Raw genomic sequence first — 62,180 nt, 5'->3', positions numbered from 1 at the left:
AGTCTACGGTATTAATAGATAACAATCTCAATATAAATAAATACTCAAAACTAATCGCTTATTTAAAAAATAAGCGGGTTGGTTACAAACCTGGAAAATCAAAAACATCATAGGCAGTAGAGCAATACCACCAATACTCTTACGGTCCTCCTCTGATGATCGATGCAAGGATCTGAGGTAGAAAAAAGTGCTATACTTTGGCATTAGATATACTTATCTGCCTTTGGGGGCGATGTGGTCGGAGGTGGGGAAAGCCGGGGTTGGCCCTGCTGGGGCGTTTGCGACTTTGTGAGGCTTCTTCGTCGAACTCGTAGTCGACGGCTTCTCACACTAAGGGGTTGGGATATTCTTCAGCTTTCTCGGAGGTTCGGAGTGTAAGAACTGAGAACTGGGTATTCCCAATAAAAATAAGAAAGCAGCGGGTGAGCGTGTGGTGCCTGATGCATCCTTTTTCTTCGATCTCCTTGGAATGGATCCAACGGAAGTATATCACTCTGTTTTAAAAAATTGAGAAAATACAGCTATAATTTTGTTACTGATACGCACACGTTTGAACATAATAATCGTTATTTTTATTGGCGGTTTAATTTATTATTTATTTCACTAGCAGCCATGAAGCATGCAAATGTCGACTCATTTAGAGATAGCAAATTAAACTTTTGCGACCAAAATAATATTGAGTCAAAAAATTTAACGTTAATTTTTTCAGTTTATTGTCTTATGGTTTCTACTAGTGAAAAAAATAGCAAAGTTCAACTTTTGCGCCCAAGGTTCAAAAAGAAAATTGAGGTTATGTACGAAACACTTGATTTCAAGGTATTTATTAGAGTTTTAAATACCTTGCTTGATTTGATGTAACTATTTCTTAAAGTGAATAAATGTATGCAACTACCATTACTTCAGTACATGCATGGTATTTGGTAGATGGTGGGAGAAAACATTAACAGAGATAATGGAGATACGACAGCTAGCAAAATTCTACAAACTTCAGCGACGATATTTTTCTTTCTCTGAAAATAGACTAAAAGCACATTTTCTGAGGTCCCAGCGACCTGTTTCTTTGAACACCGGTCTTTGTACGTACTCTGCATAAACCTTCATATAAACGTTTTTGGATTATTTTTGCGACAATAGCTTTTCCTGCAAATTTTGCACCTCCCCCCTTAATTCTGGAGACGTGAGTTGTTCAATTTCGATCACGTTCTGTTCTGCAGGTACTATTCACAAGAAAATTCGTGAAATGCTGCTGTCATAAAAAATTTTCAAATGTCAAACAACAACACTTCACCAGCGACTACTATGATGTAAATTTTTGTGAACTTAAACATTTTTCGTCAAAAATCGAAGGTTCATTTTTTCAGTTTATTGTCTTTTACAGTTTTTACTTTCCTTCATGCCTGCTAATGAAAAAAAGTATTTATTTAATACCTAATTTTTCTTTAATATTTGTATTTATTAAATTTTAGTTTTTCATATTTTTTTCCAAATAAACCTTAGGTGATAGCAAAAAATGAAGTTCATATTTGTAATTAATGTAATTAGATAGCAATACAACAAATATGCAAAACAGCTCTTAACACAAAGACAGGTTTTTAACACTTATATTTTGCAGGTCTGTGTAATAATTAATCGCGGTGATTTACAGATGCGGTTGACAAAAATGATACCTTGGTATCAATAAATTGGTACGAAAGGATCAAAGCCATTCTATGCATTAGCACTATAACTATGTATTTTAAAATATGGATTATAATTGGTAATAAATATTTTGACAAGTTTTCATAGTTAGGAAATTTTATTAATAATAACATTTTTTCTTTTGTGCGCTGGAAGTCTGAGGGGAGGCCGGGAGGGAGAGGGGAGGTAGCGTGGGAAGCGTGAATTAATTTTCTTTCCGAAAAATGGGCGGTGAGCCGGTTAAGTTTGGGAACCACTGCGTCTACGTAGTCATACTCATATCTCGAGAAGTTTCGGAAGTACAAAGTTTTATTGGAAAGCTGTTGATATTTAGATCTTATCAAATAATTGCTATATTCAAGTACAATACCTTATCTATTTTTGTATTTAAAACTCATAGTTCTCTCTCAAATGATTTGCTCGATTAAAATCACTAAAAACAATGCATTAAATTAAACGCATTTATGTTGATTCAGAATCTCTTGTTTTACCAAAAATATATAAGTAATGCATAAATGTTAAGTTATTATTACACCTTTGCGAAATCATAAACACGCGAATCTTGTTACAAACAATTATATTGTTCCTGCGGATTTTTAGATAAATAAAATACGCTACTCATAAAATAAGATTACTGAGAAATTAAAACTTTCCATGTTTAGACATGGTAACAAAGAATAGTAATATTGCTTCATGATTATCTCCAAATGTATTTTTTTCATACAACTACATCATATGAGTGATTCTGCAATATGTTTATGAACAGCAATCAAATCAGACCATACCGTCATATGCTTCATAACTTTCCAGAGAAATAACATACATATTACACCAGCACACTGCACAGTAAGTTCTTTATCTTGTCATGTGATTCATACAGTTGACCCCAGTGTACGAATGTGATACAGTTCAATATAATTTTAGAAATTTAATATTAAAAAAAGGACTATTGAACCGACTATCAACGTCGCATCTATTACATCATTCTTTTAATTCATAGGAATCATGCTGCATTCGAATACAGGGGTAAAACTTTTTTTTAATTTGTAAAGTTATTCACAGTGAACTTCCCTTGCCTCAGGAGCATGATCAGTACTATTGTACTAGTTGCATGTCGAGATGTACGCATCAGTAAAAATTTATGAAATAGTTTTTAGATGTGTCATTGATGTGTGGGTAAATATGTACATTCATTATGGTATGTATGCCTGCTAATACTATGTTATACCGCCTGTCTGGAAAATGGCGGATTAACTCTTCAGTACGTTATATAATAAAACAATTCTTTATGATGTATTGTCTTTGCCATTTCTATTGAAACACCACCTGTAGATTTTGCTTAAAATTTAGCAATTGGTAACAGCTTTCGGTTGATTGACAACGGCTTTTAGTTAGAAAATTGTCTGAAGATGAACGTTGCCAAATTTACGTTCAACAAGTGGTGTTTCAGTAGAAATGGCAAAGACTATACATTACGAAAAAAACGTAATTTTATTAAAGTAAAATTGGCAACACTGCACACCCCTAATGCTTGAATACGTCCAGCTTACTTTCTGGTTCCTTAGTAACGATGGTGACTGAAATCCACCTTCGCTTTATATCAGGAAAACATTGTTGTCAAATGGAATTTTATCAAATTATTACAAAAACAACACAGCCATATCTTTGTGCAATCTAACTGAAATGGTAATTAAACATGGTCATGGGCGAGAAAAATATTAACTGAAAGTTTTATTACTAGTTATTGTGATAATGAATGAGCTGTTTAGTTGTTAAACGTAGCAAAAGAACCAATTTTAAAATCATTATAACTCCACCAAAATGTGAGAAGGATTTTTTTTACTATTTTTCCCAGACTCACCAGTTGATTGTTAAGAGCGTAGCGGAGAGTTAATCCGCCATTTTCCAGACACTCGGTATAATGTGCTTCGAAAATTTCAGGAAAATATACGTAAAATTGACCCCTAGAGCTATATTTATATTATTTTCGCTAACTAATAAAAAAATAAGTTGGAGTATTTTGGAACACAAAAAAATACAAATTATAATTATAATATTTTTATTTTTCTTCAAGAGCTGTCATTGTCACACTACGATTACTTTTGGTTTCCCCACGGCTTGTGTTTGTGTTCTTCTCTTTTACCAAAAAATAATATATCCTACTTTTCAGAAATAACTTTGGAATTTTATGTAGAATATTGTAGCATGCCGAAATGTTTTTCAAAGGATGTACATTTTGCTCTACTAAATACATGAAATTTACTAAATTTAAACTACTGAAACAATTTTAACGAGGGGTAATCCAAGGGAGGTAAGGTACTGCATCACAATTATTTCCAAATTTTTCGTTTATCTGTCGCATTGAAAATATTGTTTTTGCACTCATGACCTTTTTTGATAGCTTTTGCGCATTCACCAGAGTGCGGGAGGTCGAATTTCCCGCACACGTGCATTTAACTTCCCGTTGCCATGGTAACCTTAAAATACTCGAGTAGTGTCAACATTGTGACGTGTTGACGGCGCTGTCAATGGCGTTGTTTATAAATAACTCACAGTTAATCTCTTCAGTTTAAAGGTTTATTCGTCGCAAAAAATATTGTACACAACACGTTCGTGAGCCTGCTTCCCGCATTCACGCAAATGCGGCACTCCCTTCGGTCGTGCCTCAAACAAGCGTTCATGCGGGAAGCAGGCTATCCCGAACTAGTTGCGTAAATTACTATTTGCACTCATGACCTCTTTTGATGGCTTTCGCGCATTCACCAGGGTGCGGGAGTTCGAACTTCCCACACACGTGCATTTTAACTTTCCGTTGGCATGGTAATCTTAAAATACTCGGGTAGTGTCAACATCGTGACGTGTTGACGGCGCTGTCAAAGCTGTTATTGATAAATAACTCACAGTTAATCTCTTCAGCTGTGCTCTTCAGTTTAAAGGTTTATTCGTTGCAAAATAGTAATTTACACAACTAGTTCGGGAAGGCCTGCTTCCCGCATGAACGCTTGTTTGCGGCACGACCGAAGGGAGTGCCGCATTTGCGTGAATGCGGGAAGCAGGCTCACGAACGTGTTGTGTACAATATTTTTTGCAACGAATAAACCTTTAAACTGAAGAAATTAACTGTGAGTTATTTATAAACAATGGCGCCGTCAACACATCACAATGTTGACACTACGCGAGTATTTTAAGGTTACCATTGCAACGGGAAGTTAAAATGCACGTGTGCGGGAAGTTCGAACTCCCGCACCCTGGTGAATGCACGAAAGCCATCAAAAAAGATCATGAGTGCAAAAAATATTTTACACAACACGTTCCCTTCGGTCATGCCGCAAACAAGCGTTCATTTGCGAAGGAGGCTATCCCGAACTAGTTGTGTGAATTACTATTAATATAATTTGTACAAAGTGAAAAATATTATTGTATTTAAAGCATGAACTCTTCATATATTCTAATATTCTTTAGAGATTTCCATCCATTGTCGTTATTTTCTCTCCCAAACTTTTTGGTTTTCTTGTTCTTTTATTTCCTAATAATGCTCCTTACGAAACTGGGCGAAATGCCGAAACTATTTTCAAAATTGGTCTGAACCCTGGAAACGTATTTCTGTAGTCGTAGGTATCTTCTATCGTTATCAAAATTTTAAATGTAAATGCAGCTTTACTGTCATTGCGATTGATGCTTTATAAAAAAAAAGTCAAATTAATTTTGTCATGACTTTTTATAAAACAAGGCAGCCGTATCAAGTTTTAATAAATTAATAGAGTAATAGCTCTTACTGAAAATGGAATGTCTCAACGGCAAGTCTTTCTAGCTTTCGGCATTCCAAAAAATACTGTAAATTTTATCATACAGAAGTAAAGACGGTAACAAACTGTAGAACGTTTGCATCGTCTAGGCTCACGTGGACATCGTGTTTCTCCATGTAATGAAGACGAAGCTTTAATTAACATTATTAGACAGATTCCTTTTACCAGCGCTGTTCACGCAACATAAATTAGCTACTTTCAATTTTTCTGGCAGTTTCCAAACTGTTTGGCTCGAAAATTGAAGACAACTTCTCAACATAAAGAAGCAAGGGTTTCGCACTGTACCATTTGGTACACTACCAAGAGTTCTGGAGTACAGTAATGTTCTCTGATGAAAAGACATTCCAGTTGTGTTCAAATGATAGAGTATGGGTAGACAAGCCACAAAATACCCTGTATGAAGAAAAATACGTAGACACTACTGAGCGACGTCGTTTCACCATAAATGCGGGGGCATGAGTTTCCACAGTAAGCCCTAGGGTAATGCTGTGCATGCAAGGTTGGCTAAACAGCGACGTTTACATTAATAGTCTCACTATGCTCCCTTCTGCGACAAAAGTCTTTTCAAATCAAAATTTTATATTTCAGCAGAATATCTGCACTGTATGTACACTATACATACAACGTGTTACAGAAAAAAGTACATTAAATTTAACCACGAACAGAACTCGTCAACAGAAAACATTTTTCTATTTGGCATTTTTTCAAAAACCGGCCATGCATTTCTTCAGTTGTTGACCCTGAATTTTACTTTCGATGCATCAGGTGGAAAGTGTTTGTTTTTACACAATTTTTTGGCGAGTTGGCTAGCGATAACGTTTTATCAGCTTCCAAACAGTTAGTTGCTTTTCGACTTTTCTTTGCGGTGTTTTCACTTTTCGTTGTGTGAAGTTATGCCCCGCTATTCGAACAGTGAATACACGTGGTGCTAGTGTATGGAGAAGCCCAGGGGAATGCAGTGCAAGCATAAAGAATTTTGTTACTCTTGAAATTTTGCGGGAATTATGTTACAAAGAGTTAAAGACTTCGTTGCCGTCTTTAATGTTGTCTAGACAATAATGGTGGCCACTTTGAACGTTTATTATGAAGTTTTTGGCGATTTCAAGGTAGATCTCCATTACCTATTACGGCCCTGCATTCAAATGTTTACATTTTTTGTTCCGTGTTGTGTTCATTTCTTATCCCTCTCCTCCTCTGGTACTTTTTTTAACAACCGGAACTACACATACAAAAATGAAAGGAATGCGATACATTTAAATATGCATCTATTTACATACACATACGTAAACATATTTTTTTCGTTCTACTCTCTACTTGAAAATTTATTTATTGCAGTTAACAGTAGCGTGTTTGACTTATAATGGTGGTTTGGATTAAGTTATTAAAGTTTTACTAGGTACATACATATCAACTGAGCTTACAGTACTGAGTTCAACATTTCTTGAATACGTTGAACTACATGTTTTAAAGTTTTTAAATTTTTAACACGTGTTCTGCACATAATGTCTTTAACACGGCCGCAAAAGAAAAAAATGTTGAGGAAAATGTTGTCCAATATACTTTCCACGTTGTTTTCTAACAAATCAGAAAAATGTTTAAATGGTTCGGAATGACAAATAACAGTAATCTTTTCTTATGCTAACAGCACCCTAAGCAGCTAGTAAGTACTCCTTTAACAATACAGTAATGGCTAAATAATATTAATAAACCTGCAATTTACGAAATTCCTTAGTTAAAATATTTAGGCATAGACATTATATATCATATTTTATGAACCGCCGAAGAGAAAGTGTCGACGACCATAAGATAGTAAGTTGTTTATGGTTTAAGGAACGTTTCTATTATCAGGGTACTTAAGTTTTACATTACAATATTGTTATACAATTGTGAGTACGGATTCATAAATTACACTTGTAACGGTAGATATAACCACGAGTGCAGGAATATCTTATTTTACAAAATTTAAATAATATTTACTATTGTAAATTTTTGGAGATGATGTCATACCATTGTTGGTGGGGATGATCAGACAATTTTTGGTTAGCGTCAGACAGATAGACAGACAGACAGAGAATAGACAGATAAAAACGGGAGATCTACTTTTTGTACTCTCAAGAAAACCTGAAAGCACCGGTTCGTCGGATGGATCAAATTTTAATATCTACTTCCTTCGCTTACGCTCAGGTACTAAGAATTTATAATATAACAATTTTACGTTTATTTGTAGAAACAAACGAATGTGTATTGATGTTCAGAAAACAGTTTCATTGTTACCCATCCTACATCAAAATCAGAAATAACGGCGAATTGTTTAAGTGGTTATATTCTGTACGTGAAACAACATGACATGATGGAAATGTACCACAAAAAATTGTTAAAGTTCAACACTCATAAAAATACTTATTAACCAAACGTTCATGTGATAAAACCGACAAAGATCCACTTATCTGCCCAAGTCACATCTACATAAAGATTACTATCAATTTCAAACATCCTTACAAAGATCAAGATCATTGATCTATAATTTGAAAGAGGTGATTAAATACACTCAACTAAGCATTTCTACCGAGGCTTGTTTTACTTATTGAATAAATGAATTGTATTTTTATCGCGTAGTGTTCAATGACGTTTTATCAGTAAATACAACGTAACTGTAATTGAGAAATTCTTTCGATTATAGTTAATCAAAAATCTTGTGATCTGTGTTACCCCACCACTACCGCGTTACAAATACATGAAGGTATATAAGTACATGCTTATGGAAAGCGCACAGTTTAAGTTCTAGTGTTGCTACCTGAACACTGTTCAGTACGTTTCTATAAACAGATATATTGTATAAGTGTCAATAAAATGGGCAGCAGTCAGTCAGCATTAAATTTTGGGGCTGGTCCCGCCAAGCTCCCGAGGGAGGTATGTACTAATTAAAAATGTGTGAAGCGATTAGTTTTTTTCCGTTGTATTATCACATAAAAATGAGTAATCATTACACCCTATTTTACACGCGAATAATGGGTAATATTCTAAACGCAACAATAAAAAAACGATTTAATTAACCTTGGCAAATTGATGGAAAACAAACGTTGATACTCAAACCTGATTGTTCCGCTGCAAACAAGAAGTGAATGGACGGCCGATGCCTGTGTCGTTCAGTAGCATAAAAGTTATAATTTTAAATTTACGTAACAAATTAAGCAGCCTCAGTGCAGTTACTAAAGGTTTATTGTTATCGCACATTATTTAGAAATTCCATTAAAAACTGTAGATTGATCAACAAATAGTGGAAACTATTGAAAAGTCTTATTTTCATTACACATTTTTGCACAGTAAAAATTTTCTACTTACTTAAATTTATCACGCAAAGATTTACTCAAATCGTCTATACTATAAACTTCAAATAAGTATTATACAACTGACAGACATCGTTTAATGTAATATTTTCCAATTTCAGGTCTTAGAAGAAGTTCAGAAAGAGCTCTTATCTTTCGGAGAAAGCGGCATGAGTTTGATGGAAATGAGCCATCGTTCTAAAGAATACTCAAAAATCAACAACGACGCGCAAAAAGCGGTTAGAGAATTACTGTAATCAATCCACCTTAAAAATGCAAATAAAAAATCTAAAACTCGTTCTTTCAGGCATGTACCAGATAATTACAAAATTCTTTTTATACAAGGTGGAGGAACGGGTGCCTTTGCTGCAGTGGCTATGAACCTTATAAATAGAACAGGTTCTGCAGATTATGCAGTAACGGGTACCTGGTCTGGTAAAGCTGCAAAAGAAGCAGCCAAGTATGGAAAAGTTAACTTGGTATTCCCTAAAGCCGATAAGCCGGGAAGCATTCCGGCAGAATCTACTTGGACATTGAATCCCGACGCTGCGTATTTGTATTATTGCGATAATGAAACGGTTGATGGTAGGTCAGTAAAAATTTCTAAGATACGATTTTTCATTTCATTGCTTTACAGGGGTTGAATTTCCATATATTCCTAACGCTAATGGAATTCCAATTGTTAGTGATATGTCGTCCAGTATTATGACCAAACGTGTAGATATTACAAAGGTGCTTATTTTTTTTTAATTAACTAATTCCAGCTAATTTTTGGAATTGCAGTTCGGTTGCATCATAGCCGGGGCACAAAAAAATATTGGTCCAGCCGGAGTTACCGTAGTTATAATCAGAGAAGATCTTTTAGGAAATCCAATGAAGATTTGCCCATCTGTATTTGACTTTACACACATAAATAAAGAAAATTCCGTCCACAATACCCCGGCAACATTTTCGTAAGTATAATGTTGTCATGTAAAGAGTAGCTCTAAAATCATTTCATGTTATTAACCAGGGTTTATGTAATGGAGAAAGTCTTACAATGGATTAAGAAAAACGGTGGTGTCGAGGCAATGGAAGCCCAATCTTCACAAAAAAAGACTCTCTTATATGATGCTATTCTTCATTCCAATAATTTCTACAGTTGTCCTATTGATGAAGATGTCAGAAGTAGAATTAATGTGCCTTTTAGAGTTGGTGGACCTCAGGGAAATGAAGACTTAGAAACAAAATTCTTACAAGAGGCCGAAAAGCTAAAAATGTTCCAACTGAAAGGTCACAGATCAGTTGGAGGAATGAGGGCATCCTTGTATAATGCAGTAACTAGTGATGATGTTAATTTATTAGTGAAATTCATGAATGAATTCAGAAAACAATATGGATAAAAAAATTCGGTTTATAGATTATTTAATTTTGTATTTATTTTATTTGTACTTATAAGTTAAAAATTAATAGACATAATAACAATAAATTCACATGTTTTATTTGTATGAAATTCTGTGTTATGATTTTTAAGATATAATGAGTCATGAAGATCATCGAAAAAACGACGCAGAAACAGGCAAATAATACAACCTAATTATTCTGTTATTTTCAAAGGTTCGCATTCGTTATCTACGGAGTTTTAAAAGAGGACGTAACCTATTGTTCACCGCTTAATTGAAAAACGTATGTGTTTGAAGGTCAAAAGTCAATCTAGATAACAAACACATTGTCATAATTTTCAAATAATTCCACTCCGTTGTCAACAAGATAGATTAATAACTTGATTATTGGATGTTGTTTACCACTTGATCAATAATAATCAACCAACAGCAAGATGGTAAATTGAAGTAGGTACCTACTAGGCCATAAGGTGGATCAAATGTGCATATTCTGCAATACATGATTCAGCAAATATTTAACACGTTCTTTAATTCGTTATTGTAGGTACATTCTCCAAGTAGGTAACGTAACAAACAGAATGAATTGTTTTGTCAATTCGACCACTAATATACAGGGTGTTGAATGCAAAAAATTTAACCGGGAACAGAACTCATTATTAGCGTAAATGTGTAATTATAATACCTTCTTCTTCGATGGAACAAAAACCATCCGCACTTCTCAAAAACGCACGCTTATTATCAGGAAAAAAAGTCGTCGCTTACATGTGTTCATGAAAAAAGCAATAATAAATACAAGAAAACCCTATTTATTCCCCAAAGGGCTCATTTATTAACAACAAAATAAATACATGTTGATCAGTAGTACCATAAGTAGTACAATAAAAACATAAAATATCGGATGGAATTACAAAAGTTTTCGCAAACTTATTAACACTCGACAAATGGTTTCACTTCAACGATGACAATAAATCACCAAATATGTATGTTGCAGTACCGCAATTCACTCACTTATAAAAATCGCTGAAAATTCCGCCCTTCTCTGTTAATGCATACTCATAGACAAACTCTCTTGCTTTGTCTATGTGCATACTTGAGTTAGCCGGGTCATTGAAACTTGTCTTCTCTCACTCATAGTCGGATTTTGACGAATTGTTTCATCCACAGCATTCACCGTGTAGTTAGTTCTTTCACTGAATTTATGGGGGTCGCGTACACTAACTCCTTTGCATGTCCCCACCAAAAAAATCACAGGGAGTTAAGTCGGGGAAACGAAAAAGCAACAGCACTTGTCCATTTTTATCAATCCACTTGCTTTCAAAATGCACATTTAACCACTGGGTAACATAAGCTTTAGCGCTTGCACACGTTCAAGGTAGTATGGGTGCAATCTTTGTTCGCAAAGGCTCCATCACACAATAAAGGTCGAAATACCCATGCTAAATGTCAATCAACGAATCGTGATATTGGGCTCTTCGACAACAACATTCAAAATGTCGGGTTCCAGCTCTAGTACCGATCTGTCCGGTGATAGCCTCGATTATAATCGGAGGTCTGAAATTTTCCGGAATCACGTACCGTCACGAGTCAAAAATTCTGGTCGTTAATGTCATTTTTTTTACACATAATTAAATAGCAGACACTAAACTGACGACCAGAATTTTTTGCTTGCGACGGTAGGTGTTGGAGCTGCTGCAATAAATTTGTGTCTATCTGGAAAGCGTCGGTTTCGGAAGCGGACACTGTATAGACATCTCGCTTCCTGCACGTTTATAATCAAATCACAACGCCCCCATTCGTTTTTGCGGCAAAAATTTGCGCGAAGTGTTTAGCCAAAAAACCTCTCTGTGTCAAAGGCTGGTCAAAACAAACAGGGGAAAAGGCCAAAAAGAAGGATTTTAGAACAAATGTTTTACGGCATAGGTTCGCATATTGACGATTTGATGAGTTTTATTACCAGTTAAATTGTTTGCATTCAATTGTATAAGAAGCTGTATATACAAATATGTAGGTATACTATTTTGCTCGATTTGATTCGAAAAAGATGTACAGATATCTACGCTGCAGAGGACACGGAATAAAGCTGACCGAAACTATTTAATCAATGTTAAAAATTATGGCCAGTGGCGGATTTACGTTTTGGGCGCTCGGGGGCACTACAATTCTGCCGCCCCTTTGACTCAACCTCAAAATATTTTAGGGGTTAAATTAAGAAACAAAAATTAAATTTATGTACTAAATTAATAAAATTCTATTTTAGGTCTTACAATATAAATCATTACAATTAAGACTAAAAACAAGCCATTAGTTCTAAAATGTCTTGCGTCTTGCTTTTTGGAAGGCGAATTGTTCAATGATATCATCGAAATCTAATGATAATAAAACTTCAGACTCGATCGTCAACACAGCAAGTGAATTTAGTCTGTCTTCAGTCATTGTGGATCTCAGATAGTTCTTCACCCTTTTTAAAGTTGAAAAAGACCTCTCAGCGCTGCAATTACTGGTTGGCGTGCATACAAACATCCGGTATGCAATATCTACGTTTGGAAACACGGAATCAAGTTCATTTTTACGAAGAAATTTCATCAAATCAATAGGTGATATGTTACCAAGATTCTTCTCGGCGCAGTGTGCTTGAAAATGAAGCATTTCATCTTCCAACGAATCCTCTAAATCTAAACTAAAAAAACTTTGCAAAGATTTTGACTTCTCGCGTACACTCTTTGCATCTAAATGTCTAAGTTCTGTAATTACAGAAAATTTTTCGTTAAATTTTTATAGCTGTCGTTTCTTTGTATTAATTTTGATTTCAAGCAATCCAAAATAATACTAAATGTTTTTATTCTGAAGCTATCTTGAGCTGTCATTTCAATCTCGTTGTTTTGGATTTCATCGAAATGCAGTTTACGTTTTTTTTTACGACTAGTTTCAGCTTCATACGTTTTCTGAATAGATATTTGAATGCTTTTTTCTTCGTAAAAATGAAATTGGTCTCGTGTATCATTTACCAACTTAATTAATCCTTGGTATAATAGATCTATAACTTCAATAATACTTGTATCGACACTTTGTACCTTTTTACTTACTGAATTAAATCGTGAAAGTAAAAAGTCCCACAAATTTTGCAAAAATGCAGTTTCTAAACATTCCATTTGAGACTTGATTCCTTCAGCTTCGCTTCGTGTACTTGCTTTTTCAAACTCGTCTTGTTCTATTTTAAGTAAACAATTATAAATTTGTGGCAAAAATTTTGTTAGGCAGCGTACAGCATCACTTCGCGCCGACCATCTCGTAACGGAAAGAGATTTTACTCTGACGTTTTGTGTGTCAGAAAATGAGTTTAAAATTTTCCATCGATGTGTGGAAGCAGAAAAAAAGTTGTATAAATTTTGAACCATTCGAAAATATTTCACTGCTTCTAAACAACATTCTGCTGCACAGTTGCCAACCAAGTTTAGCGAATGTCCTGAACAAGGAACATATTCAGCGTATGGGTTTACTTCCTTAATTCTTGCTTGTAGTCCTGTGTAAATGCCTGACATGTTTCTTGCGTTATCATAAGACTACAATCAGCTATGTCAATATCGTAAGCTGAAAGCCTGGTAAAAACTGCAGTTGCGAGCTCCTCGGCTTTGTGTCCCGGATTTTCGATGAAAGTTAAAAAACGTTCTACGGCAGAACCATCGTTTTTCACGTATCGTACGATAAATGTAAGTTGATCGACATGGGAAATATCTGGGGTGGAATCTACAATGTTGGAATAATATTTTGCTTCCTTTGTTTCCTTGACAATTGCAGTTGAAACTTTTTTCGCCATTAATTGAATAAGCTCTTCATAAATAGTTTTTGACAGATAGCTTGTACTACCGCTACCTTTATTACCGAATCTATTTATATGATTTGCTAAAAATGGATCAAATTCTGCTAATAATTCCAGGAGCATCATAAAATTTCCATTGTGCGTGGATCCAAATTTTTCATCATGTCCTCTGAAAGAAAGTCCTCGCGACGCTAATGATTTTACACACGACACAACTCTTCGCAAAACATTTTTCCAATAATTAACTTCTTCGTCAATTGCAGCAGATAATTTCTGGTCAATCCGACCTTGGTTCCTTGATCGTGCTCTTAAAAGTCTTTCACATTCTTTATGTTTATTGGAATTTTCGTGATCAGTAACTCTTTCAAATGAATGTTTGCAATCATTAAACCCTTCAGCATTTGAAAAAGAGGTCGTGTTGCCAAAAAGTAAACAGGGAGCACAGAAAAGTGTTTGCTTAACTGGAGAATAAATAAGCCAAGCACGAGGTTTTTTCTCCTTATTAGGTAGAGTCCTGACAAACAAGGCAGGAGATAAATACCTTGTTGCTCCGTTACTATAAATGCGCTTAGTTTGGGAAAAATCGGCATTTTGATTTTGACTGTATCCATATTTAGCCACATAATTACGCAAGGTTTCATCAATAATCCAGTTAGCTGGATCGGTGTCAAGTAAATAGGCAGGATCAGAATCTTTCTGAGGATTATCTGTATCTACACTTGCGTTTTTGATTGTTTGCGCATCATGTTGAAAATCTTGTGAACTCAGGTCATCTTCAACGTGATCGTCGGGTAAATTTGTTGTCGCTGAAAAGACGAATTATACGAGTAATAAATTAGAACTGAAAACTGTAGGTAAATATCGAAAAAACGTCTAATACTTATTATTTAGAAATGTAATATAAATTGTATAGATTACCATTTTTGTCAACGTCATCAGCTACCGAAATTTGTTTTTCTTCAACTTCAGTCTCTTCTGTAAGTTCTGTATGGCAGAGTTTCTCTTTTTCAGTTTTATTAAAAAAAGTCTCAAGCTTAGGCACGTTTAACAAAACTTTATTCTGTTTTTCCTGCTTTTCATGTTCCTTTTTCTTGTATGCAGCACCACTTAATTTACGCCGTTTTTCACTCATGTTGCCAAACTTCTGATGACAATATGTAACAAGTTAACTGTTTTTGTACAACCCTAGTCTTCAAATTGACTATCACAGCACACAGTACCGCAAGAACCAGAAAGAAGAAAGAACGTGAACCGAGCAACCGAAAGCACAGATGATGCTCATGCTACAGATCACCCCAACCCCGTTATCGGAGAAAGAGAAAGTTACCACATCTGCACATTCCACACCTACACCATCGCTTGACAAAATTGTAATAAGTAGACTAGCTGAGTAATCTTGCTTAGGTGGTCAATTGTTCCGTTATATGAGATCTTTAAAAGTTAATTATAATTTTTACGGGATATTTCAATTTTAAAATTTTATCCGCTTGCCGCCCCCTGTAAGGTGCCGCCCCGGGGCACATGCCCCTCGTGCCCCTTATGTAAATCCACCACTGATTATGGCTTTTAATAGGTATTGGTGGAAATCAACATTATTACGCGACGATTACTTTTTCGCCACGGCCAATAAAGCACTTTTTTTTCTACGAAAACTTTATTCACAAAACTGATAATAAATGTATAAGATAATATGAACACAATGTAAAATACGGCCGTCCGCGTCCGCGGCTCAGGGAAGAAGAAGGTAGGAGGGTGGTTCCGCCAGTGGGGGTGGTTCTCTAGTAGCGCCATCTAACAGCCTAGCGTTACAACATGTTATTAATTTAATATGTACTCAAACTTCTTATTGTCTATCTCTTTTTGATGAAATTATTTCTTAGACATAACTAATTTTGAAGTTTTATTATAAAAACGTCTGTATAGTACTATAATAAATCAAAGTTGCATTCATTTCATATATCTAATACTACTATATTGTTAACTGGCCTCACAGGCGCCCACAACACGAAAGCAACTTCAGAGCTTCCTGGGTCTGGCAAACTGGGTGCGCGAATACGTACCGCGATTCGCGGACTTGTCGGCCCCCATGACCGATTTGCTCAACAGTAAGAACCGCTTCCGGTGGACGGACGAGGCTCAACGAGCTTTCGACGACCTCAAACGCGAAATGGGCAAACCTCTCCACCTGCACCGGCCAGATTTCGCTAAGAGGTTCGTACTGCAAACAGACGCCAGCGGTGTCGGCATCGCCGCAGTTTTATACCAGGAAGACGGAAAGAGGCGTCTAGTGGTGTCATACGCTAGCGCTAAACTCAACCAAACCCAGCGCCGGTACCACGTGAACGGGCAGGAATGCCTGGCCATCGTCTGGGCGGTCCGGAAATACCGAGCTTACCTCGAAGACCGAGAGTTCACGCTGCGTACCGACAACAAGGCATTGCTTTGGCTAAACTCCGCCAAAGACATCAACGCCAAGCTGACGCGCTGGGCCCTCCTCCTGCAGAAATTCAAGTTCCGGGTGGAGCATTGTCCCGGAAAAGACAATCAGCTCCCGGACCTCCTGTCCAGAAATCCTGCGGGAGACGAGCTGACGGACGAGGTCGAGAGCATCGAGCGGATGCTTCTGCCGAGCCTGGGGGCGGCGGAAAACCGGCACGACGACCAGGCGTCCGCCACGACCACCACCCTGGCCGCCATCGAGGTGGTTACGTTCGCGGACGAAATCAGGGTGGCCCAACTGACGGATCCGGAATTTCCGGGAATGATTCGGCGACTGGAGGCCATCGCCGTGGAAGGACCCCAGGCACCCGGCGACGCCGCCTTCGCTCGAAATTATTACACCGAGGACGGCTTCCTGTGGCGTCGGGGCGACCCGCGTCGGCTGTGGGTTCCGACAGCAGCCCGTCCGAGGATGCTCCACGAATTCCACGACTCCCCGGAGGCGGGGCACCTTAGATCATATAATAAATAGATACCAATACTCAAACTGAAAGCTGTGACTAGACATGAAGCTATCTGTTGTCGTTTTCTACGTCAAAGGGAGTAGTATAATGCTATCCTTGTGTGATCACCACATCTTCATCTTTGTTATATGCATTTTATCTGTATATGTCTATTTCACTTCCATCCTTGTACCGCACCAGCGCAACAAATCGCTTTTGACAGATGTTTCTTCTAACCTCTCTTTCGAGTTGTTGTACAAAAAACAATTTTAGAATTTAGAACAAAGATCCTATTTTAAGTGATGTAGTCATAAAGGATCACAATTGCTGTCCAATAATTTACTATTCCTTTCGTTATCTACTGTGAATTATTTATAAAATCAAGCTGTCAACATCTTTCTTCCGAAGTTAGTTCAGACATACTTCCTAAAATTTAGGCGCGCAAAATTCAAATAGTGATCAGGCAAGGATAGCTTCATTGTAATCCCTCCATGCACGAGAGAGATGTATGACAGGAGGATGTCGTCACAGGCTGTCCTAGGGAAAGAACACGGCATGGTGGTATCTATTTATTATATGATCTAAGCGGGGCACCCAGGACGAGATGAGACCATCCGGGCTGTTGAAAGACATTACACCTGGTCCTCGCTAAGCACTGACGTGCAGAAATACGTCCGAGGCCACTACCAAACGAGATGGTGCACGACAACCTCGCGCACCCCTGCGGGATTACATCCCAAAAAAACCATGGCAGACCATCGCCGTCGACTACATGGGCCCGTACCACGAGACGCCTGCGGGGAACCGATACCTGCTGGTGGTCACAGACATTTTTTCGAAGTGGGTCGAAGCCTTCCCATTGCCTCGGGCTACCGCGAAGGCCTCGGTCCGCCTAATGGAGGAGGAGGTCTTCTGCAGGTGGGGGTACCCTAAGTCCGTCATCTCCGACAACAGGACCCAATTCACCTCCGAGGCATTTCAAAATGCCTGCAGGCGGTGGAAAACACGCCACTGGCGTACCGCCGTGTTCCACCAGCGAGCTAACCCGACTGAAAGGAAAAATCAGGACCTCAAAAAACTCATGAGGGTGCTCATCCAGGACTCCCCTGGCAGACCTTGGGACGAAACCATCCCCAAGGGTCTGTTCAATCTGCGCAGGCGACGTAACGCAGCGACAGGGCAGTCCCCCAGCGAGCTCCTGATGGGCTTCGAAATTACGCGGCCGGGACATTGGGACGCGGACGAGCGGTCGGGACATTGGGACGCGGACGAGCGCCCCGTCCAAACCACGGCTGAAGAGAGACAACGGTTCGCCCTCCAACAGATGGATGACTACAGGCAGCGTTACGACGGTGGCGACCGGCAACCCGCCACCTACGAAGTGGGTGACAAGGTATTGGTCCGCCGCCATGTACCACCTGGATTACGGACACGTTGGGTGGGTCCCCGGACTATCGCCGGCGTGGCGTGATCGATCACGGCACTCACACCTCCGTGGAGCACGTGGACCATCTTCGACCGGTCCTCCAGGTGCCTGAACATCGAAGGGCGACCACACAAACAGCGTCACTCCAAGGCAACCGCGCTAACCAGCGAAAGCAAACTAACGCACGACGGAGGCGGCGTAGACAGTAATATCTATCCCCCACGCCAGCGTGTCCCCAGACCGACCAGGGGCAGACGTTGACGAACCAGAGCTGGAGGAGACGCCGCACGGTCAAACAACGAACTCCGAGGGCGGCTCAGAGAGGACAACCGCGAAATTCAGGCCTTCGGTGAGGGGGAGTGTGTTGCCGGAGAGCGTGACAGAGGCCTGATTTCACAATTAATTAAGTTACTGTAGGACCTTATTTAAGTTTTTACGATAATTAATAAAGTAGTATTAGCGTAGAATAGGTTCGCGTGCTGCGGCGGCTGTTTCCGGTCTGGCCGCCCCGCCGACGGTGGTTATATTTAATACCTCGGTCGGGGCCCCGCCTACTGGTGCAGAATTGCGTGGCGTGTGCCGTCAGCTCGCGAAAAATAGGTTAATTAGGGTAAGGTAATTAGTTGGTAATATATTTAGTGCAGAGAATTAGTTTAGTGTCAATAGGCGATAAGCAAAGAACAATTATGCTCCGTTTTCTGTGACGGCTGGCGACAGCCAATCCGCTGCCCAGACGGTGTCCAGAAAACGGTAAAAAAATATAAAAGGCTGCTAAAAATCCCGCTCAGCATCACTCCTGCGGGACGGCCAGAGATGGTCGGAAGTTTCACGCCGGATGACGAATAACTCGGATTCAGCCGGTCGAGGTGAGCGACTTCAGAAGACTGGTAAGACTTCTGGACAGTCTGAAGGTGCAGTATCACACCTTCACGCTCCCGGAGGAGAAAACCCTTCGCGTCGTCACCCGCGGCATCGCCGTAGGTGTTGCCAGCCAGGAGGTGCTGGAAAACATGGAGTCTCTGGGTTTCCAACCAATCCAGGTTAGGCGGATGAACCGAAACGACCGGCCAAGGTCTTCGAGGTGAAGACACTTTGTGGCCTCTCCGTCAAGGTGGAGAAGCCCCACAAGAGGAAGGATGCTGCCCAGTGCCACCGCTGCCAGCGATTCCACCACTCTCAGCGGCACTGCAGGGCCGAACACCGCTGCGTCAAATGCGGCGTTGATCACCAGACCAGCGACTGCGAGAAGCAGCGCAGGCAGCCTGCGAAATACGCAAATTGTAGCGGGCCACACCCGGCCAGCTACAAGGGGTGTCCCAAGTTCCCCAAGCCACAGCAACAGAAGGCTTCCAAGCAGCCTTCCACATCGTCGAAGACGATCGCCCCCAGGACAGCCGCCCCCAAACGCGGTGCCCCCCCCAAGGCCACCCCAAAACCCAAACCCGCTCCCGTCCCCAAGAAGGTCGCCCTCACGGCTCGCCAACAGGTCGACCTCCAGCTCCAAAAAAGCCAGCTCATGACCGCCATCGCCGCCGCCAAGGACTCGCAGTCCATGGCGGAAAAAATGGCGGCATTCCTTCCCCTCCTTTTCAAAAATTAGATGGGTGGTACGCCACTAATTGTAAATTCCTTACAGATCGCCTTCTGAAATGCCAATGGACTCCGGAGCGGGCGTTATGAACTCGAAGAGTTCATGGAAGACCACCAGCTCGATGCCATCCTCGTCAACGAGACGAACCTCCTGTGAAATTCCCGAGATCGACCTGGAAAATGGCCAAAGCGCTGAGAAGCGACAAGCGGTCACTTCCACCGATCCACAGCGCGAACAACGGCATCGTCTTCACAGAAGAGGACAAAGCCGCCGCCTTCGCTCACAGTCTGGAGAACCAATGCCAGACGAACATCGACCCTGATGCAGATAACCCGCACCTGGACCTCGTCGAGGAAACCGTCGAAGAAATTCGAATGGCAGAACCCGACAAAGACGCCCAGATCCGCGAAGTCCATCCCGACGAAATCCGTGAAATCATCCGACTCCTCAAGCCCAGGAAAGCCCCAGGCCCAGATGGCATCCCGAACAAAGCATTGAAGAACCTCTCCGACGAAGCCATCGTCGCACTAGCAGGTATCATTAATGCAATGTTCAAATTCCGATTTTTTCCAGCTTGGTGGAAAGAAGCCCATGTCATTTTCATCCCTAAACCGGGGAAAAATCACATTTTCCCGGAAAATCACCGACCCATCAGTCTCCTCTCGTCCGTGGATAAGATCGCTGAACGTGTGATTCGGAAACGGCTAGCCGAGTTCGTCAACGAACGAGGCGTAGTCCCCGATGAACAGTTCGGTTTTCGCCCCCAACACTCAACATCCGAACAACTCCTCCGAGTAGTCGAATTCGCCGCAAAATTCAATTGAATGGAAACAATTGACTGGAGCGGTGTTCCTCGACGTTGCGAAGGCTTTCGATACCGTCTGGCATGATGGACTTGTTTACAAGCTTCACCAAGCAGGCGTGCCGTTGGCGATGGTGCAGCTCATCCAATCTTTCCTGGATTCCCGCATGTTTAAAGCACGCATTGGGCACGCTTTATCTGCGGAGCATCCAATTAGCGCAGGAGTCCCCCAGGGCTCGGCGCTCTCCCCGCTCCTGTACGCGGTTTTCACCGCGGACATACCCAAATCCCCCCGAACTAGCCTTGCCATCTACGCAGACGATACGGCTATCCTTACGCGGTCCAAAAAGCCGCACCTCGTAACCTCCTACTTACAGGAGGCCGTGGATGTGCTGGAGGAGTGGTGCAAACGATGGCTCATTACAGTCAATCCAAAAAAGAGCACTGCGCTTCTTATCTCGAAATACGAACAAGATAAAGGGTTCGTTGTCTGCGCTGATCGGTAAGCGCAGTAAGGTGTCGATCAGGAACAAGTTGTTGCTGTATCGCGCCATCATTCGCCCCACCATGTCCTATGCTTCCCCCCGACAGGTTTTCCAAGCCCCATGGTTCGTCAGAAACGCCCAACTGCTCCGAGAGGCCAACCTCCCGCCGCTGAAGGAGTTCCTGCACGAAATCGCCCTCCGAGCCTTCAGGAAAGCTGAAGAACACCCCAACTCCCTGGTGCGAGAAACCGTCGACTACGAGTTCGACGAGGAAGCCCCCCCCAGTCGCAAGCGGCCCCGTAGGGCGCTGCTTGAAGACCAAATCGGCAAGTAACACCACCTGCCGTCTTCACCGACCGGCCTTTCCCAGCCTTCCCAACTTCCCGACCGCATCGCCTCCAAGGTGTTGCACATCTAACGCCAGCGCATAGCGCATTTTTTCTGTTTCAGATCTCCACCGGCCGCAGGACTGCGAGGAAGAGCCGATGATGGGGGCCAACTCCTACGCAATCAATAGCTCAACCGAGCTCGGTAGCGCAGCTCCCGCTGTGTCTACCGAGATGCGCGTCATGGGTGTAAGGGACAATGTCCTGGTACCCGAGCAGAAGAAGGAGGGGTTTTAGGGCGGTAACCATTCCCCCAGTACCACCGTAGGGCGCAGAAGAGGCCAAGAACCATTACGGTGGTCTGCGTAGACATTTCCCCTCCACCAAAAAAAAAAAAAAAACGCTCAGCATCACTTGTCAGCTGACCGCTCTGCATTCTTTAACCGAGGGTTTTATTACCCCAAAGAAATTCCTACACAAATAAAGCACGCAACCAGTTCTTCTCAGAACTTTCAAATCGGAGCATACCCGGCTTCTTGGTTCGGGCCGGTGTCGCGACAGGTGAGGACAGGTCGTCCCCGTCAACCCGCGACGTCGCGACGCCCTATCCCCTAACAGGGTGTACAATTGTGTGTACGAATCGCGCTGTAGTTATTCATACACACAGTGCGTATGAATAGCTCTTGTACTATTCGTACAAACTGTGTGTACGAATAGTCACTGCGTTTCATTTATATGTTTTAGTCGGGGGATCTTCGATGCGTTTGGTGTGGACAGATAGCGCCGGGGGCGAAAGGAATTTTTGCGTTACCAGATGTTCTCGTTTGCGGGTGGCACGTTTGGCCTTGCGTCGGTTCTTGGTCGGCGGGGAGGATTTTTCGATAATTTGCCAATCGTTTTTTTTATGATAATAATTATTCCAACGTTTCCTTAATTTGTGGATTCAACCCTTCGTTTGCGACGCGGATATTTTAGATTAGTTTTTGGGAAGTTTCCGAATTGAAACCATTTTTATTTGATTTTCTTGCAGTCGATAATAATTTTATTTATTGCCGTTTAAATATGATTCCGTTCTCTGATTATTTTGCTATATAGTATTTAGAAACCTCGCATTTCATCATTAAAGGAAAAAACATATTTATCTCTCTCTTTACATGGTTAAATTCACATGTTAGCGTAGATTTAAGTGCATGATTTTAATTCGTTAATTTTAGTTGTTTATTCTCAGTGGGAAATTTCTTTGGATTCATTCCACTGAATTATTATTATTTTTTTATTTTTTTAGCTGTTTTACTTAAGTAACTACTCGAATTCATACTTTGTAGTTTCCGAAGTTTATTTACCACGCACGTAATGTTAATATTGTTTAGAAGATATCGCACGTAATTAGGGATTTACTGAATTCATTTCAAGTTTTAATTGCATGAGGATTTTAGAATTAAATTTAATTAGAGTCGTGGGTTATGTTCATAGATTTAAAGGTTTTTAATAATGGAACACAATTGCGTAGCGCTTTAAATATAGTTTTGCATGTTTTTAGTTATGTAAGTTTATTCTCATGTTTTATTTTTGCCGTTCTCCATTTACATATTTACTCAATTATCCTTTTGATATGTTTGTAATTCTTTCTTTCAATATATGTATTAAAATGTTAGAAATGTTTGATTATTACCTCTTCCCCCACATGCAGTTTAGCTGTTCCATTTCCAAGAAAATGGACCTACACCGAAATACATTTTTTTGTTAATGTCCAAATGCTCGGCCGCGGTCAAAAACTATTTGGGCACGATACTAATTTTCGTTTTCCAAGCATTCGAATAAGGTCTGCACTAGTTAAGTTCGAATCTCATCCTCGTTTCATCTTTTTTTTTAATCAAGTCAAGAACGGCTCACTCCATTTACTCGAAAATTATAGTGATATCACGGCGCAAATAATTTTTATTACAATACTAGCCCCTAACTTAAAATAATTTTCGAACCGTTGTGTTCTATTGATCAGTCCACCCACTCTTGTGTTTTAAGGAGATAAAATCAATCAAAGTTCATTTTCTTTTATGCGGCAGCTGATGCTTGTACGTGATTATTACTGATTATAGTCGAATTCTTTCGAAATCTAGCTATAAATACTCGAAATTAACCAGGTAATTACTAATATGAGTTCATTTTCTCGTTGTTCGCAGTTGTGCGGACCATGGTATAGCTTGTAATTTAGCCCTAGTGGTGCAGGGGCTGCGGGGGATGTTATTTGTGCCACTGGTTTTTACTTTATAGAGGTTATCACAAAACAAAAATCGCAATAACTATTTGCGAATGCTCATACGGTTCACCTCGGCAGTAAATGCCTCGGATACGTAAACATATACATATTTGCAAACCACCAATTTCTGGCCTGAATAAACAAATAACTCTTTCCGTAAAGTTTTTATTTTTTATAACGGCAAAAATCTTTATAATTGATATTATTGCCATGCAGTATTTAATATGTTACGAATAGATTGATTAATTTTAAACAATTGCATTTGTTTATTATTCCTAACATTTACTGTTATATTTCAGTTAGTACAAGTGTACGAACATTACTGAATCATCATTCGTATACATATTTAAATACTGTTCTCGAACCGTTGTTACAAAAAATATAACATTAGAATCAACCGCTTTATTACTCTGTCTGTCAAAAATCATAACTGTTACTTCTAATTTGTTATGAATCGATCTTTTTTGTCTCCCCGCAACGCTGGGAAGATTGCCACACACAAAGCGTCCTTTTAGACTAGTCAGGTCTGTTCCTGGCATTTACCAAAGTGACGACCTGGAGAAGAAATGTACTGTGTAATTATTTTATACTGTTTTTGGTTAACTAACATTTGTAAGTATTTTACCAAACTATTATACTCCTATACTGGCTGCCCCTAGCTTTTCCTTTTGTAATTTGAAAAAGAAAAATCAAGGGTTTTCATAATTTTCTAGTCGAATTACTTTGTACTTTTTATACAGGTACTTACACGTAAACTTTTGCACGCGCTTTTTTATCTGTTGACTATAAATGAGCTGATTCAAGAAAAAGTAGTCAAAGAATTTTGTCGAACAGTGTATTTCATACATACATGTTTCCGCTTTCTTAAATTTGATTGCCAAGTTTAGTACTTATTTGCGATTGGAGTACAATATAAATTTAAAATGTAGATTATGCAAATCATTTCAACTTTATTTGCTCAAAAACCAATAGCTTATCTTATTTCAACAAATATAAAAAACAACTACACTGTTCTAAAATAAAAGTTACTTTTTATTTTATTTACAATATTGAGAATCTGTTAATAATTAGAAATAATACTTGAAGTATAAAAAACAACACACCACTTACAAAAATCGGATGATCGGTTTAATAAATGTAAATTTATGCATTGCTACAAACACTTCACAAAACAAGGGACTGCACGTGAACATTGTGCGAGTGAAGTGTTTATTATCTGTCAAAGATTTTATCAAATAAATCACAATTAATATCAATAGTATACTTCAGATCGTTATTTTTTATTTCAGAGTAATGTATGCGAATTACGTACAGATTACTGATTTCTAATATAAACACTACAAATATTCCAACTACTTCATGGACCCCTGGTGGACATCAAAAATCACCGACTTTTGGACCAAGCCACTCATCTCACCTTCCGTGGAGAGGTGGTCGAGTATGAGTCCCAAACGATCAAAACCATCACCGGATCATCACCATATCATCCGCTCCTGCAACGATTTCCGGAAATAACGCAATCTAACGGTAACCTCCACACCTCCGGTACCACAAAAGCAAAAGAGGATGAGGAGGCAGGAGACCACCTCTAAAGAACATAGTTACAGGGAGGTACTGCAAGTCATCTCCGTGTAGCTGTGACTGATGTAGAGTAGCCACTTGGTAAGCTGACTGCTGACCAGCAGGTGGAGATGGTACAAAATGGCCCGATGGGGACACTGGACAGACAATTTGAACAGTGTCTGGCGTTGGGAAGGCAAGCTGCCACTTTCAGGGGCATCAAGTACACAAGGGAAATCCTAAGGATAACCTGTGAAGACGAGATGTCTCTAGAATTGCTAAAACAAACAGTGCGCTCTGTAACACTCTTGTGGGAAGGCGCGCAACTTAACGTGGTCTCCCAAGGCTAGTGAGGGCGACTCTGTGGATACCAGAACCACCAGTGAATGCAGAGGTGCTACTTCGCCGCCTGGAGGGTCAGAACCAATTGTCCGGCTTTACAAAAAGGTTTCTTTTCCATCACGAGGCCAAACCCGAGACTGCCTCTCCAGGCAACCTCTTTGTGTTTGGCCTTGATATGGATGAGCACAAAACAATCAGGCAGAGACAGAGGGGGGCAGGATCAACTATATGTTGTCCTCTTTCAACATGAAACTTAAGGAGAACGAGACGTCGACTCATGAAGGGCAGACCCCTATGGAAGAGGTAGAAACCCCAGGGGATAAAACCTCTACCAGTGGGGGCGGGCCTGCCTTAAACATAACCCTCTTGTATCTTAAGATAGGAATGAAATTTTTGGTTGCAGAAATAGCGCTGCAGCAGATAAATTTCATCCAGATTAACCTGCAGCATCGTCGCACGGCGACGACTGTTTTGTGTTGTCGTCTAGACAAGATGCAAAACACTATAGCAATAATCCAAGAACCATGGATAGTAAAATCCAGGATCGCGGGTTTGAACAATTTAAATGGCACTGTTGTTTCAGGTACCACAATAGAATCTCCAAGGACATGTATGTACAGTCCCAGGAATATTAAAGCCGTCCTTCTGCCTCAGATCAGCTCTAGGGATGTGACTGCGGTAAATTTTAAGTGTAACATAGGAAGAGGGGACGAGCAAGTGGTAATAGCACCCGTGTACTTACCACAGGAAACACATGAACCATGTCCAACATGAGAGATGGTGAACTTGGTGGACCACTGTGATGCCGCAAATATAAATCTTATCATCGGTACCGATGCAAATGCCCACTGTCTGCTGTGGGCACCAGCTGAATATCTTTTAGCAACAAATCTAGAGATTCTCAATCGAGAACCAACTTTCGTAACATTGCGTAGTCAGTCAGTAATAGATATTACACTGGCTACATGGGATATCTCACAATATATAATGGAATGGCACGTCCCTAAAGAGGCGTCAGTGTCAGATCATAGATGGATTATGTATACGTTTAAATGTATAGACATAGAGACAAAGACGTACATGAACCTTAGCTTAATAAACCGTAACAACTATGTATTTTACAATGGTTTTACCTCTTTTCGTTTTTTGTCAAGGTCTGGAGTCCCACAAGGCTCTAACCTTGGGCCTCTCCTCTTCAGTCTATTTATCAATGACCTTTTGGAATCTTTAAATTGCAGTATTTTAGCTTATGCTGATGATCTTAAAATTTATTCTAAAATCTCATGTCTTTATGATGCTGAGCTTTTACAACGTGATCTTATGAAAATCGTGGAATGGTGCTATCAAAATAGACTTATTATTAATATTAGTAAATGTTGCTACATTTCATATTGTCGAAAACTTAATATCGTTGATTTTTCTTATTCAATAGAAGGTACACCGTTAGAACGAAAAACATCGATCAAAGATCTAGGAGTTACTTTCGATAGCTGCTTGACTTTTGATATTCATCTTACCAACATTTGCAATGCTGCAAATAAATCTTTGGGGTTTGTCATGAGAACTTCAAAATTTTTCAACAACATTGACGTAATTAAATCCCTCTTCTTTGCATATGTTCTTTCGAAATTTAGGATATGCCTCACTAATATGGTATCCCATATATATGTGTCAGCACATGCTTCTTGATAAAGTGCACAGGAAATTTTTGAAATTCCTTTCGTCCAAAATTGATGGTAATTATCCGGCCAGAGGTATTGAGATGGAAAGTCTTCTCCAACGACACAAGATGTCCTCTTTGAGGATTCGAAGGGATCTACATGCGGCTAACTTCTTGTGTAAGCTTATTCACAACAAAATTGATTGCCCATATTTATTATCACAGATTAGATTTAATGTCCCTCGGCCAGCATCGAGATATGTTAACACCTTTCATATCTCCACCGCCCGAACTAATATCCTTCGTCGTTCGCCAATTACTACAATGCGTCGATGTGCAGATAGATATGTAGCTGATATATTTTATTCAAATTAGTTTATACTTGGAATTATGTTTTTGTTATTGTTACAATTTTTGTGTTGGTTATTCATGTAAGTAATTATTTAGATTTGTCCTGTCATTAGGGTAACCTGTTGGACAATAAAATTATTATTATTATTATTAAGCTGATGAACTGGGCTTTATACAACGAAGAACTGGAAGACAGACTGGGTACCTCCGTACAGTCGATACCAATAGAATATAAATCGACATAAAATATAGAGAAAACTTTGACCATTATTAAAGACTTTCTGATGTCAACTTATGAGTAAAATTGCCCCCTAAAGAAGGAAGGCCTAGGCAAAGGTACACCATGGTGGAACCGAAGGCTCAGCCTACTTCAATCGGGGCTAAGAAAACTTTTCAATAGAGCAAAAACACTAAGAAAACGGAAGACTGGGAAGCCTATAAAGAGCACCGGAAAGAGTTTTAGAATTAAGAAAGAGGAAGCGGCAAACGTGGAGATCCTTCTGTAGCAACATAACGTCGACTGCTCCGGCCGCAAGACTGAAGAGAGTTCTCTCGAAAGACTATGCACATCAACCAGGTTTCCTAAAGAAAGAAAATGGTACTTTTACAGCCACCTTAGAAGAGTCCGCAGAACTTTTGCTGCAGCCTATGTTTCCACGCAGCACGAGGATTATATCCCCTTCAACTTTCCCCGAAGGACTGGGCGCTGGCGGCATAGGTAGTCACTGAGGCAAAACTGGAGTGGGCAGTTGACAGATTTTCCCCATATACATCTCCGGGAGTGGACGATATCTATCCCACCTTCCTGCAGAGGGGAATGAACAGACTACGCCCTATCTTGTTACCAATGCTTCGGGCGTGTTTGGCTTTTAGCTACATATCGAAAGCATGGCGAAAAGTAAAGGTTATCATTATACCTAAGCCAGGACGACAAGATCACACCTTGGGTAAATCCTATAGACCAATTAGCTTAACATCATTCTTGCTGAAAACGCTAAAAAGACTAAGCGAAAAAGAGATTCGGGAGACCGCTTTAAGCAAGCAACCTCTACATCCGAACCAACATGCCTACATCCAAGGAAGATCCACGGATACAGCCTTACACACAGTTGTAAACCGTATAGAGTGGGCGATGGAGAACAAACTCTCCACCTTAGGAATGTTCTTGGATATTGAAGGAGCGTTCCATAAAACGACCTTCAAAAGCATAGGATTAGCCCTACAAGAGCACGACGTGAACCTCACCCTGAGTAGGTGGGTGACTGGTATGCTGAGGAATAGGGAAGATTAATGTAAGTGGTACTGAGATCGAGGCTGTTGTAGACATGGAATGTCTCCACTCCAGGGAGGAGTACTCTCTCCTGTACTGTGGTATACTGTCGTTGACAGCCTGATACAACGCCTCAATGATCTTGGCTACTACACTTGGCTAGAATAATGAAAGCTGCAATAACAATAGTCGAGGAATAGTGCAGCAGGCATACCCTCTCTGTAAATGGAGAAAAGACGAAATTAATCCTGTTCACTAGGAAAACGAAAATTGTCTCTTTTGCTCCACGTTGGCCACCAACGAGCGATTTTCATGATTTTTGTGAAACTTTGCTGGTTTTGAATTTGAATTTTCTGTCCTCGATAGTTGATGCTCAGCAAGAACCACGGGAAGGTCTGGAGCAGATCTCGCTAGGAAAGGAGAGGGCTAGGAATTGTTAATGAGGGATAGAACGTTATACAGTACAATACAATGGAAATACAATAGAGAATATACTACAGATACAGATACAATACAAATGCAAAGTTAGTACCCAATACACCACCGGAAGAAATTGCACCAAAAATTGAGAATGTTGCAAAATGAAAACCCAAGCAAGCACACCGATAGAACTCGGGACGAAATCTATAGGTCGCGGCGCTCACACGCCCAAGGGAGGAACGCAGCCGCATAAATCCAAGGTCGTCTTACATCATTCTCAAAGAGCGATGCAACCCAGCGTCTAAGGGCCAAAAGAACCCCCCCAGGCCAAAGCGACTGACGACATGGAGAATTCAAACCCGGAACCAAAGAATGCACTGTTGCAAAATTAAAACCCAAGCAAATGCACCATGAAAACAAAGCATTGGCACCACTGGAGCTAAATTGGCAAGACCCAAGTTAAGTTAGTAACACATACAATATACAGTACAAAATGCTTCAATTACAAAAGTTACAATATACAAATTTCTCCACGTTTGCCAACAAAGAGCGATGACTCTGCTCGGTCGTTGCTGTTGCCCAGCAAGAACCAAACAATACGAGGAGGTCTGGAGTGCGTCTTGCCATTAAAAGAGAGGACTAGGGTTTGATAGCATGGGTGAAGGACACCGTATTTTGTAAATTTGGACGCCGTAGTTTAAAAATGATGCATACGGTATTTTGTGAATTATGAACGCTGCACTTTGTATATTCCAAAGCCGTACTTTATCAGTCCTGAATGCATGTTATTAACAACATATTTCAAAAAAAATCGGGCATTTTTGGAAAAATATCCACTTTCCTTCGTGTTCACAGCACGTAACACAAAACATTTTCGCGAACACGTACTACAAAAGTAGCAAAAACGGAGCTCCAGTGTTGCTGCTACCAGACCGGAATCAAAACTAAACACAGAGGATGGAAAAATTGACCTTTTATCAGGTAGCTCAAGTGACAGTGACGTCATCGTACGTCACGATGAGATTGCAAAAATTATTTTTCATATTTTAGATCAGAAATTGTACATTTTCGGGGTTAATTTAACAATGTTTAAACAAACTAATTGGTTTTTGTTAACCTCGTGTTCTTAGGAAGATGGATTTCGGTTTAATTATCATATATTGATAGTTATCATATTTGAACATTATGAATTCTATTAATTATGTTTAAATTTTATTTAATTATATCGCGAAAATGTATAGCTTTGACCCACCAACTTCAATCGTTTCGAAAATTTATCCAAAATGTAAACATTGTCGACCAAACGAATCACGGAATCCGATAAATTAAAACTGAAGTCGTACTTACCCTGTTTTCGGTCTTTTTCGGAAAAATATTCATTTTCGTCCGTGTTCACAGCACTAACACAACAAATTTTCCTTAATATGTATTAATAATAAAATTGAAATTCGCTAAAACGCTCCACTTTTACTCCAAAATGACGCGACGATCTTGCCGCCATCAAACAGAAATTAATACTGAACACAAAGGACCGTAAAACGTGACCTTTATACAGGTAGCTCACGTGACATTGACGTCATCGTACGTCACGATGAGATTGCAAAAATTATTTTTCATATTTTGGCCGGGAAAATGCACATTTTCGGGGATAATTTAATAATGTTTAAACAAATTGATTTGTTTTTAATAATTTCGGGCTTTTAGGAGAACGAGTTACGGTTTAATTATCATATATATTTATGCTTATCATATTTAAACATTATAAGTGATATTAATTATGTTTAAAATTTATTAATTTATATCATGCAAATGTATAGCTTTGATCAACCGACTTCAATTGTTTCGAAAATTTTCCCAAAATTTAAACATTGTCGAGTGAAGGAATCACGGAATCCGATAAATTAAAACTGAAGTCGTAAGATAATTAGCTTTTATTTATGCATAAATTGTGCAGTGCGTTCTTTCTAACACTGACCATAGAGATTCCCAACTCAAGGTGTCTACCCCATGCTAACTTATATTTTGGTGACTCGATTTTTGCCTTGATGGTTGAACACAGTCACTGTTGTCCTTTTTTGTTGTATCGAGATGCTACTTGAGCATCAACTGTTACATACTGAAGTATTAGTATCATCTAGAAAAACTAGAAATATTTTGATTTGATATTCGAGTAGATACTTCGTATTTCGAGTATGAGCATCTACTGAGTTTTATTTATATCAACCATTGTCAAAAAATTGATCGAACGTTGTTTCGACAGAACTTCCTTCGCACCAAAAGTATAATGAAACCTATTTAGCATTTTCGAGTTGAGTCTGTTCTTCACACAATTTTGTGATGACCTAATCAACATTTACTATCAACACGTATACCACCTTGGATGGTGCAGTGTAATACTAAAAAGAACTGTATTGTATTCCCAAAATTATCTGCGAAAATCGAGTAAGCCATTCCATCAATTTTTTGGGGGGAATAAATAAATATTCTTAACAATTTACCATGCTTACAATAACTTCAAACGTCTGCAAGATCTCAAAGTATTCATTTTTGCAACTCTTGAGTTATTCACTAAAATAAATTGACTGATCCATATATTTTTTGAGTCACTGTAAAAGCAAATCTAAAAAATATGAATGCAATGATAAATTACGAAAATATACTGATGATGTTTTCCACATTTTAGATAGGATTTATTCGGGAAAATCTTGAGATGACGTCTTCAAGTTTTTGGGCTTGATAAACAGATATATTTTGATTGAAAACCTACCATATCAAACAGTAACTTCAAAACCTCTGCAATATTTCAAAATTCAGTTTTGCAATTCTTGATTCAATCAATAAAATAAATTGACTAACGGGCCAATTTCAAGTTGGTTTGCAATTAATTGCAAGCTGCGTTGCTATGGTAACCTCGCAAAAATATAATGGTTTGTTTTAAGAGTTCTACGAGATCACCATAGCAACGGTGCTTGCAATTAATTGCAAACCAACTTGACATTAGCCCGTCAGTGATTAATTTTTTTGAGACACCCCCTATAAGCAAAACTAAAAAATATTAATGGAATGATAAATCACAAGTATAGTCTCATCCTATTTTGGACATTTTAGATAGGATTCATTTGGCAAAATTTTGGGCTGACGTCATCAATTTTTTGGAGGGGATAAGTAAATATATTTTGAATAAAAATTTATTATGCTTATCATATGTTTAAAACATCTGCAAGATTTCAAAGCATTCGATTTTGCAGATTCAAAATTAAATTGTAGGTGAAACGAAGTTCACGGGGTCAGCTAGTTATTAATATACATGCTTAACTTCGACTGAATCTAAAAAATACTCAATGCGTCGAGTGTAAACACCACTAAAGAAACAGAACAAATTGTTTTAACTGCTATGCAGAAAAAAATCCAATGTATTCATTTACTTCACTCAAACTAGTTTCGAATTTCTTATTCTACAAATCAGATATTTTTTACGTAACATTGGTTGCGTACTTCAAATGCATGTTTTTTTTTCAAACTGAATATAGAGACTTTATGGTGATTGTTCAACATTAACAAAATGTCCTGGTATATTATCGTGGTTTCAAACATTTTAATTACCATGTTTTCATGATAATCTTGAAATTTAAGTAATGGGCTTGGTAGTTTCAGAAATTATCCGCTTATTCAGTTAAATATTAAACTTACAAAAATACAGAATAGCTAACTATTTATTACCATCGCTGTATACAACATTACAATTGCTAAAGAAAATCTTTAGCTATTAGTAACTCGGTAAATTTACACACAAAAAATTTATTTAGTTTCATACAATGTGCGCATATTTTACTGAAAATTTTAAATTATTGCTTTCCAGGCATTTGGAACGAATCAAGTTAACCGAAATGTTACTAACAAAAATAACATGGGGCTGGATATAATGGGAATGTAAAAATTCACAAATGGTTCAGACAAGGTGTCATAACGTAAAACGTGCTAAATCTTAAACTTATTTGTTTCTATTTTCATTTTTTTCCTGTGGTGTAGCCATATTGAGAACAAAATTATTGTACGAGTTAAGTTCGTTTCTTAGTTCTTTATTCCTTGTATAGTTTCGTTTTGAATGAAAATATATTATATTACATAATTTAACGAATAAACCTAATGTCATGGAAATTAATGGCTAAAACGAGTGTGCTGAAAGTCTCACTACTCTGCGTCATATACTACAACCGAAAATTATGAGTGGTTGGACTCAACATTAACTGTTTTAAAATCTTTGGCATGTGTTGCAACTTTTCTCTTATTGGACGAGGGATTTTGTCATTGTCAGAGTACTTCACCACCACTCCATCTGAATACTGATACTTAATTTGGTGTTTACCATCCATCGACAACTGGGATCCGTCACCATACTTAATTTGCACCTCTCCATTAGGTAATTGCACTGCAGTGCCTACGCCTGGCACTGAGACTCTTTTTTCTTTATTGACATTACTTTGAAATGACGACCCTACGGCTGTACTGTTCATAGAAACAGTAAACGAAGGCTGCAAATTAAGATGATGATGATAATAATAATAACTATATTTTTAATTTTTTGTTACCATCATAGATTGAGTATGATTCTCTTTTCCTAAAGACGAAATTGGTCTTCGACCTAGGATAGTCGGAAACTTTGTGCCACTCAGCTTGGATAGCATTTCTTCCACGATTAGACAATGTTTTAAAGCTTCTTGCGATTGATTCCACATACATTCGAAAGTTTCTGTTAAATTTCGACATTCATTTGCACTATTTACCTGAAGCTTATTCCCAGAGGAGTCTTGAAAAGTTATACCTTTTGAAGACGATTTTGTCACCGTGCCTCCTAGGAAGTTCATTACAAAAATTATTCGTCAAATAAAAAATACCTACACTAACTGAATTACCTTAAAAACTTATATTTACATACTTTCAATTATATTTTGGAATACAATCAATAATTTACTATATCTGAACGTACACTGAAATTACAAATTTAATCAATAATAAATTAAGGCAAAACATAAACGTTTCAATATTACTCGTACTATACTATATTATATTTATGATTGATTAATAATTCATAAAAATAACCATTTTAACGTGATTCAGTTTATATTAGATAACATATTCAATTTACCTTCATAAAAACTTGCTTCAAAATCGGTCAAATTCTCCATAAGCACAAACTTCATCTTATCATCGTAACACGTGACTTTCGGTGTTTTTTCCTTAATTAAAGCAACAAACTGATGTGCGTACATATACTTTCTCCAGTGCTTTTCGGGCAAATTGTCGAAACTAAAAACATCGTAACTTCCTTGATGAGGAATAGGTGGTGGCGTTGATGTAGGTATTACTCCTCTTCCCCCATTTGGTTCATAGATAATTATTTTAGTGCCATCTGGTGAAATTCTTAATACCTCAGTGACAACATTCCGTTTTGAACTACCTTTTTTCTTCATTAATTCGACTACAACTTCACCCTCTTCCATTATATGCAAGATTGAAGTTTCTGTACCGTGTCTTTTTGGTAGAAGACGCTGAGACGACAACTGATGTAATTTCTGTCCTTTCGGTTTCTCACGTTTTTTATTAAGACTTTCACTCGAACTACTATTGTTTGACGACGAATTCCCTGTGACTGTTTTGCATGAATTTGAACCAGGCATGATTTTCAGTATTCTGTTTCCATCAGAATAGGCAGGATATAAGTCCTGATTAGAATGACTAACACTCTGATGACAACTGCAATGATTGCTTCTTAGTTCACATTGTGAACCATGATTCGAGACAACTGATATGTGATCATTCACTGGCTGATATGAGCAACACTGAGGATCGGAATAATTTGTTCTGATTTGGGCATCATACATTTTTTTTGTAATATGTTCCATGCTGTGAGAATTGGTAAAATGGTTTTTTGATGGAAGACAATCACTACTAATATAGTAATGATTACTTGCGGTCATGTATGTATTAGGAATCGCACTATCACTAAATGCGCTGTCTCTTCGACTGGACATTGTGTGAATCCCACTGTCTTGGGTTAAATGAGAGGTCATCATCTGTATTAAAAAAATATTAAATTAGAACATACATCTGACACGTGCAAAAGAGTTGTTTTACATCAAAACGTGATGCATAAGAATTGAAAAATACCACTTTTAATAAATGCAATATCTGTTCTATATTATGTTGAGGTTTTAAATTATTTACTACTAATTACTTATTTTATGATGAGTAAAAAACGAAAAACTGAAAATTAACCTTTCTAGTGAATGGTATGAGTACTAGCACTATACAGTCTGAACCATTGAAGGAACAACTACCAAAGTACTTCCATTCATTCTATACCTTCCTTCCAAGATATTTATAATAGGACTGCTATATTAGATCACCTGAATTATTGTAAATATTAAACTAACAATACCCGATTTATGACACTCTAATCCTAATCAGATCTGAGCTGATCAGCTGGCCTTCGTAAAAGTGAAATATATAATATGCAAATCTCTTATTCAGTGGTATAACAGTAGTAATCCATATAATCTATTTTGACTATAAAACATATTCAGTTTTTTTTTAAGAGAATCCGTGTATGTTAAAATAAAGATATGTACTTAATGTTAGAGAAGCACGCTACGCGTATACTTCAAATGAATTTTTTCTTTATAAAATTTTGTGATGACGTCATCAACATTTTTGCAAGGACATATACAGGGTTAGTATAAAGTCCCGGAACGATTGAATAACTTTGTTATTTGAAAAGCTTGTTTTGGAAATTTTGTGTGGCTATCTAGTTAAACATGGCGACTTGATCAATATTTTTTTCTTTTTTTATCACTTTCGGTTTGACACACAAGGCCGCCTACTTTTTTTAATGATTCGCCTTTTGGAAGAACAGCAGTAGATAAAACGAGTTCCCTCCCAGTAGCCGAAGAAGGACATCAAGTACATGGAGAGGCGGTCGAGCATTCACGAAGAATACGGTGACAAGTGATAGAACGAAGACACGTTACGACCTTAAGGACAATTCAATAGAGTTCCTGGCAGGAGATTTGGTACGGCTTTATAACCCCCGAAGAAGAAAAGGTCGTTGCCCGAAGTTGTCACCATATTGGGAAGGTCCATATACTGTCGTGACCAGGATAAACGATGTAACTTACAGGATTCGACAAGGGCCAAAGACGAAAATGAAGTTCTTCACTTAGACCACCTCATGAAATACAACATTGACATAGTTGACGTTTCTAATCGGGGCGATCACAACTAACGAGGGGGCAGTGTTACGAGATAATCCATACGCCGCCCCGGTGCGGTATCTAGTATGTGTGGCGATGATGTGTGACTCATCATCAATGATGGCAGCGTTCGAGTGGAGGAGCGCCTCTGCGGAAGTCTTGGCGGCGGGCCCCAGAACAACTTAGAAGCGGTGACGGCGAAGTTTCGAGAAGGGCCACATGGTTAAAGGGGAACCAACGTCGGGAGCAGCAGTCAAGTCCAGTCAGTGTTAAGAGAATTTGGGTCTAGTCAAATCGATTACAGTCGGAATTATTCTGTACATATGTATATCTGAGAAATAAATTGTTGAGTTTTGCCTACACGCAGTTTTAATTGCCAATCATCGTAACAATACTAATAATAACAGTATTGTATTCCAAATTTTCGGAAAAATGGAAATAGCCGCTCCTGATTTAACCAACAAAATAATATAAAATGATTCATTCATTAATTTTTTTTGGGTCACCTGTATAACCAATTCTAAAAAATATGAATGCACTGATATATCACAAGTATAGACTCATCATAATTTCCACACTTTAAATATGACTTATTTGGCAAAATTTTGAGATGGCGTCATTAATTTTTTGGGGTGGAATAAGCAGATGTATTTTGATTAAAAATTTACCATAGTTACGGTAACTTTGAAACGTCTAGATTACAGTGCTATCTGCACATCTTTATTTCGCAATTCACAAAAATCATTTTTAGCAGTTAAAAATGTCCCCCGTAGCGCAATCTGAACATTTATTAGAACCAAAGTAGAAGTAATTAATGTGATTGCTAAATAAGTATTACTACGTCATGCAGCGCTTTTGTTACAATAGTAAAATAAACTCTTCATAAAAATGTAATTTTCAAAATGCTCATGAATCGAAGTTTACTTTCCTATTTTGAAACGTCAGTGTCACTGTGACATACATACACACAATTTATTTTTAAATTAATGACTATTATTTCCCAATGAAACACAACATATTCTGAACAACATTCTCTGCTCATAAGCTTCAATTCTATTCATAAGAAAAACATCTCATGCTTTCTTATATTCCGGGACCAATGGATTGACCGTATTTTTGAAACTTGAAAAAATGCTGCTAATAAAATTGACAGTGACACAACAATGCACAGTTACGTGATATTAGGAAAATTGAATTTTGTACTTTTGGCTATTAGGTAGAAAGAGGCAAGTGGGTCATTTAAGCAGGATCAGACTGTATAAAATTTAGAAAATAATGGCGCCCTCGAAATATTATATTTTAATGACTAGGGAAGCAAAAATATGCCATATTTACACAAATGTTAAATAACACTGAAACTTATTAAATTTTGTTAATTAACATTTCATTATTTGACAAACAGGGGTTAGATTTTTTATAACTTAAAAATAACTATTCCTCCACTCTGAGTGTGGTTAGTTTCATCTTCAATTTGGAAATTAAAAAAAAATGGTGGAAAGTTGCTTAGACAGAACTTCCCTCGCTCCTAAGGCACAATGAAACATCCAGCATTTTCGAGTTGAATTTTTTCTTTACACAATTTTGTGATGACGTCATCAACATTTTTCCAAGAACACGTATATGAATTTGGATTGATGCAATGTAATTTTCACTTGAAAGACAATGACCATATATAAACTTATATTAAAATAATAATAAGAAAAAGTAGTTGGGAATTATGCAGCAAAAGAACTATTTTCCCGAATTACTTTTTTTGACAATAAACGAAGATGAAATTGAGCATTGTATTTTTTCTAAATTTTTTAACAGCACATTTTTTAAAATGAAAGTAAGTTTTTAAATTTGGCTATAAATTAACCTTTATTTATTACTACTGTTGTCCTATAGGGACTGTTTATTGATATAGGTATAATGTTACCTGTAAATGTATGTATGTATATCATATTCTTAGAAAATGTCATTTCTGTAACTGTAAGTTTGCTAGAGGCCTAATGTTTAATAACTTCCTCAACCAGGTGGAGATATAAAATAAACATTTTTTAGCATCAGACATAAGTTGAAAACATACTTGTTTACAAGCTGGTGGTCGAGTGAGATTATCACATAAGTGCAGTCTAGTTAATTTATTTCCTAAACTGCCTTTAGTAAGGCTACAGTTATATAACTGTAAAAATATATATTTCGTTTGAATAATTAAACAAGGGACCTACCTGTCCCCTTTTGATAAAGGGATGATCCAGAATCTGATCTAACTTCAGTCTATCCTTGGGGTTTTTCTGTAGAAGAGAATTAATTAAGTCTCTAGATTCAATTGACAAGTGGCTTGGTAAATGATAATTAGCAGAGACTATTCGATTTAAAGTATTTTTCACACCACGAGTTTCAAAAGGTGGTGAACCCACTAACAAATTATATAATAAACAGCCCAAACCCCAGACATCTGCCTCTAAACCATGAGAAGTTCTAGATAAAACTTCTGGGGAAATGAAGTTAGGAGTTCCACACATAGTTAAATGTTTCTCATCAGGTCGAGTCAATTGTGTGGCTAAACCAAAATCTGCAATTTTCTAAAATTGAAATGGTTAGTTTACCTAAATACAGTCTTGTGATACATACAATTTGCATGTCTTTTGTCAATAATAAATTTGACAAGGATATGTCTCGATGTAAAATATTGTGGGTATGCAGATATTTTATTCCTTCCACAACTTGTTTCATTATGTTGCTAGCTTCACATTCCGTCAATGCCTAAAATTGTACTTCAATAAAATACTCTTGATATTAGCTTCCTTTAGTTACTTTGCTTTCTATATACTGTCTTAATTCCCCATTATGACATAACTCCAGAACCAAGTACACATAATTCATATCCTCAAAAAATGTATACAGCTCAAGTATTGAGGGATGCTTCAATCGATAATGTATAGATACTTCTTGTTCTACACGTTTCACCATACCAGCAGTTTGCATTAATTTTTTATCAATCTACAAATATATAATTGTTGCAAATGTAACCTTTACACAATTAGTAATTGTACCATTTTAATAGCCACATTGAGTCCAGTTTTTAAGCATTTGGCATGGTAAACAGAGGCAAAGCCTCCTTTTCCTAACAAATTGTACACTTCATAGTCCTAAAATTAAAAATATACAAAAAATAAGATGTATTTAAAACATAAACAAAACATTCTAACCTCAATTTTCTCGCCCATTTCGAAATGCTTCGTTTAATCACTTAAGTGTTATAGTAACATTTAAAAAATATACATCCAAAGCAAATAATATTTACAAAAATTCTCTTGATTCATCTTAAAAATAGAAATTCGCTTTTTGATAACGAATGCCCAACTGAAAAATATATACAAATTTTGAAAATTTGACAGTTGACACCACGCCCGCTAATGCGTAAACAACCTTCTAAATAACATAACGTAAATGTAAACATTACATAACCAAACTTTTTTTCCGAAACTAAAGCGAACTGGATATGATTGAACCTCGAACTGGACACTGGTTTTAATGAAATGTGAAATAAATCGCAGCGTTATTATAACTAGTATATTAAAGAACGAGTTTCATAAGGCAAATTTTAAGGCACGAATCCAAGTTTATAGAACGAGCGGCGAAGCCGCGAGTTATATACAGGATGAGTGCCACAATGGCCTTATGAACGAGTTATTTATACTATTTTTTTACCGCGCACGTTTTTTCGCAAAAGTTAATTGAAATTTGAGTTTTTTTTAATCTGGGGAATTTTGTCGTAGTTGGCAATGAGCTGGTATGACACGAACTGTGGACACGAACAACGAAACATTTGAAGTTCGAATTTTCACAACAACAATTGTAATTGGAATTACTTCGAGTTTTTGTAAGTTAAAATATCTTGTGAAGAAGTTAGTGAAGTCCTTACGCCTCCCGAAATATGGGAAATTTTAATTTGACATTTGCCACTGACATTTCTCGTCATGGCTATCAACTTTACCGATCTAAATTACACCAGATCATTTCAGAACCCCTTTCCGCTTTGACGTAATTTGCGTGCTTTAATAGCTCTGTTGCAAAGTCAAGACAGAAAATTAGTATATTAAAGAACGAGTTTCATAAGGCAAATATTGAGGCACGAATCCAAGTTTATAGAACGAGCGGCGAAGCCGCGAGTTATATAAAGGATGAGTGCCTCAATGGCCTTATGAACGAGTTATTTATACTATTTTTTCTACCGCACACGTTTTTTCCCAAAATTTAATTGAAATTTGCATTATTTTTAATCTGGGGACTTTTGTCGTGGTTGGTGATGGGTTGGTCTGACACTAACCACGAAATATTTGAGGTTCGAATTTTCACAACAGCTATTAACGCACGCAAATGACGTCACAGCAGTTCGTTAATAGAGGAAAGGCGTTCTTTAATAGATCTGGTGTAATTTAGATCGGTAAGATTGGTAGCCATGACGAGAAATGTCAGGTGAATGTCAGTGGCAAATGTAAACTTAAAATTTCCCATGTTTCCGGACGCGTAACTTCTTCGCGAGACATTTTAACCAATTTTAAATTACAAAAACTCGAGTTGGTTCGAATTACAGTTGTTGTTGTGAAAATTCGAACCTCAAATATTTCGTGGTTAGTGTCAGACCAACCCATCACCAACCACGACAAAAGTCCCCAGATTAAAAATAATGCAAATTTCAATTAAATTTTGGGAAAAAACGTGTGCGGTAGAAAAAATAGTATAAATAACTCGTTCATAAGGCCATTGAGGCACTCATCCTTTATATAACTCGCGGCTTCGCCGCTCGTTCTATAAACTTGGATTCGTGCCTCAATATTTGCCTTATGAAACTCGTTCTTTAATATACTATTAACGAACAAGTTTGTTAATAAAGGAGATTAATCATCGAAATATTATTTTAACGCGCTAAGAACGAGCGCGTTAATGTTCGAGATTATTAATCGCCAATTAACAATCGAGTTAGTTACAATACTTTTCCGGTGATCGTAATTAAAAAAAAAAATACTGAAAATGCAAAACACAGTTCAAAATATGAGTTATGCAACTGAACATACAAGTGAGAATTTTTATAAATAACCATTAGTTTATTAAATTTGGATATTTCCAAATCATGACGGATGCTTAAAGTGGACCGAAGCATAGAATACTTTGGCCACAAGAGTGCTATTGAGCCTTTTTGGGAAATTTCGGAGAAGGATGCAAGTAATACGGATTCCGAATACCTGCTTTCCAGCGCACCATGCAACAGACTCATCGTAGGTTTTTTGGTAAAGCACTCTGCTTCTTTCTAGAAGTAAATTTAGTGAAGGCACATTTGCCTTTTCTACTTCCGGAAGAGTTAAAGAATCCATTTCTATGCAATTCCCAAGGAGGTTTAAATTTTAAATGTATAGAGAGAGTATTGGGCTCATTGTTTTGTATCGCACAATTAGTCATATACAAACCCCCTCTACTGTTTGTATTCTGTGTGAATTAAAGGATAAGCAATTGAGCGAATCAGTGGCGGAACTAGATTTTACTGCTGTCTATTAGTTTTAATACATTTGTCATTGTTCTAGATTTTAGTGGATGTTTGCAAAGACCAGATACGCGAACGTGTGGGAAGTGTATTAACCACATATTTTGTTTAAAAACCAATATCTTCTGTTTTTCTTTAAATTGTATGAAATTGAAACTCGTCAGCCACTGTACTGCGATGCAATTAGCCAATAACACGTGACGTCATGTTGTGGCGGGAACTCAGCGTTTGACAAGCGCCGTGAAACTCCATAAGCGACAATGTTAACATTTTCGCATTTTATTTAAAAGTGTGGGTATTTATTTAGAAAATAAACACGTGCATAGCTTCTTTCATATCTTTTCTGTGTATCAGGGTGCTTTTTTTGGCGATTTGAGTTTAGAAATACATAATAAAAATAAAAATACAGAACACTGTTTTGGTCTGAATTCCTCGTCATCCAAAATACATCCGTGTGTTTTAAGCGGGAAATTGGAAATTAATATTTTCGTTTGAGGTTACTGTGACGGGTTTAAGTGAAGGTGTGTGATTTGTTTTTAAAGTATGGATAATTTAAGTGATTATGCACCATGTCTTTCCGTCAAAGACAAAAACAGATATGTACAAAAGTTAAACAATTTAAACGGCGTAGATCCTTATACAATGAGTGCAAGTGATTTTAGTTTGTGTTTAGACGATGTACCTACCATAACAATGAATACCATTCTAAACTTTTTTATTTTTAGAGTAAGTAAAATAACCCACAATAAAACTCGTGCCTTCAAAAGTTTAGAGACATTTATTCAATTTTCTCTTTTTTAAACAACTGTGTCTTTCAACATTACAAGTATTATGAGTGGATTTATTTTGATATCCTAAATTTTGTGATGGAACATAATCAGGATGGTCCAGCTGCAGGTTTACCTAAAAGAGCACTAATGTAGTAATTTGTTAGAAACTGTAAATCTAATAGGCAGGTACTGTACCTAAAATAAAATGATCCGAACAAACATAGGAATACTTTACTTTGGCTTCGTTAAATCCACTCGTTTCAAGGCTTTTAACCAAAGCTTCCGCCTTTTTCCCCATCCTGTATATATTTACCATTATTGTTGCTAATTGCTGCGAAAGGAATATAAAATTTATCCGCATTTCTGGTGCTTCGATTTGCCCAACCCACAACAGCACAAAATTTAGGCATTTTCACCTAAAATACAAAATATTATAATATTAAGATGCTAGTGTATTTAAAAAACATTGATGTACATTAACAAAGAATTAATTTGCAAAACAAATAATACATATAAGATGCAGCGAAGTTAACCTGTACATCACATTGGAAAACATTATTTTTTAAGCATATTCAAACGTTATGGTGCGTTTTACAGATATCTACACAGTCTAGAAACTGTAACAAACTTACCAAGCTATAAAAACACAGTTGACACACTCTCAAATTTAAATGAATTACGAAAATATTAGCATTGACTCTTATGAGAATACCGGCTACTTGTCAAACGCTGCCATCTTGATGACCTCGGATGACGTCAGTGTATTTGGCTAATAAACCTCTCGCGCCTCACTCCTCTCACCCGGGAGATGTTAGTCACACTTTGATATATGGAAGGTATTCGGAAATTCGGCATACTCTATCTATACTTATCCTCAATATTTTTGGCAATTCCCCATTTTGAATCATGATTTAGGAAATTTTTGACATTCAGAAATGACATTTCACGCAAGTGGGTGTATATCTGGTTGCCTGAAATCATGCATTAATAGCCCTTAACCACAGCATAGATAACAATCAGTAGGGACGGCTCGCCGTTTTTCGTGACCCGTTTTCGTTGGTGGTCGTTCGCTTTATGACCGAATGAGGGCGCCCAACTGACGTCTAAAATATTTGAAATTTGGCAGTTTTGTTACAATATTTTTGCCGGTTTTGCTTGTTTAAGACTGCTTTTCCAGTAGAATTGTACAAATAGTATAAAAATGTAATTTTCACAATAAAAGGTAAAATCTTCGTCCGATGAATTTTCATACAGGATCCTTGTTGTGCGCCTGCCTTATTCTCTCCCTCGTGTTTGGAATTCTTGGAAAAGATAGTAAACATAACACACTTTTTGTTTAAAAAGTCGTCGCAAACGAACAACAACGGTGGTTATGAAATAAATATAAAAAATTTATTATATATGATTCCGTTGTTGTGGTAAAATTTAATATAAAAGTAATAAGAAACAAACTACACGTAACAAAAAATTATATAAGCAGACCTTCACTCAATAAACAATTTTTTTATTCGTCATGTATATATATTTTTTTTTTTGACCTACACAATCTTGAGTTTTATTTTGAGACGTTGCTTAACCCATAAGCAGTCGCGCGTGGGTAAAAATGACCCAAGCCGTACATTTTGTCAAATATCTTTTTTCGCTTAATCCCTATGGACTTCCGGTTTCATGAATTCCTTAATTATTCTTACCTGCGTCGACCCATACCAATTACCTGCACTTTATGCGAGTCGACAAATATGTATTTTTTTTTGTAATATTTTTTTGAAATTTTAAATGAAGTGATACTTTTTAAATTGGGTGGCGACATCTAGGAATAGTTTAGGCAACGACCATCCATGACGGCGTCGCCTGCGTTGACAGTTGCGCTGATAAAGCCTGCCGAATAGCGAAATTGGACGATATGCAAAATTTGGACACATTTTGCTGAGGGCGCTAGTTATCCTTCGTTGACAGGTGACCAATTTGAATGTACAGAAGAAATTGTTGGTTTATGATGTTCTGTGTAGGTTTAGGATTGTTGGTGAAGTTTTTCATTGATTATTATTGATTGATGAAAATGGTTTCGGTTAGTCAGTTACACACCTTCTTACACCTCTCTCTTACACACTTGTTAGTCACGTTATACATCATCACGACAAAAAATTGTAGTGAAATAAAAATGAAAAGTTACTCAGAAAGTTTAACAGTGGGCTAACCTGCGGATTTTCGTTCAATTTTTCTAAAATGATTGATTTATCAACCTACGCAAATCCCAAATAGATTAGCTGGAAATTAGCGTTTGTTAACTTCGTTCGTGGTATGCAGTACGTTAGTGAATGTAGGTACACCTAACCTATGCAAGTCACCTACATAATAATGTTGAAAGGTAATAATTGTATCAATGTTTATATACTCTTACTAAAAATTATAATTTTAGTGAAACTGAACAGAAATGGAAGGAACTCTTTGGAAGCATAAACAGATTGCTAGTAAAAATGAAACAATAAATTAAATTATTGCTGCTGGAAGAATTAAATTTAGTGAGTGGGGATTGAGTTACAGACAAATTCAACACAAATCGGCCCGTGTTTCTGCCTGAAAGGCAAAATAACGCTTGAAAGTTATTCAGATTAAAATTACACTAGTAATATGCTAAGAAAGAAGACTCAAGGTAGAATTCAAGTATGTAAATTAATTAAACATGTAACATTTATAACTTCAGAATTTTTCTAGATAGTGGTTTAGTTTCTAGCTTCCTCTTTAAAGTATTTGAATTTTGGCTAATTTGGCAACCAATATTCTGTAGGACTGGCTTGCTGACTTTCTCTATTAAAATGTCTGCCAGAAACAACCTGTGCTGTTCGCAAGTAAAACAGTCACTCTGTGAGACAGGAACTTGCAAAATTTTATGAATCACTGCTAGTGGTGAAGAGTCAGTCCGAAGGAAAGGTATTATGTTCAAAATAAACTGTGTTACTGCAGCTATAACAGATATAAACGGTGTTGATGGATATCTCAGAGAACCTTTGTCATGTAGATATATCAGATCAAGTAGTTTATTACTAGTTGCAGGAGTTGATATGTCTGTAAGGCATTCAATACAGCCAGCTATACGTTCTTCTATTGTCCTTACAACATATCCGGCTATCCATGCAATAGCAGCTGATTCACAGTTTTCAGGTAAGTTGGCATTTGATACAAACAAAATATTATTAATTAATTCTCCATAGGATGGCACTTTCTTTGCAAAAAAGGCTTCATCATGTGCACCATCAACTTTCTTCAGATTAATGTCAACTGTAGACCAACTAGAGAAAATATGTTTTGAAGACTGTGCCACATCTTCATTTTTGGTATTTCCATATTCAGAAGCTATAATTATACCAGTCTGCAGAATTTGTTTAATAGCGTACTCTGCCGCTCTGGCATCAGTCATGTCATTAGAGCCTCCTCTGAGGCGAATGCTGCTGAAAAACGATTCTATTGGGTCAGAACTGAACCTCCTAGTCAGTACATAGTAGAATCCATTTTGTAATAGGTAGTTAATGCACTCAAAAGTTGCTACACTGGTGAAAATTAAAGCTTCCGCTGTTTCGTCACTTAGTCCTTTCAGATTTTGCTTTTTAGAACATTCCTGGATGCTTTGAATATACAAGGGGAACTCATTCTTCAACCAAGTCAGTCGCTCGTCGGAAACTTTTCTGTATGGGGCGGTATCAGGATCCAACTGATGTATGTGCTGTAATGGATCACTAACATCATGTATTTTGAAAAATCTATGCATCATTTCCATAAATTTAATAGTAGAACCAGCCTTAGAAAACTCATAATTACTAGTTTTATGTTTCTGCAGGTAAATTAAAAGATTGGAAATCACTGGCGAAAATATTTGAACAGCCCTTAAAACATTCATCTTTTCGAATGTATTAGGCTCAATGTGCTTTTTGGTTAAAAATTTTACTGGCTTTGTGATCATATCTTTTTGAATGTTGTATATATTTTTAAGATAAATTGATGAAATTATCCCATTGTTATCAGCCATGTTACGGCTTAAAAATATATTGCGGGCATTTTTAATTGCATGGCAATAGTCAAACGACATAAAAAATTGCAATCCATCCACAACTGGATGAGGAATGCTTGTTTTTAGAGACCCATTTCCAAAATGACGAAACAAGGCAACATTAGATTTGTGATTGTCCCCAATTAATCGAATAATGTTGAAACCGCAATTTGTGACCTCTTGTAAAATGCACATTGTCATTTCGTACAACTGTTTTCCAGATGTGCCTCTGCTGAAAAAATAGGCAACAGGAATAGTAAATTTTCTGTAAAAGCCGTGGATCACAAAGCATAGTAATTTATTTGCTATTTGGGTCCTTGTGCCAATGAAACTTTGATTGTCAGTGTTTTCTACCCCATAAAATTTGTCTTCTGATCTGCTATAGTACATTCGCTCTTTTATAGCCATCTCATCTACTATAAGAGATACAAGACGCTCTTTTGGATCCTGATATTTGGCTGCCTCAACTGAAAGTCTCTGTCGTATGAGCTGTGTAATACCAATGCTTGGACAAGCTACATATTTTGCAATGGTAGAACGGCAGGGAGCTCGAATAAAAAGTCGTCGACCCAGATCATAGCCCTTTGGTGAAGCAAAGCGCCAAGCAACGCAATATCTTAGTGTAGTTTCTGACCACCTAGGACGTTTTAAATTGTAATTTGCTATTTGTTCTAAAATAAATATAGCTGTGATGTCATTTTTGCTGGCGTTCTTTTCAATTTGTTCAATTTTTTTAGATGTGTGTTCGAAGTGGTTAAAAAATTCTTGCAAATGTTGTTTTTCAAGTTCAAGCGTAGCAATTTTTTTTTGCAAGTCTTTATTTTCTTTTCGTAATGCAGTACTTTCAATGTCTTGTACATTGACTTGAACTGCAACATTGTTTGTCTGAAATTAAATTACATACTCTAATACTTAATTATTTATATAAGCAGAAAAGTACTATACCGATTTGTCCAATTGTTTTCTTAAAATTTGATTTTCTTTTTCATAAAATAAACACAATTTTTCGAGTTCAGAAATTTTGTCCAGTGGTGATGTTTGGTCATGCTATTAGGAATTTGGTAAGAATGGTTAAGGATGGTAGGTTTTACACTTACAGGTTGGTTGTCGGGATTAGGTAATCGTAATTCACATGGCTCTTGCAGGAGAGGACTTGGTTTTCGGAGGGTTTCAATATTTTGGGGAGTGAGATCTAAATACCAGTAAAATCTATTGAACAGGAATGTCTATTGCACAAACTTACCTTTATTAAACTGGGGAACTGCATGGCTTTTTAGCCTGCATCTACCCACAGAATCGTAGACAAAATCATTTTTATTAAAATGAAGAATACAGACTTTTGCCCTCTCCGAAGGAGGTTCAAAGTTTTCTTAAATGAAATTAACGTTCATTATTACGTTATATCAAGAATTTTATTTATTTTTTAATAGATAAAGAATGCAAACCTTTCAAATTTTCCCCAAGAGTGATACTTTTTATCCACGCAGAAAACCTCTGCTTCTGCGTTGGAAACTCGTGGTAGGTAACATTTGGATCACTGTTTGAACAGGATGGTATACAACAATGCATTTTTAATCCTATTTTATTAGTTCAAAATTACGAAAATTACAAATACAAACAAATGCGTCAAATTCAAATTTGAACTGTCATTCAAGGATAACTAGCGCCCTCAGAAGGAAAATGGCGTCGAAAGTAACTACTGGATTATCTGTCAAAGGTGGCTATTCGGCAGGCTTTATCAGCGCAACTGTCAACGCAGGCGACGCATGACGGCTTAAAATTCGGGTCAGAAAGAACAAAGGCGCCGACACGAGCTGTCCCTACTGATTGTTATCTATGCTGTGCCTTAACGCCTTAGATCATATAATAAATAGATACCACCACGCCGTGTTCTTTCCCTGGCAGAGCCTGTGACGACATCCTCCTGTTACACATCTCTCTTCTGCATAAAGGGATTACAATCAAGCTATCCTTGCCTGATCACTATTTGAATTTTGCGCGCCCAAATTTTAGGAAGTATGTCTGAACTAATTTCGTACGAAAGATGTTGACAGCTTGATTTTATAAATAATTCACAGTAGATAACGAAAGGAATAGTAAATTATTGGGCAGCAATTGTGATCCTTTATGATTACATCACTTAAAATAGAATCTTTGTTCTAAATTCTAAAATTGTTTTTCGTACAAGAACTCGAAAGAGAGGTTAGAAGAAACATCTGTCAAAAGCGATTTGTTGCGCTGGTGTGTTACCAGGATGGAAGTGAAATAGACATATACAGATGAAATGCATATAACAAAGATGAAGATGTGGTGAACACACAAGGATAGCATTATAATACTCCCCTTGACGTTGAAAACGACAACAGATAGCTTCATGTCTAGTCACAGCTTTCAGTTTGAGTATTGGTATCTATTTATTATATGATCTAAGCTTAACGCCCTTATTAGTAAATGATTTTCGTACATGAATCATGAATTAATCTCCTCATTAATAAACGATCACCGGAAAAAACATTTCAGCCCAGATGAAACTATTTCAATATTATAAAACTTAAAGGGCAATAAATAAAATAGTGGCAATTATTTTTTTTTTTGTCATCTCATGTTCATCAGTTAAGTCGTTAAGTGCTAAAAAAATTGGTCGAAAGTTGTTTCGACAGAACTTACCTCGCTGCTGAAGTAGAATGAAACATATCCAACATTTTTGCGTTGACGTGATCAACATTTTTGCAAGGTGTATCAACTTGGATTAGTGCAGCGTAATCCTAAAAATAACAATATTGTGTTCCCAAAATTTTCAGGGAAAAATGGAGTGACCCGTTCCTGATTTAATCAATAAAATAAACTGACTCATTTATTAATTTTTTTGAGCCACCTGTTTAACCAAATCTAAAGAATCCGGGGCGGCAGACAGACAGACGGAAACGGCAGACCTATTTTTTCGTACTGTAGGAGTCATGAAAGATCGAGAAAACGTAAAAGTAGAGAGTCGGTCGACGGACTCCATTACAACACTTCCTTCACTTCGGCTCCGGAAATTAAAAATATGAATGCAATGATAAATCGCAAGTAAAAACTCATCATATTTTGCACATTTTGGGTGGATTTTATTCAACAAAATTTTGAGATGACGTCACCATTTTTTTAGTGGGGATGAGTAAATACATTCTGATTATAGTATATTATTAGCCAAGGTTGCAGAGCCAAGCATTCTAGACCGAGCGCAAAATAGAACCCGAGACGCGCAGCGTCGAGGGCTCTGAAGCGCGAGGTCTAGAAGTGGCTTTGCAACCGTGGTTAATATACTATTTTTTTCACTAGTAGAAACCATAAGACAATAAACTGAAAAAATAAACGGTCAATTTTTTGACGCAACATGATTTTGTTTTGATTTCTAATCAAACTTAATCTACATCTTCAACATAAAGAAAACCGTTTATACTTTTCGCTGAGTTAATCATTTTATCTTCTACCGTGTAGCAACTACCATGCGTATACTCAAGTAATGTTTGTAGCACACATTTGTTCATTTTTTAAGAAATAATTACATCAAACATTGCGTACATAACCTCAATTTTTCTTTTTGAACCGGTGGTCGCAAAAGTTGAATTTGCTACCTCTAAATGAGTCGACATTTGCATGCGTCATGGCTGCTAGTGAAAAAACAATTTACCATGCTTATGATAGCTTTAAGACATCTCCAAGATTTCAAAGCATTCGGTTTTGCAGTTCCTGATTAAATTAAATTAAATAAGTTCACGCATTCATTAATTTTTTTGAGTCACTCTGTATATGCAAAACCAAAAAATATGAATGGAATGATTAAAGTACAAGATGTTGTTTCATAATTTTAATTTTTTTTCCAAAAATCTGGACGTTTCGGGTAAAAACTCAATTCGGAGTTATAAACTACATGTGCAGGACTAGGTTATTTTATACAATTTAAAATCCATGTACTATGTACAATTTTGAAGTGACGTCATTATATTATTGGTGAGGATGATTAGACAAATTTTGGTTAGCGTTTTATCACGACATCCCTAATATAAATGCAAAATTTGACAACAATCGGCCCAGTACTTTCGGAGAGTATCTGTCTAATAAAAATCAGGGACGGCGACAGACGGACAGACAGACAGACGGACAGATAAAAGGTCAGACAGACGGACAGACAGATAAACGGAAACGGGAGACCTATTTCTTTGTCCTCTGGGTGTCATGAAAGGTCGAGAAGATGGAAAAGTAAAGAGTCGGCCGACGGATTCGATTACAATACTTCCTTTGCTTACGCTCGGGAAGTAAATAGACAGTTGGGACCTCCGAGAAAGTTTTACGTTTTTAAAAAAGACAGTTGAGACCCCCGAGAAGGTTTCTCATTCCAAAAAAGAACATTTGAGCACCCCGACATTATTTTACATTTTTCAAAAATATAGTTGGAACCTCCGCGCAGGTTTCAGAAGAAAAGACATTTGGTGTCCCCGAGAAGGTTTTACACGAGGGGTAAACCGCAGAGGAAATCAATTGTACACGCTAGAGGAAATCAAAGGAAATCACAGGAAATCAAAGGAAATCAAAGGAAATCAAAGGAAATCAAAGGAAATCAAAAGGAAATCAAGAGGAAATCAACGAGAAATCAAGAGGAAATCACTGAGAAATTAACGAGAAATCAACAAGAAAACAAAGGAAATCCAAAATCATCATAGCAAATCCAGTTAAACTAGATATTTTCTAGAACTAATAAACGTAACATGTACGACATAAGTCATAGCATTCATCATAAGAAAGAAAATATCAGTTTAATCTTAAAAGTGGAGATTAAATAACCTTTTAAGGGCATAATGATAGAAAATTCCAGTATAATATCATTAACTGACAGCATGATATTTCAGCTTGACAAATATTAAAGTTGTAGTTAATGAAGTGCAGTCCCGATGAGAAATGATACATTATATTGCTTTATACCTACAAACCAAATTTATAATTTCACCCCAAATTAGTTTTTAAAAATTGAGTTTGTGATACCAAATTCATTAAGTTCAGGTCGTGCAAAAATCTTACTGATGATATGTTCTTGCCTTGGAAGTTTAGCTCTCAAACTTGTGAGAGTATGTTTAGAAGCCTTAGATCAATGACCTCAACTTTTAGCACAATTCTTAATTTTAGTATAAGAGATATGTTGCATCGAAGTGACAGACTGCAAACTATAAACAACATTAAAAATTATTTGGATAAAAAATTCGTTTTTCCTAGAGAAATCAGGAAAAAAAGTTCAATCATGAAGAGAGATGTTGTGAAAAATGATGACTTAGGAAACATTTCAGATAAAGATATACAAAGCACCGTAGAATCAGCTTTACGGGATTGTCTGCATGACACTGAAGATTTAGGAGTGAAAGTGATAGATTTCAACTATGTATTTTTGCCTCCGTGTAAAGACAATGAATGCAATGACGAAGTTGAAGATGAAATGTTTAGTGAAGAACAGTGCGATCACATTGAAAATTACAACAATTCTCAAATAGCCATAAAACGTAACTGTTTTCAAAGTTTGGAAAACGATCCAGTTGACCAAGATGAAGATTTACTGAATGATCTTTGCACCATTTCGTACGAATCTAAAAAATTTGACAGAGACATGCACCTTAGAAGTTTTGATAGTGATGATATTTTTGTTGAGAAAGGTGATCTAGTCAGAATACGCTTAACTAATACAACAAAAGTTATAAAAAAGTCTTCACTTTGCTGGCTGTTAGACAATGAAAAGGATCGCGTCAGTGTGGATCGTCTCAAAATATTTATTCAAAATAAGAAATGTAATAGTAGTAGAGTTAACTCAGAAACAGATACCTGCCTTCAACATAAAGTGGCATCTCAAATTCAAAAACCAGTCCAAATTGGAAAATAAAAAATTGGTCTAAAGAGTTTAGACAGTACTTCCCTCGCTGTCGGAAACTTGACGACTGCATGCCTATTGTGTTTTTTTTCTCATTACATTTTTGTAGTGGGAATTTAAAAAAAAATTGCGATGACGTCATCAACATTTTTGCAAGGACACGTATATCAGTTGGGATAGATGTAGTGTAATACTAAGAATAAAATTATTATATTCTCAAATTTTCGGGAAAATGAATTGGGTCGTTTTGAATATTGATTTGTAATAATCAATAAAATAACGAAACAATTTACTCACGTATACGTATCAGAGGCAACTGAAAATCGTGTATGTATAAACATTCTTAATTTAAGATGACAGGCGTAACAGCATACGTGAGAGTCAAACAGAGAAACTATAAACAAAACGACCATCGGTTTTATTGCTTCGACTTCCGCTTATTATATAAAACATTGGGTTTTATTTTAATTCTTGACGGTGAAATTCACAATTGGTTGATTATAAACATGTCTATTTCACATTCGCGGAACCAAGTGAACGCATAAAACAAATGCAGGTCTGTAATGTTAAAGTCGATGTAAATAAGCGTGCTACCCTTATGTTTCAACCGAGTTTTTCCTTTAACAAATTTTGTGTCTACCAAATTGGGTTGGTTGGGGTGTAATACTAATAATAAGTGTTGCCTTTAATTTAATCAATAAAATAAATTGACTTCATTAATTTTTTTGAACCACCTCTTAAGAAAATCTAAAAAATATGAATGGAATGATAAATCACAAGTACAAACTCATCGTATTTTTTGCATTTTAGATAGGATTTATTCAGCAAAATTTAAGGGTGACGTCATCAATTTTTTTAGGAGGGATGAACAAATACATTTTGAACAAAAGTTTACCATGCTTATAATAACTTTAAAATATTCCCAAGATTTCAAAGCATTCGGTTTTGTAATTCCTGATTAAATCGATAAAATAAATTCACGCCTTCATTAATTTTTTTGAGTCACCCTGCATATGCAAATCCAAAAATATGAATGGAATGATAAATCACATGTACAGACTCATCATATTTTGTACATTTTAGATACGATTTACTCGGCAAACTTTTGAGCTGACGTCATCAGTTTTTTGTAGAAGATAACCAAATATATTTTGACTAAAAATTTATTATGCTCTTTATAACCTTAAAACATCTGCAAGATTTCAAAGCATTCGGTTTTGTAGTTCCTGATTAAATCAATAAAATAAATTTACGCATTCATTAATTTTTTTGAGTCACCCTGTATATGCAAATCCAAAAAATATGAATGGAGTGATAAATGACAAGTACAGGCTCATCATATTTTGTACATTTTAGATATGATTTATTCGGCAAACTTTCGAGCTGACGTCATCACGTTTTTGGAGGGGATAAGCAAATATATTTTGACTAAAGATTTATGATGCTCTTTATAGCCTTAAAACATCTGCAACATTTCAAAGCATTCTGGTTAGCAGATTAAAAATTAAATTTCAAAATGTTGTTTCATAATTTTGATTTTTTTTCCAAAAATCTGGACGTTTCGGGTGAAAAGTCGATTCAGAGTTGTAAACTACATGTGTAGGACTATGTTATTTTATACAATTGAAAACCCATTTACTATGTACAATTTTGAAGTGACGTCATCGCATTAGTGGTGGGGATGATTAGACAAATTTTGGTTAGCGTTTTACCATCTACATGATATTCTTAATATAAGTACAAAATTTCACAACAATCGGTCGAGTACTTTCGGAGATTATCTGTCTAATAAAAATCCGGGACAACAGACGGACAGACGGACAGACAGACGGAAATGGGAGACCTATTTCTTCGTCTTCTAGGGGTCATGAAAGATCGAGAAAACGTAAAAGTAGAGAGTCGGCCGACGGACTCGATTACAATACTTCCTTTGCTTACGCTCGGGAAGTAAAAAGACGCTATAATATATCAAGTGACTCATCTGATTTAGACAACCCAAATAGTATCGAATATGAAGACAGAACGGACACCGAAAGTTTGAATTCTTCCAATTATTCTGATGATTTGAATCCTCGTTTGAATCTCAAGGCTGAAAATAGTAAGACTGATCGTTCTAAACCAGACTTAAATACATATAGACGATTATATGTATTATAGTACATACAATTAACAACTCAAAAACAAAACAAAAAATTGGTCTAAAGAGTTTAGACAGTACTTCCCTCGCTGTCGGAAACTTGACGACTGCATGCCTATTGTGTTTTTTTTCTCATTACATTTTTGTAGTGGGAATTTAAAAAAAAATTGCGATGACGTCATCAACATTTTTGCAAGGACACGTATATCAGTTGGGATAGATGTAGTGTAATACTAAGAATAAAATTATTATATTCTCAAATTTTCGGGAAAATGAATTGGGTCGTTTGAATATTGATTTGTAATAATCAATAAAATAACGAAACAATTTACTCACGTATACCTACGTATCAGAGGCAACTGAAAATCGTGTATGTATAAACATTGTTAATTTAAGATGACAGGCGTAACAGCATACGTGAGAGCCAAACACAGAAACTGTAAACAAAACGACCGTCGGTTTTATTGCTTCGACTTCCGCTTATTATATAAAACATTGGGTTTTATTTTAATTCTTGACGGTGAAATTCACAATTGGTTGATTATAAACATGTCTATTTCACATTCGCGGAATCAAGTGAACGCATAAAACAAATGCAGGTCTGTAATGTTAAAGTCGATGTAAATAAGCGTGCTACCCTTATGTTTCAACCGAGTTTTTCCTTTAACAAATTTTGTGTCTACCAAATTGGGTTGGTTGGGGTGTAATACTAATAATAAGTGTTGCCTTTAATTTAATCAATAAAATAAATTGACTTCATTAATTTTTTTGAACCACCTCTTAAGAAAATCTAAAAAATATGAATGGAATGATAAATCACAAGTACAAACTCATCGTATTTTTTGCATTTTAGATAGGATTTATTCAGCAAAATTTAAGGGTGACGTCATCAATTTTTTTAGGAGGGATGAACAAATACATTTTGAACAAAAGTTTACCATGCTTATAATAACTTTAAAATATTCCCAAGATTTCAAAGCATTCGGTTTTGTAATTCCTGATTAAATCGATAAAATAAATTCACGCCTTCATTAATTTTTTTGAGTCACCCTGCATATGCAAATCCAAAAATATGAATGGAATGATAAATCACAAGTACAGACTCATCATATTTTGTACATTTTAGATACGATTTATTCGGAAAACTTTTGAGCTGACGTCATCAGTTTTTTGTAGAAGATAACCAAATATATTTTGACTAAAAATTTATTATGCTCTTTATAACCTTAAAACATCTGCAAGATTTCAAAGCATTCGGTTTTGTAGTTCCTGATTAAATCAATAAAATAAATTTACGCATTCATTAATTTTTTTGAGTCACTCTGTATATGCAAATCCAAAAAATATGAATGGAGTGATAAATGACAAGTACAGGCTCATCATATTTTGTACATTTTAGATATGATTTATTCGGCAAACTTTCGAGCTGACGTCATCAAGTTTTTGGAGGGGATAAGCAAATAAATTTTGACTAAACATTTATTATGCTCTTTATGACCTTAAAACATCTGCAAGATTTCAGATCATTCGGTTTTGTAGTTCCTGATTAAATCAATAAAATATATTTACGCATTCATTAATTTTTTTGAGTCACCCTGTATATGCAAATCCAAAAAATATGAATGGAGTGATAGTTCACAAGTACAGACTCATCATATTTTGTACATTTTAGATATGATTTATTCCACAAACTTTTGAGCTGACGTCATCAAGTTTTTGGAGGGGATAAGCAAATATTTTTTGACTAAAGATTTATGATGCTCTTTATAGCCTTAAAACATCTGCAACATTTCAAAGCATTCTGGTTAGCAGATTAAAAATTAAATTTCAAAATGTTGTTTTATAATTTTGATTTTTTTTCCAAAAATCTGGACGTTTCGGGTGAAAAGTCGATTCAGAGTTGTAAACTACATGTGTAGGACTATGTTATTTTATACAATTGAAAACCCATTTACTATGTACAATTTTGAAGTGACGTCATCGCTTTAGTGGTGGGGATGATTCGACAAATTTTGGTTAGCGTTTTACCATCTACATGATATTCTTAATATAAGTACAAAATTTCACAACAATCGGTCGAGTACTTTCGGAGATTATCTGTCTAATAAAAATCCGTGACAACAGACGGACAGACGGACAGACGGACGGACAGACGGACAGACGGACGGACAGACGGACAGACGGACAGACGGACAGACGGACAGACGGACAGACGGACAGACAGACGGAAATGGGAGACCTATTTCTTCGTCTTCTAGGGGTCATGAAAGATCGAGAAAACGTAAAAGTAGAGAGTCGGCCGACGGACTCGATTACAATACTTCCTTTGCTTACGCTCGGGAAGTAAAAATGTTACATTGGTAAAGTGTTATCACTTAACCCTATTTTTTGTGATTTTTTGAAAAGGAATCCAAAAATTCCGGATATTTTTATGTTTTCGGACATTAAAGATCAGGGGGAGATCCAAGAAAATGAATATACGAGTATAATAAAACTACCTCCACCTCAGGTACTCAGAAGAGGCAGTTTAGTTTTTGAAAAAAAATTATTGAAAAAATATTTGATTTAATTCTAGTTTTTTTTTAAGTGATGTGATTAAAATTTGTGATAATGTAACCTCAACCTGGGTCGAGATTTGTACAAGTATATATCGTAGAGAATATTAAAGTAAGAAACTGTGCAAAATTCTAGGTGCCCATGAACACTTTTAAAGGGGAAAATTACCTCTGAAAATTTATCAAGTGGGGTTATCCACTCCTTCATTGTGCAGAAAAAGTTCTTACGTGTTAAATTTTGCATTTCAAAAGTTTTTTTCTAATATGCTTCATTTGAAAGTTCTGAACAAAAAATTAAAAGTGTTATCCTCTGTATTTATGGGTGGCTAGAATTTAGCATAGTTTTTTACTTCAACATCATCTACAATATATACACAAATCTCGACCCAGGTTATGGGGTAACTATTTTTTAAGAAGTTGTTTTATTTTGTGATATTTTGTTATGATCTAAAAGAAATGCTTTACTTTTATGTTTAGAGTTACCGTTTTTTTTAACATTTTTACCATAATAAATGTAAATTATTAAAAAGTAATGACTTAAGTTATTATTATAAGTTTGATTTAGTAGGTCAAACTTTAACATGATCTTGTATGCACAACACAGAGATAAACCTAATGATTTTGGACTATTTGGGATTCATTAATTACCTTTGTGAACGTATGAGCCAGTCGTTGTTGCCTTATGAGTATGAGTCACTGATAAGTAAAAACTGCTGACGTAACTAAAAATATCCTTTGCCTTATGTACTTTTAATTTCGTAAAGTCAAAAACAAAATTTCATAATATAATTTATTAAAAAATTAATAATAATATATAATATACTTTATTAAATCATTGAGTGATTTAAACGAACTAATTTGTACACACCAGATATTTTTAATTTCAAAATTAAAATAGACCATAAGGTTTTCTGACTGAATGTGCAAAAAATCTAGAATATTGCATATGTCCACTTTTAGAACAAACATTTGACCCAAGAAAGTGTAAAATTCGAACGTATACTTACTCTATTGATTTAGACATCTAAAACCTCGATTTCAGAGTAGCGTTCTTTTTGTAAGTAAAAGCAGATTTTTTTTCTTAAACATTTCAGTTTGTTGCTCAGCAGCACAATACATTTTATTTATTTATTTTTTTCGTCTAAAGGGAAAGCACTTCAGCTTACCTAGTCACCGTACGTTAATAAACACTTGGTAAAAAAAGGTTTAAATTCAACATCATTATCGGCAAAACAAAAAACTCAAGTTAAAAAAAAGTTAACAATCGCCCTTTAGTACATTATGTAAACAAATTTGAAGAAATCAAAAGGAAATCATAGGAAATAAAGAGGAAATCACAGAAAATCAAAGGAAATCACAGGAAATCAAAGGAAATCAAAGGAAATCAAAAGAAATCGGGGGAAATAAATAGGAAATCATTGTCAAAAGGAAATCAATTGTACACTTGATGGTCGGCGGTTTACCCCTCGGTTTTACATTATTAAATAAAAAAAAATCTTTTCGAGAAAGTGGGGTAACATCATCAATAAAAAATCTGTTATGACGTCATAAACATAAATAATACATAATGCTAGAGGAAAAGAGAAAAAACCGGAAAAAACGAAAGGTTAAGTTTGGAATCGAACGCGCGACGTCCAGTCCGCATTCCTGACTCGTAACCTCTAGACCACGATCAGGATGTCTTTATTACGCTCATCGCTTTGATTTCGGTCTGGTGGCAGCAACATCGGAGCTTTCGGAGCTTCGGTTCGGCTTAAAAATAGTACTTTACATACGAATTTTTAATTTACTGTTAATAAATATTAGTAAAAATATTTTGCGTTAGTGCTGCGGACACGAAGAACATTTTTCCAAAAATGCCCGAATTTTCTTTTAATTTATTTTAAAAACTAGCTGACCCCGTGAACTTCGTTTCACCTACAATTTAATTTTGAATCTGCAAAACCGAATGCTTTGAAATCTTACCGATGTTTTAAACATATGATAAGCATAATACATTTTTATTCAAAATATATTTACTTATTCCCTCCAAAAAATTGATGACGTCAGCCCAAAATTTTGCCAAATGAATCCTATCTAAAATGTCCAAAATAGAATGAGACTATACTTGTGCTTTTTCATTCCATTCATATTTTTACTTCCCGAGCGTAAGCAAAGGAAGTATTGTAATCGAGTCCGTCGGCCGACTCTCTACTTTTACGTTTTCTCGATCTTTCATGACCCCTAGAAGACGAAGAAATAGGTCTCCCATTTCCGTCTGTCTGTCCGTCTGTCCGTCTGTCCGTCTGTCCGTCTGTCCGTCTGTCCGTCTGTCCGTCTGTCCGTCTGTCCGTCTGTCCGTCTGTCCGTCCGTCTGTCCGTCTGTCCGTCCGTCTGTCCGTCTGTCCGTCTGTTGTCACGGATTTTTATTAGACAGATAATCTCCGAAAGTACTCGACCGATTGTTGTGAAATTTTGTACTTATATTAAGAATATCATGTAGATGGTAAAACGCTAACCAAAATTTGTCGAATCATCCCCACCACTAAAGCGATGACGTCACTTCAAAATTGTACATAGTAAATGGGTTTTCAATTGTATAAAATAACATAGTCCTACACATGTAGTTTACAACTCTGAATCGACTTTTCACCCGAAACGTCCAGATTTTTGGAAAAAAAATCAAAATTATAAAACAACATTTTGAAATTTAATTTTTAATCTGCTAACCAGAATGCTTTGAAATGTTGCAGATGTTTTAAGGCTATAAAGAGCATCATAAATCTTTAGTCAAAAAATATTTGCTTATCCCCTCCAAAAACTTGATGACGTCAGCTCAAAAGTTTGTGGAATAAATCATATCTAAAATGTACAAAATATGATGAGTCTGTACTTGTGAACTATCACTCCATTCATATTTTTTGGATTTGCATATACAGGGTGACTCAAAAAAATTAATGAATGCGTAAATATATTTTATTGATTTAATCAGGAACTACAAAACCGAATGCTCTGAAATCTTGCAGATGTTTTAAGGTCATAAAGAGCATAATAAATGTTTAGTCAAAATATATTTGCTTATCCCCTCCAAAAACTTGATGACGTCAGCTCGAAAGTTTGCCGAATAAATCATATCTAAAATGTACAAAATATGATGAGCCTGTACTTGTCATTTATCACTCCATTCATATTTTTTGGATTTGCATATACAGAGTGACTCAAAAAAATTAATGAATGCGTAAATTTATTTTATTGATTTAATCAGGAACTACAAAACCGAATGCTTTGAAATCTTGCAGATGTTTTAAGGTTATAAAGAGCATAATAAATTTTTAGTCAAAATATATTTGGTTATCTTCTACAAAAAACTGATGACGTCAGCTCAAAAGTTTTCCGAATAAATCGTATCTAAAATGTACAAAATATGATGAGTCTGTACTTGTGATTTATCATTCCATTCATATTTTTGGATTTGCATATGCAGGGTGACTCAAAAAAATTAATGAAGGCGTGAATTTATTTTATCGATTTAATCAGGAATTACAAAACCGAATGCTTTGAAATCTTGGGAATATTTTAAAGTTATTATAAGCATGGTAAACTTTTGTTCAAAATGTATTTGTTCATCCCTCCTAAAAAAATTGATGACGTCACCCTTAAATTTTGCTGAATAAATCCTATCTAAAATGCAAAAAATACGATGAGTTTGTACTTGTGATTTATCATTCCATTCATATTTTTTAGATTTTCTTAAGAGGTGGTTCAAAAAAATTAATGAAGTCAATTTATTTTATTGATTAAATTAAAGGCAACACTTATTATTAGTATTACACCCCAACCAACCCAATTTGGTAGACACAAAATTTGTTAAAGGAAAAACTCGGTTGAAACATAAGGGTAGCACGCTTATTTACATCGACTTTAACATTACAGACCTGCATTTGTTTTATGCGTTCACTTGATTCCGCGAATGTGAAATAGACATGTTTATAATCAACCAATTGTGAATTTCACCGTCAAGAATTAAAATAAAACCCAATGTTTTATATAATAAGCGGAAGTCGAAGCAATAAAACCGACGGTCGTTTTGTTTACAGTTTCTGTGTTTGGCTCTCACGTATGCTGTTACGCCTGTCATCTTAAATTAACAATGTTTATACATACACGATTTTCAGTTGCCTCTGATACGTAGGTATACGTGAGTAAATTGTTTCGTTATTTTATTGATTATTACAAATCAATATTCAAACGACCCAATTCATTTTCCCGAAAATTTGAGAATATAATAATTTTATTCTTAGTATTACACTACATCTATCCCAACTGATATACGTGTCCTTGCAAAAATGTTGATGACGTCATCGCAATTTTTTTTTAAATTCCCACTACAAAAATGTAATGAGAAAAAAAACACAATAGGCATGCAGTCGTCAAGTTTCCGACAGCGAGGGAAGTACTGTCTAAACTCTTTAGACCAATTTTTTAGATTTGCTTTTAGAGTGACTCAAAAAAATGTATGGATCTGTCAATTTATTGTAGTGAATAATTCAAGAGTGGAAGAAATGTATACTTTGAGATCTTGCA

The 62,180-nt window shown here is 36.6% G+C and overlaps 3 protein-coding genes and 2 long non-coding RNA genes across 10 annotated transcripts; 2 read left to right on the top strand and 3 right to left on the bottom strand.

Annotated features, from left to right (window-relative positions):
- Positions 1–1,776: 1,776 nt before the first annotated feature.
- LOC135127404 (uncharacterized) lies at positions 1,777–2,138 on the bottom strand. Its single transcript, XR_010280214.1, has 2 exons — positions 2,048–2,138; positions 1,777–1,997 (listed from the first exon to the last, which is right to left on the bottom strand). It is a non-coding gene; the product is annotated as an uncharacterized LOC135127404 (long non-coding RNA).
- A 285-nt stretch (positions 2,139–2,423) lies between these two features.
- LOC135126657 (probable phosphoserine aminotransferase) lies at positions 2,424–10,277 on the top strand. 2 transcript variants are annotated; one of them, XM_064052703.1, is made up of 6 exons: positions 2,424–2,523; positions 8,932–9,062; positions 9,117–9,394; positions 9,447–9,541; positions 9,593–9,762; positions 9,822–10,277. In XM_064052703.1, the coding sequence occupies exons 2-6, from the start codon at positions 8,980–8,982 to the stop codon at positions 10,189–10,191; spliced, it is 996 nt and encodes a 331-aa protein (XP_063908773.1). In that variant the 5' UTR covers positions 2,424–2,523; positions 8,932–8,979; the 3' UTR covers positions 10,192–10,277. The 2 variants fall into 2 exon arrangements, with proteins under 2 accessions (XP_063908773.1, XP_063908772.1); XM_064052702.1 differs by lacking the exon at positions 2,424–2,523 and adding an exon at positions 8,243–8,393.
- A 2,221-nt stretch (positions 10,278–12,498) lies between these two features.
- On the bottom strand, positions 12,499–15,140 carry LOC135127079 (uncharacterized). The gene is made up of 3 exons (XM_064053393.1): positions 14,927–15,140; positions 13,689–14,814; positions 12,499–12,868 (listed from the first exon to the last, which is right to left on the bottom strand). Exons 1-3 carry the CDS (start codon positions 15,138–15,140, stop codon positions 12,499–12,501), a joined length of 1,710 nt encoding a protein of 569 aa, XP_063909463.1.
- Positions 15,141–33,419: 18,279 nt separating this feature from the next.
- On the bottom strand, positions 33,420–40,390 carry LOC135126655 (serine/threonine-protein kinase PLK4). The gene is made up of 8 exons (XM_064052701.1): positions 39,885–40,390; positions 39,729–39,824; positions 39,490–39,675; positions 39,307–39,438; positions 38,901–39,257; positions 34,587–35,514; positions 34,030–34,292; positions 33,420–33,972 (listed from the first exon to the last, which is right to left on the bottom strand). Exons 1-8 carry the CDS (start codon positions 39,900–39,902, stop codon positions 33,649–33,651), a joined length of 2,304 nt encoding a protein of 767 aa, XP_063908771.1. The 5' UTR covers positions 39,903–40,390; the 3' UTR covers positions 33,420–33,648.
- Positions 40,391–44,946: 4,556 nt separating this feature from the next.
- Positions 44,947–47,733, top strand: LOC135126651 (uncharacterized). Of its 5 annotated transcripts, XR_010280110.1 has the most exons (7): positions 44,947–45,355; positions 45,407–45,651; positions 45,703–46,149; positions 46,200–46,322; positions 46,364–46,538; positions 46,583–46,822; positions 47,437–47,733. It is a non-coding gene; the product is annotated as an uncharacterized LOC135126651 (long non-coding RNA). The 5 variants fall into 5 exon arrangements; XR_010280107.1 differs by lacking the exon at positions 46,364–46,538 and having other exon boundaries at positions 46,597–46,822; XR_010280111.1 differs by lacking the exon at positions 46,364–46,538.
- The last annotated feature ends 14,447 nt before the right edge of the window (positions 47,734–62,180 follow it).

This window comes from Zophobas morio, unplaced genomic scaffold (genome assembly GCF_036711695.1).
Source record: "Zophobas morio isolate AGI-343-1 ecotype UQ-CSIRO unplaced genomic scaffold, CSIRO_AGI_Zmor_V1 ptg000011l, whole genome shotgun sequence".
Lineage (NCBI taxonomy): Eukaryota > Metazoa > Arthropoda > Insecta > Coleoptera > Tenebrionidae > Zophobas > Zophobas morio.
The sequence above is the reverse complement of the archived record's forward strand: the minus strand, read 5'-3'. Positions and strand labels throughout refer to the sequence as shown.

Excerpts from the sequence above, each read along its gene's own strand:
- LOC135126657 (XM_064052702.1), top strand. The coding sequence starts at position 8,334 with ATGGGCAGCAGTCAGTCAGCATTAAATTTTGGGGCTGGTCCCGCCAAG. Across the intron at positions 8,394-8,931 it reads CCGCCAAGCTCCCGAGGGAG|GTCTTAGAAGAAGTTCAGAA; the intron begins GTATGTACTAAT and ends TTCCAATTTCAG. Across the intron at positions 9,763-9,821 it reads AATACCCCGGCAACATTTTC|GGTTTATGTAATGGAGAAAG; the intron begins GTAAGTATAATG and ends GTTATTAACCAG.
- LOC135127079 (XM_064053393.1), bottom strand. The coding sequence starts at position 15,140 with ATGAGTGAAAAACGGCGTAAATTAAGTGGTGCTGCATACAAGAAAAAG. Across the intron at positions 14,815-14,926 it reads TGATGACGTTGACAAAAATG|CGACAACAAATTTACCCGAC; the intron begins GTAATCTATACA and ends TCGTCTTTTCAG. Across the intron at positions 12,869-13,688 it reads TACAAGCAAGAATTAAGGAA|TTTAGATTTAGAGGATTCGT; the intron begins GTAAACCCATAC and ends AAGTTTTTTTAG.
- LOC135126655 (XM_064052701.1), bottom strand. Across the intron at positions 39,439-39,489 it reads GACAGTATATAGAAAGCAAA|GCATTGACGGAATGTGAAGC; the intron begins GTAACTAAAGGA and ends GTACAATTTTAG. Across the intron at positions 39,258-39,306 it reads TGACAAAAGACATGCAAATT|AAAATTGCAGATTTTGGTTT; the intron begins GTATGTATCACA and ends TTTCAATTTTAG.